Source organism: Pithys albifrons, chromosome 4 (assembly GCF_047495875.1).
Source record: "Pithys albifrons albifrons isolate INPA30051 chromosome 4, PitAlb_v1, whole genome shotgun sequence".
Taxonomy (NCBI): domain Eukaryota; kingdom Metazoa; phylum Chordata; class Aves; order Passeriformes; family Thamnophilidae; genus Pithys; species Pithys albifrons.
This window is the reverse complement of record NC_092461.1, coordinates 11,373,718-11,444,460: the sequence shown is the minus strand read 5'-3', so window position 1 is coordinate 11,444,460 and position 70,743 is coordinate 11,373,718. Positions and strand designations below refer to the sequence as shown.

The 70,743-nt window shown below is 37.8% G+C and overlaps 1 protein-coding gene across 2 annotated transcripts; it reads left to right on the top strand.

Moving 5' to 3' along the window:
- The first annotated feature begins 14,891 nt into the window (after positions 1 to 14,891).
- SLC9A3 (solute carrier family 9 member A3) lies at positions 14,892 to 68,625 on the top strand. Of its 2 annotated transcripts, XM_071553434.1 has the most exons (17): positions 14,892 to 15,396; positions 40,415 to 40,717; positions 46,295 to 46,455; positions 48,471 to 48,549; positions 49,364 to 49,541; positions 50,399 to 50,619; positions 52,498 to 52,700; positions 53,494 to 53,583; positions 55,346 to 55,416; positions 57,576 to 57,705; positions 60,800 to 60,915; positions 61,509 to 61,638; positions 62,169 to 62,345; positions 62,927 to 63,002; positions 64,565 to 64,678; positions 66,017 to 66,260; positions 68,539 to 68,625. In XM_071553434.1, the coding sequence occupies exons 1-17, from the start codon at positions 15,207 to 15,209 to the stop codon at positions 68,540 to 68,542; spliced, it is 2,487 nt and encodes an 828-aa protein (XP_071409535.1). In that variant the 5' UTR covers positions 14,892 to 15,206; the 3' UTR covers positions 68,543 to 68,625. The 2 variants fall into 2 exon arrangements, with proteins under 2 accessions (XP_071409535.1, XP_071409534.1); XM_071553433.1 differs by lacking the exon at positions 68,539 to 68,625 and having other exon boundaries at positions 66,017 to 66,969.
- Positions 68,626 to 70,743: the final 2,118 nt, after the last annotated feature.

Here is a 70,743-nt window from a genome sequence, read left to right as displayed (position 1 = left end):
AGCTGAGTTACTCAGGTATGCAATTTGAACAGTTCCGGGAGCAGCAGCTAAAAGGAGTTTGAACAACAGTGCCTATTAAAGATGAGTCCTCATGGCTATGGGTAAACCAGCTGAGAAATCCCAAATGCAAGTAAACTATTCACAAAATTCATTGCAGTGTTGCTAATGGGATGGCTGAATTATCTTGCTTTCATTAATAGCTGCTCTTAATGGCCTTCTGAGCTACCCTAGATATGAACAACAGCTGTAGAAGAAATAGTCAGCAGAGCCTATTTGTCTAATGCAAACAAAAGCAATTCAGTTCCAGGAGGATGTAAAATAGAGGAGAAAGAGGATGGAAATGGTATCAGCTATTGCTGGTAAGAAATCAAGGAGTGGGAAATTTATTAAGAAGAAGCCATTCTCCTGTATCATATAGCATTGTGAAACTAAGACTTGAAACCTAGTAACTGAGCCTTGTGATGCTGTATTTCATTAGAGAACCTAGAAAAGACCTTCCATCACTCCCAGTAAGCCTGTGACAGATTCAATTAAATAAGCTAGTAAGTCTGCTACTTATACTCAAGATTTTATAAGCAAATTATCTGACATAAACATGGCAAAGTGCAAACATAAAAACAAATATAAAATACTGCTCAAGGATGTGCATCCTGTTATAAGAATATAACTTTTATTTCTCCAAGCAACATAATGTCTTTACTGTAACCACTAGTTCATATTTACAAAATAAGGTAGTGATGCCGTGAGTGTCTCCCCTCAAAGCAGGACTCTGAGCCACATTAGCGTAGGGTAAGATAAAAAGTAAAGGTCTTTTAATATCACAGGCCTACAGCCTACAGGAATACATGATGGCATGCATGTGCTCTCCAGATCTAGTTTTCATGGCTTTTATAAGATCCCTCCAATCATTGCTTTACACATTTCTCAGTCCAGCCCCAGTCCCACTCCTGTTCCACCCCCTGGAATTGGGTCTGGGGTGGTCAAGACCTTTTGTCTTCATCAGCTCCTCTTCTTCGAGCACACAAAGGTCTCTTGGAGCTCTTCCAGTTCTGACTTCTGGGTCACTGACCTGTGTTCTGTAGGCCTTTCCGATAGTTGTCCGATCTTGTACCTTGAAAAAGAGACTAAGCAACTAAGAGAATTTGAGCTACTGATAAATGCTAAGGGTTATGATGTATAAACAATGAACTTAGGCTGCTAGAATATTAGCACATTACATTTACATTTGCTACAGTTACCGTGTTCCTAAAATCTACAAAATGTGAAAATCAAAAATCAAAAACCCCTTTGGCATCAATAGATTTCCTTAAAGACTCATTTTGGCTGAGCTTTTGAGTTTGTTTCATTAACTATACTAAGAGAACTGATTCCATACAGCCAACTTGGCAATTTCAAAGAATTCTTGTGATTTCTATTCATGATTGAGAAGTGTTATATCTTTCCCTTATCCTGTTGTGTGGGGTTTTTGTTTTGGTTGGCTTTTCTTTTTGGGCGGAGAGTGTATTTGTTTTGATTTGTTTTGATTTTAATTTCTTTCACTAGTGGAAATAAATAACTGAAAGGAAAAGCAAACATTTCTTAACAGTTGGATTAAAATAATTTTTTCTTCGTTTTGAATATCTTGTTATATTAATATTTCATATATTCAGTGGTGCTTATAGAATCTTCCTATGTATAACTATAATCTTTGAAAAAAATAGAAGCACTGAGAAGCCCTCTCTTGAGTATATTCAATTCCAAAAATAACCCCAAAACCCAACAACAACAACAACAAAACACAAAGAAAGAAAGAAGGAACCCTCCCTAATTTCTAGATATATTTATGATCCCAGGCTAAAGATTACCTCATCCCACAAGCAAAAATACTGCTGTCTGCCTTCCCAGAGTCTCATATGTAGAATAGTCATTTGCTTTCCTGCCACAAGCTGTCAATCTGCTTTCAAACATAGTTTCTATAAAAAGTATTTTAATGGTCATGATGAAATCTATATATATTTTAAATACACAAGTGCAATAAAACAAGTTTTCTGAGGAAAAAGATGTTAACAGTAAAGTCTGGTTTTTTTTCTTTTAAATGAAAGTCTTGTTGTTTCTGCTAATTATTTCAAATATACTAGATAACAATATGACTAAAGGATTACATGCAGGAGGAAAAAAAGAGTTCTATCAGTAAACAGATCTTTTTGCTAAGTGTGTATTCCCCACTCCTCTGTGATATCTTTGTTGGGATAGCCACTGTATTCAATTTCCTAAAGCAATACAATTTGCAAAGACCTCCAAGAGGGAGAAGAATGACCAAGATTATATTAAGCTTTGTGTTTGATATATAGGAAGTTACTCATAGCTGCAAGGAAGAACAACATGTAGAAGTGGCTTTGTTGTTGTTGCACTTGTTACATTGCCAAAATTTGAGTTTACTGAGTACTACAGTTCAGTTTGCAAACTAAAGCAATGTCTTATTTGATCTAAAATAGGATCATACTCTCATCAGTTCAAAAGAAAATAGAAGTCGTTTTTACATAACTGTGAAAATGCAAAGAGATTTTAGATTTTCAAACAGTGCTTCTGAGAACTGATAGTGCTTCTTGGTAGCAATTGACTAAAAACTTTCGAATCAGTAGAAATCAAGTCTGTAGAAATCAATCACACTGGTTAAAAATACTTTAAGTTCAAATGTATTTAAACTTAAATGGTAGTAAGTAAACTTCCAACTTAATACACTTTAAATATGCAAGTGACATGTTACAGAAAGTTGTCAGGGAAAGACAGAACTGTGAGGACCTTCACCAGAACTGACTTGGTAACAGTAAAGGTCAGTGCTGATTAAAGCAAAGTGTTTGACTGCGGAGGATCTGAACAACCACTCAGAAAATTCTAATGTAAATCCTATAATCTTATGGATAAGTTGTATATAATTATCTCGTAAGCATGTAACAATCATAAGGAAGTTAGAATCATAAAAAAAAAAGATTTGGAAAAGAAAAAGAGAAATGCCAATCCTATTCAGAATATTTTATTCACTATCTTTAACTTCAGTTCACATTCTTCTCACCCAAGAGCATTGTTGAGATGGCTAAATTATGAAAATAAGACTCCTTAACTCTGCTTTCAACACAAAGAGGCCAACTTCAGAAAGTAAGTAGTTTTTATTTTGGAATATCCTGAGTTTCCATATTGGCAGCTCAAGTCTTTCCATTGAATACAAAATGCTGAAGTGAATATGGTCCTAACTTCAGTGAGGTAAATAATGTAAAGTTCAATTTACTTGTATCCAAATCTAAAATATCAAAGTTGTATTTCAGAATTAGGCAACACTGAGTACACTGGGAAATATGGGAAAAATCTTGCATCTAAAAAACAGTGGGAAGTATTATATGGTTTAGGAGAAAAGTGAGTAAGAGGGTTTATGGGAAATGCATATGATAAAATAACACAGGAAAAAAGACGGAATCTTTTGTTCTTCCTATCAATAACAGGAACAAGGAAATATTCTGTGAAATTGTAAAATAATAAACACAAAACATGTGAACAGGGGAAAAAAAATCACTCAGTCCATAATTACAGTCCTAGAAGTTAGAGGTGGGAACAAAAAAGATGTTAGCCAATTCTCATGGGCACCAACCATGTTATTTCCAGTAAATAATAAAATCACTGCACACTCTGCTCTGTAAATATGAACCCTGTCTTTTTATTTTTAAAGAACTCTCCAAGCTTAAATGCTTCCTAATTTTATGAAAATGTTTGTTGCTTATATAGAGCCTAATTAATCCAAAATATTGTCTAAACACCTGCTGCTGATTTTAAATCTTTTTGTAAAATATGACTCACACACATTCTATCTCAGAAACTTTCTGACCTTTCATAAGCCTCCCCTATAATGAGAAGCCAACACTGTTTACCTTTTTTTCCTTTGTTAGATTATTTTCTATGTCATGAAGCTTCATGTTAAATGTTAGTGATGAGCACCAATGCTAGAGCTAAATGTGCTATGATCTTAAGAATATAAGAAAGGTCACCCTCATTCAAACCAATCATCCAGTTCTCTTACAGTGATAAATACCTGTTGCTTAGTAAGGAATTCACGAACAGGATAAGTATGCCTGTGGTATTTTTTCCTGGAAGGAAACTGTGTGTTTATTCCTGGAGTTTTGTTTGAATGTTGGTTTCCAATTCTATTACAATTTTGAGCAGCCTGCAGGTTTTGAAGGTGCTTTGGAAGTAGTTAACTGGGATTAACTTCTTCTTCCTCCATAGTTTATAATCCAGAGAATATCAAAAGAATCTAAATTACTTACTTACAGTGATAGACCTTTGGGCTTCTTCCTCTTTCCTGTCTTCCACAGCCCATAAACCATTATAAACATATTCTTATTGATATAATTGAAAAATAAATATGATTTTATTAATAGTGCCCCATATTAATATTATCTGCTAAATTATAGTAAATCTATTTCGACATAGAGCAAAATTTAATCCACCATAATGTATTATGTGAGAGAAAGAAAATGCATTTGCTCAAGAGAAAAATAAAACTCAGAGGTGTCTACTAACATTTCTTGTGGATCTGTCACTACTGATAATCAAGAGTATTCAAACTTATCTAAAGATTACAAATACCAGTCTAAACAAGGAGATGATATTACAAGCAATTTGATTCATGCTTAGAGTTGGCGATTAGCCTGGAGTATTCAAGGATGCAATACCCTTACACTATATGGAGATCCAAATTAATTATTCAGTTAGATCATCTGAGGTAGAACAGAGATATGTTTTTATCTCACACTATTTACATTTTGATGTCTGCTTTTTAATGCCACTAAGGTTATACATAATGGCTCTACCAAACTGACACAACATACACATTGGGATATTATAATTTCTCTTAGCAATTGAAGACATTTCTGCAAGTAGGGCCAGAAAGCCAAATTTTGTCCTTTGAATCAAAAATATGTCATTCTTGTGGCTCCAGAGGATCTCTGATTTAGCTGAAGAATGAGAACTGTAATATGTACCTTGTATTCCCATCTGCATAGGACACCAGTTCATAGTACATTATATAGCCTGTGCTTTCTTACTTGATTGCTTTAGAAGGTACTTGTTCCCTTAACATGGCCATGGTTATTTTCACCTTTGATGTAACCTGGAGGAGTGGGATAAAGACAGTTGTCACATGGTCACTAGCACAGAACATGAAAGTGCAAGGTGATGCAAACTGATTTAGAGCAAACCAAGACTCTATTGCCTGATCCAATAAATGGACTGTCATAGTTGTTGTACAACTGAATAGAGAAGTTAAAACTTGTAGCTTGTGTGGTTTCTTGTTTAGCCTGGAGAAGAGGAGGCTCAGAGGTGACCTCATCACTGTCTATAACTACCTGAAGGGAAGTTCTAGCCAGGTGGGGGCTGGTCTCTTCTCCCAGGCACTCAGCAATAGAACAAGGGGGCATGGGCTTAAGCTCTGCCAGGGGAAATTTAAGTTGGATATCAGAAAAAAATTTTTTACAGAGAGAGTAATCAGGCATTGGAATGGGCTGCCCGGAGAGGTGGTGGATTCACCATCCCTAGAGATTTTTAAACGCAGATTGGACGTGGCACTGAGTGCCATGATCTAGTAAATGAACTAGAGTTGGACCAAGGGTTGGACTCGATGATCTTGGAGGTCTTTTCCAACCCAATCGATTCTGATTCTATGATTCTATGATTCTTTCAGATACACTGTTGAAGTAGCATTCTCTCTGTCTCTCTGCCTCTTTTAGACAATTAGTTAAAAAAGGAAGTAAAACTGAACATGTAAAAATACATTAAGGAAAATTTCAATTTGTTAAGAGGAGAAAGAAGTAAAGCATGTGGAATGCTGAGATCATAGTTTAAAATGTTTTAAAATTATTTTACTGAATCTAAATGAGGAACATATTAATTGTACTTCTCAGTGATTCCACTTTTGAAAATCAAAGTTAAATGAAGTATAAATAAGAAGCAGAAATAAAAATGAAATGTTTAATTATGAAGTTTCCTGCTCTATATTCTTATTGATATTAATATCAAAACCAGTAACTCTATAAATTTATCTGGATCCCTACAAAAATGTTTATTGCTTGCTTTGATAAACACCTAATTACTCTAGGAGTCACAGAAGGAAAAGTTAAAGCAAGACTTGAGGTAAGGGGCACAGGGAAAAGTCAAATTTTGTTGATGCCCAAGTGTGATGCTGGTTTCACACTTTTGGCATAAGAAAACCCACTCTTGCAGGGAAAACTCTGGAGAATATGTTTAGGATATGTAAAAGTTTACCACAACTTCATGCAGGAATACCACATTTTCAGTGATCAGTTTGGCAAGGTGCCAAGGTATTTTTTGAAGACTGCAAGGGTCTGTGGAGACAAATATTATTGTAAAAACGGGGAGAGAAGGAGACTAAAAGAGAACTACCTCAAGGTTACACTTTGGGGTTTAACATTTTCATCAGTGCTTTTGGCATCCACAACTGATTTGCTGATGATGCAAAGTTTGGAGTCATCATCTATACAGAGGAAGATTGTATTGAAAGGACATGGACTCAAGTAATATTAACATAATGAAATTCCACACTATGAAATGAAAGAACATGCAATAGCAACATAAAAATCTGTAAGCTAGAAGTTCATTCATTAGAATCAGTGGAAAAGGGTAGGACTTAGGTATATCACTTGATTTCAGCATGAGTATTGTGATAGGTTCTGGGATGTAGCCATTGAAAACAGATGTCATTCGAGTGTGCTTCAGACCATATGTTTGTGATGAGGAAGTATTGTTGCTAGCCTAAAAAGCTTAGTAAAACATCACTTATGTGTGTCCTGGTTGGGTCTGTTGAAGAAGGATTAGTTCAAACTTCTTTTCAACTGTATGATTGTTTAAAGGTAAACTGGCAGGAGAAATTAACCAAACTCAAGAGAGATTACAATCAGAGTTACAATTTACTAAAAAGATTACAGTAAATACAATGATACAGAATAAAACTGGTTTTAACTACAAAAACCCAGATGTATAACCCAGTACCCTGGGGCACGAACGGAATGGTGTTTGTTAGCCCCTGTGCTGAGCCCCATGTGGTCCCCCTAAGTACAAAGTAAAAGGAAAAGAAGTCTGTTGGTGAAGATGATGGTCACAGTCTGTTCAAAAGTGACAGTTGCAGTCCTGTCAAGACTCTGGTCCTTCTCTGGATCCAATGAATGGTACCAGAAGTCCCCAATCCCTAAGATTATATATGCTCAGGTTCAGAAGGGAACGTCCAGTACCTCCTGAAGGGCAGTGAGTTTCATAATGGGTGATTTACTCTGTGAGTCATGGGATGTTTTTGGAATCTTTGATGGTCTAGGTGGTTGCAGCTGCCTATTGTGCAGGTCTGTAATGGCCCATTAGCAGACATCACCCCTCAGGCTGGGTGTGAAGGTGCTAATGCCTCCCCAGAGGGGAGTTAACGCATCTGAGTCATTGGTTTCCCAGGGTTCTTTAACACCCAGCTTGTAGCCTGAGGTGTCATATGTGCCCTGAGCAGCTGCTGCAAACGATCCCATTATTAACAGTCCATCAGAAATTACATAGGGGTGTAGAACACACAGTTGTGGTTATACCCACATAGTAATAAACTGGTCCTGGCCCCTGTAACTAGGACAACGATTTCTTTCATAGGGTGAAAAACAACAATGGTAAAGGACAATGATCACAGAAGAATAAATAAGCTGTGAACTTTCTGATTAAATTTAGGCTAGAAATTATATGCATATGCCTAAGCAGAAGAAAGTATTTGAGATAACATTTTCAAAACAATGTGTGGTAAATTTATGCAGGAAATATACAACATGATGCCTGTAACTGCAGAAGACTGGAATAGTCTCATCTTTCTATACCTCTCTTCAGTATTATCTGCATTCCCATGCATTTTTCTTCACTTTTTAAGACTAAGGCACAGTCTGTAAAGCTTGATGATGTCCTGAATGACGATTAAGCCAGAGAGGGCATTTCAGACCAAGTACTACCTCACTTGAAGGCTGCAGGGGACTGAAAGCAGATTTGGCTTATCAAAAGGTCCATCCAGCAAGGAACCAGCAGGAAAACAGTAAGAATGTATATCCAGGGGCCAAGTGATAGAACTACATTCCTAGTTCCTGGAACAAATTCTCCAGTATCTCCTAAAACTGGATGCATCCCTTCGTCATCATATCATACAGTGCCTACAAGGTGGCTACAACAGTTAAAATTTAGAAAGGTTTCTCAAATCATGTGTTTACAATGTGGATTGTTATTTTCATGTAGCAGAAAAAATTAGTACCTCTTCTATACAACTGTGCAGCTTCTTTTTCTCTATTTCTAATAGTATGACTTTCTAGGATGCAGCAGTTTAAAATACATTTGTCTGACAAAACGTGACTCCACTGCATAGTTTTATTTATACAGCTTCATGAAAGTAATGTTCTCATAATTTCCTTTCTTGTTTTTGATTTAAAGTTATCATGATTTTATTTTAAATAGTAATCTTGAAAATTCAAGGATGATGATGATGATGATGATGATGATGATGATGATGATGATGGTGGTGGTGATGATAATAATAATAATAATTCTGATCAAGCCTTCCAAATGCCAAAAATTTCTCATAGCACATTGATGTAGTTAATAGCCAAATATATTAGTGTCAAATTATTTTCCATATTTACACAACATCACTCTTCCTGTTTGTTTACTTACTCATTTACTGCCCTTAGTCAGGGAGTTTATGGCTGCTATTTTGGCAATGTGGAAGTGCATGCCATATATAGGCTGCACCTTGTGGCCTTTGGAACTTCGACGAGATAAGCAGCAATCCAGTTCAGATTCCCTCAATTCAAAGTGGAGTGCCCTTCTACTTCAAAGAATCTCTGCCACTTTTTACATCAGTAGCAATGAACTGTGTCTTCCTATTCCATTCCACTACTGTCCAACTGATTACAAAACTTGTATTGCATTCTTTTTAAACTTATATTGGAAATAACACATGCAAACTTCTCCTTGATTGTAACTGCTAGTACAGATTTGTGTATTAATATAATAAATGTTTTTAATAGCTCAGTGCAGAAAAAAATAAAATCAGAACCATGTTAAAATCTTCCAAATAATGATTACGGCATTCGCCTGAAATATGTGACATTCAAGGTTATGTCTTTGCACTGAATTAGGCAGATTATTGATATTACCAGCTCTGAAGTTTTCCTTTCCTGTCTAGATTTGGCCAGAAAAATAAACTATGTGAAAACTTTCTAAAGAAATATTCACAAAAAATATGTATGTTCTGCTTAAATGTTTTGATTTTTATAAACTGGGATTTACCTAACAAAACTCTCCACTACATCTAAGGCATCATTCTTAAATAGGAGGAGGTTTTAAACTGTGCATCAAGGAAGAACCGCCTGCTATTTATGGGGTTTTTTGTCGATAAATAACGTTAAGCAATAAACTCTGCTGGCAGATTCTGTTTGTACCGTAATTAATTATTTGACCGTTTTGTATATGTGTTTTAAGTTCAAAGTAATTGCTAATTATTATGTGATTATTGCTGTATATCAAGCAAGGTTCACTCTTTACCACATCTTAGATAAAGAAAAAAAAATGCTAAATTTTGTTCTCAAGAAATCTCCACTGCCTTCTAGAAATATTTCAGAGGAAAATTCCTTTATGTGCAATGACAGAGGAAAGGCTTAGGCTGTGCCCTTCAACACTGAGAAGCATCCTGAAGGCAGGAACAGCTTTAAACTGTCATCAGATCCAAGATACTCAGATACTCCCCACAGGTTACTGGGTGCCCTCAAGCCCAGGCACTCCAGGGTCACTCCTGCTGGAATAAGCTTTGGATTGGACCAGGTAGGTAAATTAACTCATGTTTCTGAGTTTTCACATACTGTTTAAACCATCCACATCCACTCCATGGACTACCAATAGAAACAAGTATGAATCATTCCAGGTCAGTGGCTGCTGCCAGCTGTGCAGAACTCAGCACGTAAGTCATGGAGGGCAGGGCGAACAGGAGAGTTTGGGGAGGCTGGGGGTTGTCTCCACCTGCAGGTATCACAGCTGATTTTGAACAATCGATATGTGTGCCTGCCAAAGTAGGAGTGCTGAGGATGGTGTAGCTGCTTTAGATGAAACCAATTGAACTTTCTCCTGTGAATGTGCACATGTTAAGCTAAGGCAGGGAAGGCACAAACTATGGATCTCACAAAAAAGTGATCTATGGAGAATTTAGAAAAAGGAAAGATTCCCTCTCCATAGGTCAGCAAAAAAATTAAGATCAAGAAGCATCTGAATCTAGATACAAACCTAAAAAATAAACATACACTTAAGTTAGTGATAGAAATTATTCTACTTAGCTGCCTTTCTTATTTAAGGGTTATTTGGGTTTTTGTTTTGGTTTTTTATTTTCCCCTAACAAATTTCTCTACTTTGCTCTTCCTCTCAGGTTAAGCTACAGAAAGCTGAATACCTGTACAGAGAAACAATTCTGAGATGCAACTTTGTTTTCTTTTTTTAGTCCACTGGATCTCTGAAATCTATGGTTTTGGTTTCTGTCAGACTTCTCCCACATTTTTTATCATAGAGCAAAGTGACATTTGATTTTTAAAGATCAGCAAAAACAATCTCTCTTATGACCAGGAAAAACAGTAGTCACTTATGTCTTGAGTCTAATATAAGCATTTGTGTTGGACAGGCTAACATGAGTACCTGGAAGAAGAGTATGAGAATTTGAAGGGATAGAGAGTCATTATAGGAGCTTAAGTATTAGGATGAAACAATACACAAATTGCATTTTGACTGTTCCTTAGGTCTCACTATTTGGGATTTTTGGTGAGTACTGGCAGAAGAAATGTCCGTGTTTGTCTTCTGCACCATCCCACTCTTACAAGATTAGATACTAATCTAATGTAAAAGTGGGGCTTCATTAAAAACAATAATAGCAACAACAACAATAACAAACAAGAAAAGTATCACAAACTGTCTGAAATGCCTGCCAATTTCAAAAAGATTTGAGACTGAAAATGAGAGTTCTGGTAAAAATCCCCTTCACTTACTGTCCTTAAATTCAGTCTTGTCTTGAAATGAGTAATGAAAAATCCAATTAATTTCCCCTGCCACCCTACTTCTAAGCCAAATCCATTTTCACCTACCTCTTATTAATTCATCCTTAACCTAGCCTTCATTTTGTTCACTTCAACTGGTAGTAATGTGTGTGGGATGAAGTCATACACTGCTTCTTAATGTGACTTCAGAGGTTCCTATTTATAATACCGTAACATAGTGCTCTGCAGCATCACCTAGTCCAGCAGTATTTGTCCAACTCCTTGCAGCTCAAAACTGCACAGCTACACCAATTTCTCTTGGAGAGTGTTTGGTAAAATGCTAGCTATTGAATCAAATAAATTAATTATAAATTCATATGATTCTGCATTCATCTGCATATAAGCCACATTAATTTTCACCAAATCATACAGTTACATTGGTACAAAGCCATTCACAAAAATTACTGTTCTAGTTAACTGTGTATACAGTTGGTATTATGGCATAAAAATATGCACTGGAACTATATCCCTTTCAAATCTTAATGTGCTTATGCATTTAAGAGATATTAATATAAAAAGTGTATATTTCATTGAGGAAAACCAGGAATTACAACAAGTGATTTATGATGGTTTGTATTGCATTAGGAGATTTTTTAAAGTTCACTTGCCAAATCTTCTCTCTTTTTTTCCTTTATGAGAGTTCTCAATTTGACAGGGATATGCTTTTTAATTTCATTTCAGCCTAAATAGATTTATTTCAAACGCTAATACTGAAAGTCAATTGTAACTTCCACTGCTAAATTAGCACAATGGAAATACTGTGTGTGCTTTCTACAGGAAACTGATACAATTTTAATGATTTCATTTATTTGTTGGCAAATTGTCTTTTGCCTCAGTTTTGAAAAAATACCCAAGAAGTAATATTTACAGGACACAGATTATGTGAGGGGTATGTCTACTACTAATATAACACTTATAGTAAATAGAAATCTTCCCTGTGCAATCTTTCTGAAATTCAGGAAATATCAGCTGTTGTGTGATATGATATCTTTATTGCAAACACAATATTCAAGCTAATGCTTTTTCTTTCTGATAGAGGATGAGGTAATAGGAGACTACATAAGGACTTCCATAAAGAACATACAGGAACATGGAATCTATTAGTAAATCATAAATGCAAATGAGTTCTCGTACAGCTACATATTTTGTACATGAGTTCATGTATACTCAGTGGACTCTTGGCTTAGCATGTATTGATGTATCTACAAGAGATTAACGATTTTCAATTCCTTCCTCTGTCCTCTCTGTGTCCTACTGAAATATTAATGACTTGCACAAGAATTCCCTGATATCTACAGTCATTGGATACCAAGCCGACTTAAAAAATTCCGTAAGCACTCACAGGTACACTTTGAACTATTAGCTTGTTGTTAAACAAAAATACAGTGTTGGCATTTTAACAGTGTTTAAACTTCTTTTTGAGAAGATTTTCTGACAAGCAAAATTATGTACTTTTGTAGCAGTTTGGACCAAGACCTTAAAAAATTCTTTAGAATTCTAGAATTCTCACAGCACCTCTTTAATGTAGATTGATGGGCATCATACTTTCAACTGAGGGGCATATTAACACCTTCTCTGTGCTAACAGGGTACTAATAGTGGTTTACCTCCACCAGCAAACTAAGAAGCGTCGTGTAACTTTGGTTCCTATTGTCATGGGTAAAACATCGCCTAAGGGCAGTCAGAGGAGTGATCTGGCTGCAGCTCTTCCAAGAGAAGTGTAAGCCCTTCCTTATCTCTAGAAAAGATCCACTAGATAAGGCTTTCTCATTTTGCTAGCTCTGCTGCAGGTATTCTTCATCTATGACATATTTGTCCGAAAAACACGGTTAGCTCCAGCACTTTCAATAGAAACATTAATTTCTAACCGCGTTAGTTTGTGGAACTAAACTTGGGAAGACTCACGAATATAAGATGGGACACCGGCAGTTGTGGTGCCGTTTTATCAGCTGCAGCTGAAATATTTAATTGTGCTGTGATGGTACTTGGAATAAGTAGTGATAATAAAAACTCTGCTGACAGCTTGTCACTACTAAAGTTCATGGTTCTCATAATATCAACAAACAGAATTAATGTTAACAATTAGGAACTTCTACTATCCACACGTCTCAACAACAGGCTACACAGCAGCGACTTCCAGCTGTAATTTTCTCTCTAATGGTAGTGCACAAAAATTTTACTCTCCAGTTTGCTATAGCCATTTGTAGAACCTTTACAAAACCTAGGAGCAAATTCTAAAGGACATTTGAGTGCCCAAGTCATGCTCTGAAAAAGATAAAAATAATGTAGTTAGAATTTAAGTTGTTAGACACTGAGGTATTCTTCAGGTCTTTGTCTACATTTACTGAAGGTAAAGAAGATATTTTGCTGTCTGTCACACTTCCTAAAAAGGGTTGCCAATTCCATCTTCAGATTGATTCCTACATTAAAATATTGTTACATAATTTCCTTTCCCTTAAGTAATGAAGAAGTGAAAATAAAAAAGCCCAGATGTGTCATTGTCTGAAGAGAGAGTCGGTCTGATTCGAGGCTTGCCCTTGCTTTGAGGTAATAATGACTGTAGCATTTCATGGAAATTTATAGTTTTAATTAACCAGTTAATCAATTTACAGAGTGTCTGTGCAGGTCACTTAGACTATGAAAAAGTACTTAGCTTTCCTCTCAAGTGATTGAAATAATCAAAATAATTTCTCAGTCTTCCAATAATTTTAAATAAAAGCTTTTTCCTGTTCATTTTTGACCTCCTGATAGAACCAACTGTCATTTAAGTAAAACAAAAAGGTAGTGTTTTCCCACAAAAAGTCAAAGGAGCAGTGGACTGCACATGTGGCCAGGTGGATTGTTTTGGAGCACACAATGCAGGAGAGGAGCTGCTGCTGTGGTGTGTGGATGGGTGCCTTCAGCTCTGTCTGCTGGGAACATGATGGTTTGCTGCCTTTTTACTGCAGGGTAGTGATTATCATGGGTCCACCTGCCTAGAGCACATACCATGGACCATCCATGATATCAGACAAATGCCATCAGCAAGAGAAATGGCTCTAGAGGGAAAGTGTGAGCCTTCTAAATGGTCTCATGGTGTAACCAATTGATGGGAAAAAAAAAGAGAAGAATGCAGATGGTGTTTTGAATATAGCACATCCTAACAAGCAGTATCAGCAGGCAAAAGTGGAAAGCCAAACCGGAAAGCCAAACCTTGCCTGCTGGTGTCCTTTCCCCGAGCACCGTGGGGGAAGAGGTGCTCTCTGGTGGACAGAGGGAAAAGCCGGTTTTAGAAACTTGCTGCTGTGCCAGATGAGGCTCATAGGCTGAGGAGTGGGAAGAGCTTTTCCTCTGTGACAACCTGCCAGGAGAGTGGGGTTGAGGGAGGAGTCTGACCCATTGCCTGCTCATCCAAAGAGTCCGAATGCAACTTGTGGTTCTGCTGCGTACCCAGCTGCGGTCTGGGCAGGGACCCCGCGCTCCTCCAGGGCATGCCCAAGGGAGCGCCCCAGCCTTGGCTCTGAGCGCCAGCAGCTTTGGGACGTTCCTGCCCGCTCCCCAGCCGGCCAGAGGGCACAGCCCAGAGCCTGCCGCCATCCCCAAAGTCGAGCCGAGCCGAGCCGAGCCAAGCCGAGCCCAGCTCGCCGCCGACCCCGCGGGCGCTCTGTCAGTCAGGGCATCGCCGTCCCCGCACGGCAGCTTCGGCAGGAGCGGCGCCAGGCTCCGCCTCCGGCCGGTCGGGGACAACCTGATAAAGGCAGGTGCGGGCAAGCAGTGGGACCCCAGCTCGAAGCATCTGCCTGTGCACGGAGCCCCCGACCCGCCCTTGGCCACCCCAGGCAAGGCGACACTCGAGCCCACCGGGGCAGCCGATGCGGGACGGGACGGGACAGTGACAGTGGCAGGACGGGACAGTGGCAGGACAGGACAGTGACAGGACGGGACCGGACCCTCCCGCCGCCGGCCGCGCGCGCCGCTGTCCCGCCGTCCTGAGCCGTCGGGCGCGTCTCTGCGAAGGGACAAGGACCTCGCCCCCAAGGACCTCCGAAGAGGCGGGATTTCTCCGGGAAGGGGAAGCAGGATTTTGTTGTGTGGATTGGAGATGAGGCAGGTATCTGCAGTGGGGGTCCTCTTGGGGCTGATGGCTCTCCCACTGGCGCTGGGACAGAGAAGCTCGGAAAGCGCTCAAAGTAGCAACGGAACCTTTGCCATCGTCTCTTTCAAATGGGATCACGTCAAGGAGCCTTATATCATTGCACTCTGGATACTTGTGGCCAGCTTGGCCAAAATCGGTGAGTTTGCAGTTATATATTAATACATGTCCTCTCCCTTTCCCTTCCCCCTTCCTCTTCTCGCACCCAACGTAAATGAAGAAAGCTTGTCATAAGTCCAGTGACCCGTTTTCAGGGGGTTTACTGTACTCTGTCCTGATTTCATAATGCTACACGGTGCTTAGCAGGGTGATTTTCACCGTCCTCAAGGGGTTACCTAGTTCATTTTCACCGGCCGCGACTGTCTTCTGCATCTGACTCCTTGTAAACCCTTGCAATTCCTTGAGACCTTTCATTCCTGTTGCTCCCGGGAAAAACTTTTTAGAAAAGTGAAACAGAAATCGAGCCTTATTGCTTGCACAATACCCATTCCACTTGAGGGCATGCTATTCTCTTGATTACGATTGTTACTTATATCAGTTATTAATATCAAAAATAAACACTGTAAACTACACGTATGAACTTAGCACTCTCTGCTTTGAAGTGGACTGCTGAATTAGTGGAAGAGCATGGTTTATAAAGAAAGGTAATATGTATTATCAGACCATCTGATGGAATTGTAAAAGTGCAAGCTTTAGAGCACACAGAATTTTCTTCAAGTAACTGGCATCAATGAAAAACAAGGACCTAGCCTGACTTCTGTGTAGTTTAAATTAATTTATATGAATGCTTTAACTCTTGTGTTCTGAACTTTGTGACTTTCCTGAGACCAGTTTTATATCAATAATGCTGTTTGCTGTATTGGAAGAGTAACTGTTTAATTGCAGCATATTTTATTTGTATTTTGCTATTATTTTCAGAGCTTTTACCTTAAAACAGACCTCTAATTTGGCTTACACTGTAAATGTCATTTCCATTTTCAATAGATCATCTCTATAATGAGTCTCAACTCAGAAGGTCAGCTGAAAATACTATTAATACTTTTCTGAACTTGTACTGTTAATACTAGTTTGGTATACCAGAATCACATTCCGTGGATTTTACATGTCACAGAGAATGAAAGATGTAAAAAGGTATACTTAGGTATATTCTGTCTAGCATGTAAGATAAGCACAGTAAGACTTGGGTGAAAAATGCTGTTTCCAAATCCAAAGAAAACATTTTAAAAATGAGTATTAAGTTATGTAAGGTGACACTGTACAGCATTTTTTAGCAACATTTGCAACTCGGGTTTCACTTAATTAACCATAGATATATAACTAAATACCTTTATCTGAACCTTTATCTACACCGTGGAAATAGTGTGTGTTCAGATGGCTGTTGCGGCACCTAGATTACATAAGAAGCAATTTTGTTTTAATTGACTTTTATTGATGGGTTATAGAAAGCTGGGGAAACAACATAAAGGAAAAAGCTGACTATGCTGAGTCCCTATAAAATTGCACAGACTAAACTAATAAACAGGCTGCTCATTTGAACCTTCTTTTTGAGATACTTCTCTAAATGAGTATAGTTATTAAGGCTTTGTGTTACTTAGGCTTTGTGTATGTGTATGTGCCACAGTTGTACAGAGTGATATTAATGCTGCACAACTATCTCAGTGTGTGTCTGAAACCCAATGGACCTCACTGAACAGTTACACTGCACTATATTTAAACTGCAATGGCCTGGATTGAGGTTCATTGTGATTAAGATGAGCCATTTTACCATGAAGTCCTCGATATAAACTCTTGATAAAGTACTAATTGTCAGCTGAATGATGCTGATTCTGTTTTTAAATTCTTTGTACTTATGTCACAGATGCACAGAGCATGTCACTTACTGGTAGATAGTATCTATCATCAACTCCATCACTTTTTTTCCTCAAAGCTCTCAAGGTTTGTTCTTTTCTCTCTTCACATTTGTATTTGCGATTCTGTACTATTCTGCATATTGTCTCTGAAGAAGCAATAGACAACTGCTGCATTCCCCTTAGAGCCTATGAATACTCCCGCGTTCCCCATCGGTCACAACACATAGAAAAGCAGGAATGTGCTCTCACTTTCAACAGCTTGTTAATGAAGAAAGCATGAAGGTGTTCATATAAGTCGATGAGAAAGGGGACTTAAAAAACAGCTTATCACCCCTTCTATCTGTCTTGGTGTGCTGAGGGTTCTGGAAAGTAGGTCAGAAATCTATCAGAAGATTTTGAATGGCAAAAATCCTATGCTGGATCAAAGAATGTTTACATATTCAAAAAGCAGACAGAAAAGAACAGAGAAAGAAAACATAGAAAAGCTGCCCTTGGGTCTCTTGCTTTACTACCTGAAGGAGGGCAAAGGTAGTGGTGTCAAAATGCTGGTTTTGTTGTGGGTTTTTCAGCAGGGGAGGAGCTGTTCTTATAGACGGAAGCTCACTTCTCCATGGCTACAGAGACCGGGAGAGCTGTTTTACTGGTGGATGATAGGCAAGTGGGTCAGCAGAGAGTATTCTGGGAATTGCAGTTGGTAGCTGGGGATCAGTGTGTATGAGAGCACTTTGCCTTCTCTTGCACTGGAATAGCCTTAGGGGGCTATTGGTTTGTTTGTTTGTTTGCTTTTTAGTTTTGTTTCTTTTTTTGTGTGTGGAAGTTTTTTTTTTAAAAGCTTCATTTCGTGATGTCATATGCCTTGGGGAAACCTGTGTTTGTTAGGAGATTCTTGCAGGTTTTCTAAGGCTTGAGGTTTATGTTGTGTACCTTCAGAACATAAATTGGTGCTAGCAAGGTATTCTGCAACATAAACTATTGTATGTGCAATCTCATGAACATCCCAAACACATGAAGTAGTGGCTTAGTGTTTTGGGCTTTGTGGGAAGGAAGCTGCTATTTAAATTTAGTTTAGTTAATTTTTAGTCAAGTCTTAAGTATTGCTACAAATGAAACTGTGGAAGAAGAGCCTCCCTACAGTTGGTTTTCATGCATGACAGAAAGTAAATTAATTTGTGCCTCCTATGAAATTTCTGACGCATCTTGTCCTGTTTTATGTATTACAATTGTTTTGATTTGATCCTCTTCATTTGAAATGTTCCAACTCATCATTCTTCCACTTCGAGTTGAACTTTCATAAGGTTCACGATGTTCCACTTTGGCTAATGGTCTTTATTTTCCTCTTTTGGTAGTCTCTCTTATCACTACAGATGAGTATCCATATGGGATAGGGCCAATAAACTACTCACAGGTATAAATCTAAGCCAGAAAACTTTCTTATCTACATGAAGAAGGTACATGAGGTACAACTGAGAACAGTGCTGGTGGACTTCACGTGTCTGCTTCCTGATACCTCAGCTCTGCAGCTGAAATAAGCAATGCCACTGGAAAAAAACCAAAACACAAACCCAACATACAAATAAATATATACAGGTATGCCTTTATAGCTATAGACTAAAGCATTTCCTGCCATAAAGATAGGGCAGAGGTAGGTGGAGGATGTACCATTTTTAACCAGCAGGCTTGCACAGCTGGTTTAAGATGAAAGACACGTGCACCATGACCATACTTGCATATGCTAAGTTCACTTTGTCATGTGCTGTCCTCTTTCTATATATGTCCTTCATAATAAAGAGACCTGTAGAAGATACAGTGTCTAGGCAGGAAAATCTGTTTCAGAAAAATCCAGAAGTAGGCAGGAAATCAGAAGACAACTTTGGAAACAAGTAGAAGGAAAGGAGTAATGAGTCCAGGAGGTAAAAAGATGGGTAAGAGAAGAAATAGTTTAAACACTGAATATTTTATACTTTTTTTTTTCCTGAGGATATTTCTCAGACATTGTCAAATGCCAAAAAAAAAAAAAAAAAAAGGGAAACCCCCCCGAAGAAGTATGCTTTGGACATGGGGAATATCCACTGCATGCTTCTATACTGGTTCAAAATCCTAGGAAACAGAGAGAGACTGTATTTGTATTTTCTCTGGAGGATGTGTTGGGGAACTTGTACGATTCCTAAATTCTTTCTTGTATGTGCTATAACATTTTTATGACATTTTCTCATAAGGATAGATGTTCTTGTTATAGTATTTGGAGACAATTAACAACAACAACAACAATAATAATAATAAAATAAACAACTCCTGCAAAGCAGTCTGTCTGTCTGTCTAGCTCCCTGGATTTGCTCAGTCTGTGCAGGTAAACAACTGGAAGAAACGGTGGGAGAGTGGGTGACTATGAACAGGAATGAGGAAGGGTACATAACCCTTTCATTATTTGAGGCAAACCTCTTGCCAGCTGTTTTTGTTGGTATGGTTTATGCTGAATCTAAGAATGTCACTAAAGCTTTTTTTTTTTAATTTCTCTGTATTTGCTCACAAATTCCAAAGGCTTTTATATTAGAAATTTAAAAGTGGGAGTAAAATTTGAATCCAGGGCAGCAGGTAAATCCATCTTTAGGAATGCCACAGTGCTTTGGGGAAGAAGTGATTCAATAAAGATGAACAAACACTTAGAGGGCTGGTGAAGACACTGTGTCAGATGGACTTGTTGAGTCCATCACCTCTTGAGAGCCCAGGAGGACATGAGGTACAAAGCACAATGCATGTCTAAGCTTAGAGATATGGATCCCTGCAAACTGTTTTCTGCATGCCTAGGCTCCTTTGCATTGTCTGAAACTACCCTGAGAAAGGAGCTCTTTAGAGTATTTTGTTAACACAAACAATTGCTGGGGAGAATTTTAAGCATGTTAGGGATGGGCTAGAGAAGGAACTGTGAAATGCAGGTCTAACCACCCATCTAATTTCGACTCCTGGGGCAATATTTTCTTTGAAGAAATCTATAACCCTCCCTCCAAAGCAAACTGTCAAAACAAAAGCCCATTTGATTCCAAAGTTTCTCCTCCTGGCATTCTAGGCTACTGATAAGTGTCAGTTACATAGAGAAAGTGGTTTAGGGTATTGTTTTAATGAAACATAAACTATGAGACTAGCTATTTTGTTGGCAATTCTTCAGCAAATAATACCTTTAGGAAGAAATGTTGAAAGATGCTTAGCAGAACTTTATTGGATGTATTTAACAGAAAATGGAATCAGATTCAAATGGTGAGGCTACTATCAGACCCTGCAAAGTTTAAACTGGGCTTTGTCATTGTTAAAAGCTGCTTTCATTAGCAAGTGATAATATGGAAAAAGGCTTTGCATTGTATCTTAGGAAGTCTGGAATTGACTACCTTCCCCCATATGGTGAACAAGAAAACAAGTGAACATCTTTTGCCTTTATTGTGAAGTCGGTAGAAGCTGGAACAGGTTAGACACACTTCTAGGCGAGGCTTATGCATTTCCTTCCTGGTTGTACATAGAAACACTATAGATTTTTGCTGGCACCTGTTATATATCTGCAGCGTCTTCACTTTTGGAAGATGCTGTATTTCCTTTTGCAAAGTGCTGTTTAGAATACCTGTGAGCTAAGAATGTTAAGTACTGTAAAATCTCTGCCTTCTGAGGAATTACTTTTTGCATCAAACATTTTGTCTGTTTTAGGCAGCTAGAAAGCACATTTCCAAACATAGAATAATAGCTGTGCGTTTCAATTGCTAAGAACAACTGTGTAAACCATATTTTTATTAAGTTTATGATCTGCAGGTGAATACCTATTCCCGTCCTTTACTTCCATTTTACTCTTGTACCTCACTCATCCTTTTCCTGTGCTTCCTGTCTCCCTGAAACACGCATCTCTCTTCTTCCCCCTCCCCCTCCACGTCTTGCAAGTCTCAAGTCTTAATTATTTAGAGCAGGGAAGAAGATATCAGGATAGGATAATTTGACAAGATTCAGATTACATCCCCTGACTAATAGCAAATGTACAATGGCAACTTGTGTGAATTACATAAGAAAACAATGGCATTTTGAGAATGGCCCTGAATTGAATACAGTTCAGGCATGCATACCTAAGAAAGGATCTCTGCCATCAATTACTTTCAGGCACCTGTGTGCAAAGTGCTCGGCGTTCTCTGCAGAACAATGGAATCCTTTTAATACTGTAGTCTTAGGATTGTTGAAACCATTGATTTACTGTCTTCAGAGCTAAAGCCACTTATTACTAAGAGTGATCTACAAACCCCCGAAATGACTGTAAATCTCTCATGTGGTAATGCAGCAGACCACGGCTCTGCAAGAAATAAGGGCAAGCATCAAACCCTTTTAGGTGTACCTGGGATCTTCAAGTGAAAGGTTTTGGAAGTCCCCCTTTGTTTTTGAGGGCCTTCTTGTGTCAAAGATGCTTAGCAGGGAAGCTGGTACTGGAAATCTTGAATTATTACTTTGTTTGACTCAGAAGCATTAGCCAGTAAAAAAAATCAGTGAGTTTCACCACCAATTTGCTTTAAGAAGTGTTCTGAATTCAAATACAAGACTTCTTATCCCTTTTTTACCAGAGTTTTAATTGCTCTGAAGTAAAGGGGAAATGGATTACTGACTTCTTCTCTATCTTGTGGCTTTTTTATTCCAAGATGAAGTGTTGAGTCCAAAGTCATAGCAGAGTATTTCTTATCCAGATACTCTGCTTCCTTTCAGGAGAATAATGATATCTTATTTTTCTCATCTCTCTGTAGCAGTGCAGTTAAACTAATGTCCCAAAGAACTAGAGGGTTTAACTGCTCGCAAGTTTGCTAACAAGTGGCAGCAATTTAAAACTAGGGACAATGAAAACAGTCCTGGAAAACCACAGAGCATGGAGGGTTGACTATATCATAGTGTTTTGATTCCTTTTTGTAAAGCAGTTTGCGGGATATTCACCCCATGTGGAAGGAGTGACGTGATACCCCATTGGCTGCTATGTAAAGCATCGTAGTCATAAATACTGAAACTACAGGCTGGCAAGGAAGAGCTGACCAAGATGGAATGCAAAACATCAAGTGGAAACACCTTTAATTAAAGCACAAATATTTAATGGTCATTCATGGAAGAAGAAAACTGGAAGATTATTCTGAAAGGCCTTCACAAATCCAGTGTTTTTAAGTAGATGGATCTGGAGAGTTTTTTCCTTCCAAAAACTGAAAACAGAAGTAGTAGTTCTGGATTCACTAGTATGTGCCTAGGGGAGAAGTTCTGCTTTTATCTACTGAAAAAAAAATGCCTTGGCTTTTTGTCAAAGCTGACTGTTAAAATAGCAGTAGTCACACACCAGGAAAGAAAATCTCAATGTAGGTTGCATACTGATTTTCAAAAACATGTGATTATGATTTTTATTTTCTTCAATTACAGTTTTTTACAAATGGAAAAAAAAAGAAAAATGGAAGCTTTATGGATTAATTCATTTCCATAAGTTGGACTTTGAGGAAAATATTAAATATTCAGAAACTTGTAAAGGTCTTAAGCCAGCAAGATAGTATATTGAAAATCTCTCAGATGCAAACACATTGTAAACGGATGGAGAGACTTGCTAAATACAAAACTCATGTTAAGTATACTTAAAACATTCTAGTTCCTTTATTAAAATGAATATTGTTACATTGATTTGGTGGTATAGTAGTATTGCAGGGACTAGGTGACAGAGATTGGCATAATATGGCATTATGTTAATGTTGTGTTATGTTAATGTCAATATTCATATACTAACAATTGTACGGGAGGTATAGTTGTTATGTGAGCATACGTAAAACTAAATATAGTTGTAATACGAACATATTACAATCCTCCTACTCCAGTCGAATATCAGAACTGGTGAATATCTAGAGGTAGATTTTCAGGCCTTTGCAGCTTTGACATATGCTTAGCAAATTAATTTAATAAATGTTCTTTAGTGGTTTAAGTGGATAAAATATTCATGTCAGAGTGACTGAAACTGTCCGTGAATACTTGCTCACTCTTCTGTTCTGATGCATAGTCTAGAGATTAAACTGCTCTAGGACTTGATTTGAATTAAATAACCAGATTTTCCACTGAAATTGCTCTGGCCCTAAACTATTTCATCCTACTGATTTCTGGGGATGACTTTGGAAGAAGTAGTGAACTGGGGAGAAGTGATCTTTCAAAGTAGGTCAGTCACTGATAAGTGACTGTGATTAAAGCTGAAGTCAGTGGTGCCCTGCTCCTGTGATATGTCTCTGAAGCTGATGGGTAGGGAAAAAGAACACAGGAATACATGTGTAGTGTCCTTTAACACAGACATCAGCTTGATATTTTCTTGGATACTGGGTTATAGAGTTCATGGAATAACAGAATCACAGACTGGTTGAGGTTAGAAGGCACAATGTCTGGCCCGATGCCCCAGCTCACCCAGGGTGACCTACAGCTGGTTGCTCAGGATCATGACCAGACAGCTTTTGATTATCTCCAAGGACAGAGACTCCACAACCCTTCTGGGCAATCTGTCCAGTGTTTGGTCACCCTTGCACCCTCCGCCAAGCTGCTTTGCAGCTGGGTGGCCCCCAGCATGTACTGGTGTGGAAAGTTGCTTCTTGCCAGGTGCAGGACTTTGCCCCACTTCTTGCCAAGATTTACAAGACTCCTGTCCATGCATTTCCTCAGCTTGTTGAGGTCCCTCTGGATGGCAGCCTGACCCTCTGGCCTATCAGTCAATCCTCCTGAATTTATATCATCAGCAAACTTGCTGAGGATACGCTCTGCCCCAGCATTGAGATCTTTAATGAAGATGTTAAACAGGACTGGACCCAGTACAGACCCCTGGGGTATAGCACTAATTAGCAGCCGCCAAATAGACTCTGCACTGCTCATCACCACCCTCAAGGCCTGAGCATTCAGCCAGTTTTCCATCCACCTCACTGTCTGCCCATCCAGCCCCTACAGCACCAGACTGAGGGTCTGTGAGGCTTTTATGGGAGACAGTGTCAAAGGCCTTACCAGTGGCTCAGAAGACACCAGTCACTGCTCTCCCTTCATCTTCAGGTGCATCAGTTTATTGATCTGTATTTATTATACAGATCTGTAGATCCTGGTCTTTGGACTAGCAGTGTTGGCACATGGGTGGACCTTTATCCACATCCTGCCTGGTTGAAGAAAGCAACACTTCTGCATGCTGTTTTGATGCAGTTGGTATACTTTAGTTGACTGGTGTAAAATTGCACACTACAGAGGAGAGAAGAATACATGATGGCCATATAGTGGCCACAGTGGTCATGCTGTCATGAATTAAAGAATGGAATGACAAGGTACCAGTGTAAGGTTTATCTCTTTTCTAACCTGAGTGCTTTCTGGTCGGAATGATTTCAGTTTTCTGTTACAAATGGCTTTCACTCATATGTCATCCCCTCTTCTCTTATCTTGTACGGTATGAGTTTCATCTCTTATTTTAGCCAAAGCTTTTTCCAGGATGAACTGATGTTCAAATGAATAGTATTACTTGATGGAAATGTGCATTGAGAGCTCTTAATGGGTAGTACCAAACTGAAACAGCAGCTAAATGAGCCAGCAGGGACATGTGTAAACCTGGAACTGGTGGCTGTAGTGTACTATTTTCCTGCAAATCTCTTATCTGCACACAGCTGTATGCCAGAAAACACACCTCTGTAGTTTTCCTTTGTATTACGCAGGTATGACTTCTGGGTCTTCCAATTGAAGCTTTGGTGCTTTGGAATCCTATCTTAGTTTCTCTGTTTCTAATGGGATTTTTTTTGTTCTTCTAAAATAAGAACCCTAAAGGGGAAAAAAAACCCAACCAAAACAAACAAAAGAAGAAACCCCTCAGACAAAACTCTCCTATAGGAGGGATCATGAAATTTCCAAGTCCATGATAGTTTGGGCCATAGTGGTCTTCTATTTCTAGTGGTATTCTGTTTCTTCCTTAAGTGATACTCATTTTACTAACTTCATTTCACTTCACAAAAGACTGAAAACTTTAACTCTGGATAGGACATTTCAGCTATTGAACAGGCATTTTGTAAAGAAATGCTACTTAATTGTAGATGGAGATATTTTTTAACTCAGTTACCTGTTTAAATTAGTTGCCATGTATGATCATTAGTGGAGGATAGTGTTTTCTTTTTCTAAGTAGAACTATTGCTTAAATATTGTGTTTGTTCTCATATTTCTCCAGTGCTTCACTTCCTACCACAGAAGCCACGTAGAAGAGTGATCACAGGTATCTTTACAGGCAAACAACTAATTTAAGCTTCATGCACAATCTTTCTGGTGTAACAGCTGAGTAAGGTAGTCTGCATTTTAAAAAAATGAACACTTTTGTGTGATCAATGCCCTGATCAATAAACAAAAAAAAAGTAGGATAAAAAGTATGAGGGAAAGGGCAGGGTGGAAGCTACAGATGAGGGTGTAATCTGTCCTCAGGGAGACTCAAGCAGTGGCTCTGCATGTTGTCCTGTGGAGTACAAGTGTATCTTAGAGGATGTTACCTTTTAGAGGTATAAAAACCCCACATATAGCAATGCTTAGTTTGTTCCCCACTAAGATAGCATTTCCCAGACAAGATGAGTAGTCAGCATTGGTTTGTTCTCCTGAATATTATGCTAAGTATTCCTTCAAATCAGTGAGCCACCTTTCTATCTGCTCCCAATAATTCTATAAATCTGGGCTATTTTAAGGTGGATCTGCCAACTGCTGCATGAAGCAAAGTCCTATTACCCAAGGCAAGAATAGGTTGAAAGATAGGTTGTAAAAGAAGGAGGAATGTGGTAGCTCACTCAGGCCAGATACCGAAGTGGTTGTGTAGCATCTATAACAGAGCCAGAAACTTCTACTGGTGAAAACTTAAATTACTTTTGCAGTAGAAATGTCTGGAAAGAGAAGGCTGATTTTGTTACTTTCTCTTTGATAACTTTTAGAAAAAAGGATCATCGCTCTTCCAACATTTTTCTTAGAAATAAAGAAACTACAGTTCAGCAAATTTAGCAAGTTCAGAAACCACAGTTTTATTCTTTCACAGTGTGATAGGTCTGGCATTGAAGTAAGTGAAAGATGAACATTTTGTAATTCACCTTCCCCCCTCCCCTGCTTAAGTTAATTCAATCAGTTTTCAGACATTCTCTGATCTGAGGATGAGGTTATTACGCTTCACATGAGTCTAAAAGAGACTGGGCTGTCACATTTACCATGGAGTTAAGGGGAGCAGCAATTCATTAGTACATAATACATTAATCTTATTTGCAACCTTATGTTCCCTAGCCTCTCAGTAAACTGAAGTACATCTTGTTTTCATGTCTTGAATATTTGTACTGAAGAAAATAGTAATTAAATGAAAAGCCAAAGCTTTTTTCCTTTGAGGCAAAACTGTTGCTCTGAAACAATAAAGCATCTTAATTCTTCAGTCTTTCTTAAGGAATGCAACATTCTTGGCTTTACTAAAAAACATAATTTTCAGGCATGTTCACTTGAATCATGCTGTTTTGTGTTTGAAAGCATGAGGATGTAAAAACAGCAGGAGGAAGCATGAAGTTTCCTTCTGTTTATTGTGGTTTATGAGTAAAGAATAAAACTAGTCCAAGATAAACCTGCCACTGTAAGTGGAAATTGAGCTTTTATATAGGTACTGAAGTGCTTATGTTAGAAAAGACCCATGGAAATGTAAGGATGAATGGTCTTACAGCTGTATTTCCTCTTGCTGCCTGGTGCAGCACATGTTGCTTGTCACATAATGGAGGATCCCAATGTGTTGACAGTCAGTATCATCTTGTCTATATGCCCTCATCTGACAAACGTTTTCTGATTATAAGCAAGTGAAGAACTACAGCCAACAGCAAGGTTTTGCAGTAGCCAGGAGGGGCATGGCTAGGATCTGGAGGTTATCCTGTACCACCTCACACCATTTTCCAGGATGGTGGAAGGGGTCCCATTCTGAATTGCATAGCATGGCAAGGGGAATGGTTGGATGTTGTTGGGGGGTTTCTGCAGAGGATGAGCAATAATATTTGAATCCTTTACCTTTTTGCTTGTACACTCTGTCACTAGTATTGTTGCCGTTCCTGTTCGTTGTCTCATTTTATTGCTGCTTCCAGTAAATTCTTATCTCAACCTGTGATTTTTACCTTTTGTGCCTCCAATTCTCCTCTCTCCAACCCACCAGTGGAAGGAGAACGAGGAGTGGTCAAGCACTGCTTGGTTTGGAGCGTTTCAGTGGGAGCACTAAATTGGGGAATACCATTCCTAAACCACAACACACAGTATCTGTACCTGGGGTTAAAAGATGCTTGGTAAAGAGCCCCAAACTTTAGAAACTGCTTATCAGTTAAGGATATGATAGAGGTATAGATAAATCATCAGGCAGATTCAGCTGCTGAAAAACTAAACACATATAACAGAAATGAAAATTGTAAAAAATACCCTGTATATCACATGCTTAGTTATATGCTGGTGAACATGGAGGAAAGTGGAAAATTCACAAATTTAAGGAAAATTCAGCTAAAACTTGCCTTCCATCTTGACATTTGTTCATCTTTTTTTGCCTTCCTGTCAGGTCTACCAGTATATTCAGCTGCACAATTTCAAAAGATCATTGGACAAAACAGTATTAGTAGAAAATGATTAAGTTTTGCTCTTCATAACACTTTGTAGTTTAGAACAAAAGCAGGACTTAACCACACCAGCATTTTTTATTTTATAGTTGGTATGAAGCAGTGTAACTTCAGCTAGGTCTTTCTGTCAGGTTGATGCTTTTTCATTCCAGCATTCTTTTTCTAAAACTTATCCTGGCATTTACATGTATATGATGCTACACAAATCCCTTCAGAATTAAACCCACGTATATAATTTTTATTCAGTTATAGGCTTTCTCTCATTCATGATTTATCTGTTTGTAAATAATTTAACTCCCTTTACTGGACACAAATTATCAATGTGCATTCACAGCCCAGAAAGCCAATCACATCCTGGGGTACATCAAAACAAGCGTGGCCAGGAGGCTGAAGGTGGGTGATCCTCTCCTTCTGCTCTGCTGAGATCCCACTTGGAGTTACTGCATACAGGTCTGGGGTCCCCAGCATAGGAAACAGATAGACCTGTTGGAATGGGTCAACAGAATGGCCACCAAGATGATCAAAGGACTGGAGCACCTCTCATGCACTCGGCCTGGGAGCATTGGGGTTGCTCAGCTGGAGAAGAGAAGGCTCTGGAGAAACCTCATTGCAGCTTTTAGGTACTTAAAATGTTCCTGTAAGAAAGATGGTGACAGACCTTTCAGCAGGGCCTGATGTGATAGAATAAAGGGTAATGGTTCTAAATTAGAGATTCAGACTACATGTAAGGAACAATTTTTTATGGTGAGGATGATGAAACACTGCAACAGGTTGCCTAGAGAGGTGGTAGATGCGCAGTTCCTGGAAACATTTGAGGTGGGGGATTGGACTAGATGACTTTACAAGGTCCCTTCCAAGCCCTTTATGATTCTGTTGAGGTTTAACTCATAAATGTGGCAATAGAATTCAAAAAGAGGCACTGCTGTGGGTAGTTCAGTAACATTTGATTCATGCAGAATTCTTACTGCTCCCAACATTTAATGTTTTGCTCAGACACCTTTAGGATTCTATGCCAAATCTTTTTACCATGTTGGAAGGGATCTGAAAGGACATTTTCTTGTAAAAAGCAAAGAATCCTTTGTTAATATGACTTGGTATCATAGAATAGAATTGTGTTTATTCTATGCATGTGATGTTCTGAGATGTTTTTTACTTAAGAAGGGATTTGTGTCTGGTTTCTGCCCTCCTTTTTTTCTTGAAATAAGCAGTCATCTTAAATAACCAAAAGGTTTGAGTTTTGAGCTGATTCAAATACAGCTTTAGCCAGTTGTTTTGTTCCCCTCCTTTTTCTTTCTTCACTGTCGAAAATCTGTTTAAACTAATCTCCTCATGAACTTCCTTTTGCATGCTAACCTTTCTCATTTTCCCCATGTATGCATTACAAAACAAATGCATAACTGAAAAAACAGCAGTCTCACCACCTTCCTTCTCCATCAAAGCTATTTTCCACATACTACATTTTGCACTATAAGGACACCAGTTAAACTACAGTTGTTCCTGCTGTTTACTATACTATCGTGTACTTCACCTCTCAAATGAGATAGTGGAGGAATGAGAGTGAACCATATTAGAGAAGTTGTGAGGACAAAAAGCAAAAGCTATGTTAAAGCACATTGAATAGTAGCAGTATCTCAGAGCTGTTTGCAGGAAAAAAATTAGAGCAATACAAAATAAGGTCCACCTTGCTCTTCTTAAATCTCAGGGAAAACAAATCACATACCTGGATTTCTGAGCAAATTTAATTTCTTATGGGCAGCAATAAGTGCACTCAGTAACAAAGCATGTGATGACTTCTGTTTCTGTTGCCTAAGCCAGAAACTCTCATGCTTGATAGGTAAAAATGGTGTCTTCTTAACAGATAGAATTTTGCACAAGTATTGTAACATGAGGATCATTGCCTCTTTGTTTCCCACATATCCCCTTGCTCAGTTCCTTACCTTATTCTTTCTGACTAGCACTAGTGGTGTCAAAAGAGCTATTCTCTCATGAAGTAAAACTCCACAAAGGGAATTGTATCTGGAGAAACAGTTGAGTGACAAGTGATGTCAAAAGCATTCTTAAAGAAAAAAAGTTTCTGCTTGCTCCTCCATTTTATTTTATGACATTTTGGATATTTTCTGATTTTGGAATTTTCAATCATTCAATGAGGAGCTTTCATAGCCCTATAAAAATCAGAGAATCATAGAATAGTTTGGGTTGGAAGGGTCCTTAAAGATCATTTACTTTCAACATCCCTGCCACGGGCAGAGACATCTTCCCTGAGACCATGTCTACCATGGCCCCATCCAGCCTGGCCTTGAACACCTCTAAGGATGGGGGGTCCACACCGTCTCTGGGCAACCTGTTCCAGGGCCTCACCACCCTTATAGTAACGAATGTCTTCCTCATACCTAAGCTAAACCTACCCAACTTCAGCTTAAGGCCATTCACCCGTTGTCCTATCACTACAAGCTCATGTGAAAAGTCCCTCTCCGGTCTTTTTGTAGTCCCCATTTAGATACTAGAAGATGCTATAAGGTCTCTCAGAAGCCTTCTCTTCTCCAGACTGAACAGTCCAGACTCTCCTAGCCTGTCTTTATAGGAGAGGGTCTCCAGCCCTATGATCACATTGGTAGCCCTCTTCTGGACCCATTCCAACAGATAATGCCTTTCTTGTGCTGGAGTCCTCAGACCTGAATGCAGCACTCCAGGTGGGGTCTCACCAGACCAGAGGGCCAGAATCACCTCCCAGTGACCTGGCCACTTTTCTTTTGCTGCAGCCCAAGATCTGATTGGCTTTCTGATCTGCAAGGACATGTCATCGGGTCATGTGAGTTTAGGAAAAGCTTATTTGTTGTCATTCTGGACACCTTATGTCAATAGTGTTTCTCTTAAAAGTGTTTCTGACTTGTTGTTTAAAAATCTCATCTAGAAAATCTGAGATGAACAAATTCCTAGTACGTAAAAACAATACACTTGAGTTTATGAAATTACATACAAGAGCTGGAACATGTCACAAAACTTTTCTCTTATCAAGGTGCTGGAGACTCTCCTCCAACATAAGACACTCCCCCCACATAAGACTCTGGTAAAATTTTGAAGCTTTTCAGGGTGTATGGTAGTATTCACTTTCAGTGGAAACTAGTTGGGCATATTTTGTGACTTCTCTAAAGTTAAGTTGTTTTTAGTTTTAAGCAAGAGCTACTTGACTTTGTGGTTTTGGGTTTATTTGTACTTTTTTGTTTTATTTGTGTATCTTTTTTTTTATTTTTTGTCTATGGGCATCACTACTGAATTTGAATACCCTAATGCTTATTTATTTTACTGCTATAATCAGGAATACTTCCACTGTAATTCCTACTATTGTAGTTGTACTAAGTAAAATCTTGCCAGGGTGGAATGTAGGGGGCAGGAAGCCAGTCTGCCAGTGCTTGAAAAAAAAGTGCTTTTCTATGCCATGACTTGAAGCAGCCTTCATAGCTATTCCCTCTAGCCCTTAGGCTTTAATTATGTCCCTCTTGCCCTTCCTAACAGGAACAATCTCATGCTTTGCTAGAAGCAGTAGAGGGGAAGAAGAGGCAGTCCCTATAGTATAGGGACATTTTCATAATTTCAACCTACTACTGGTATTCATTAAATTATTTCTTCTTCATGTTCTTTTTCTTCTTTATAAAATAGACCTGAAGTAGGGAGAAGAACTGATTCTGTTCTGTGTTCAGGCTTTGGTAATTCCTTATACAATTTATCAGGACACCAGGACAACTGCTTCCATATACTACTAATAACCCATTTCTTTGCATCTTTTTATCTGTATGAGCAAATGCCAAAATATTCCCAAATGGAGACCTTTATTTCAATTAATTTTTCATATTAATTTGAAGGTTAAAATGAAAAAAATATAATATTCGTAGTGTGAAATGAGTGTGAAAAACAGTTTGGTGTTTTAAAATAAAAAGATTGCTTTCACTATGTGTCAACAAATTTCAGTGAATTTTTGAAGATAATTTTAAAGCTGGAGCAGTTGCAATATACACCATTAATAGAAAGTAAATTCTGCCTTGTATTCATGCCCCTAAAAGCTTTTTCAGTATATACTGTAGTATCAGCTGCACTTTTAGACCTCAGACAACCATTTTTGTCACAAGTACCTTAGTGATCAGAAAATAGCCACTTACAGTTATTGCTGAGTCTTTAACATGCAATAGGAAGAGCTTATGACAGAACATGCTATTTTTATTCTTTTGTATACAGAATAGCTCTAGAAGGTAATATCTTTAACTGTGTCTCTTCATATTCATATTCAGTATGGAATATCCTGCACTGACAGCATCCTAAACACATAAAACCCGTAGCAACCCTTAACGTTGAGTTCAATCTGTAAGGAATAGCAACTTGAGCAAGATTGTCTTTCAGACTAAATTTTAATACCTTTGCATAGATAGTGAAGCAGTTTTAGGAATCCTTTGCTGCCCTGTTTTATATCCTCTACTATACTTCAAGGTGTTTCTAATGTGTGCTTTGCTCTCATTTTGAAATATTATTTTTGACTGTTCCCATTTTTCTTTCAGTGCAGTTCAGTTCCATAAGGGCCAAATGCTACCACACATGCACTGCAGTGGGATTGCTCCTTCAATAAAGAGCTATTTGGCATAATTATGATAAACTGTACCTGCCTGTTTAAACTCCATTATGTTCTAAATGCTTATAGAGGTAATAGTTGCTTACTCACACACTTCCTTGAATTTGACTTGGGGCTATCTTATTATGTTATGACCTATCAGCTGAGAACATTGACCTGTAAGTTGGTTGCATTTTTAATTGCTAACATAGTTTGTTAATTGTTCACCTACAAAGAACAGTGACCCAAAATCTCCTGCTTAATGAGCTCATTACGATGCTGTAGCTTTGTAAATGGTGGTCATTACATATGTGACAAATAAAGCAAGCTTTCTTGAGCTGGATTAAACCAAACTCAAACCAGTTCATCCAAACAAGTTAAATACGAAGGACTTTTGTGTCTTGCTTGGGAAAAATATGTCCAAGACTAAGTATAAGCAGTATTAATAGTCAGGTTAGTATATGTCATATATTTTAAGACAGTACCCAACACTGGATACCAAAAATGGCCTTCACTGCTTGTTACACAATACATGTATATTATACCCTCTGAGTTTCTTCAGATGTAAAATAACTCCATGCTTTTTCCAATAAATCTCCAATTTTTTGCTAGATTTGGTAAAAGCGCAAGGTACCAATTAATAAAATAATTTCAAAATAATATTGATTAGAAGAAATTCATGAAAGCTCTTTTCTTAAGAATTTTTTACCTCATGTATTTAAATAATTCAAAATGGCAGCATCAATTCACAACACTTGCAGAATACTGTTGTTGCAAGGTCCACAGAACAGAATCTAAAGGACTATAAAATATGCTATCAGTCCCCTGACCAGGAAAAAAAACCTGAGCGCACTTTGTTGATAAAGATTAGAAAGACAAATATAGGTAATAATGATCAGCTTCAGTTATGACGAGTCTGCTCAAATACTTCCTGGACAGACCAGAAATGCAGTTCCCTAATGTTTTGAATCTTTGCTCTGATTGAATCACTTGTAGGACACAATGCAAGATTTTTTTCCTTGATTTAGGTCTAAATTCATCTGCTAATAAGACGGAATGTAAAACAGTTTCCAGGTGGGTAAGGAAAGGATAAGATAAAAGTATGAAACTATAAGAATATTATTTGTCAGTCATAGGAGGAAGTCACTATAGTTTAGTTTTTGGATTGATTTATGTAGGGGGTTAGTTTTGCTCAATGTTTTTTTTGCAGCTTCACAGAGAAGTGGGCATCCTACTGATGGTTTCTGATGACACATTTCTGTAGGCTTTACTAGTATTCATGTAGATCTGACTACTGTGCAAGAAAAAACATAATCTTCAGGACTTGGGGAACTCTGAAATGCAGTAACACCATGAGCAGTTTCACTCAAAGGTTGATGACATGAATTGACACGAGATTGGGAATGCGAGGTGCACATCTTTACAAAGTGAATACAGGGTGACTGTGAGTCACCAATGTGATAGTGAATCCAGGATATAGCTGAACTGTAGATTGTGATAGGAAATTATTAATGCTCTTGGACCTGCTTTTGCTATGACTCATGCAGAATGCAGTCTATATTTCTGATGGCTCTGAGTCCACGAAGGTGAACTCAAATTGAAAGAGAGAGATGAAGACTGAAAATAAGTGGTTTAGTTTAAGACAGGCAATGAAAGACAGTATGTTTTTCTCAGTTCTTATATAATAGGAAATGGATATTAACATTAGAGGAAATCAGCTATTAAAAAAATATACTCTCAGTCTCAAAAAGGAAAATGGGTATAAAATAGCTGTGAACAAGCTCAGGCTATAAATCAGAATGATGTGTCTAACTTGCAATGAGGGCTGGTGGTGTGCCTTCACATAGATTTAGTTGGAACAAAAATCCTCTGAAATGAGAATCATTAAATATGGTGGTGGGACAATGAAGGCCTGGCTACATAACCAAATAGCTCTTCTAGTACTTATGGTTGTAATTAAAATTCCTGGGTACTCCATTCAGGCTACATAAGCAACTGTAATTAGTTGAAAGGTGTGCCTATGGCTATGCAGGCAAGAAATGCTGTGTTAGGTCATGTACAAAACTTAGGAAGTCAAGTCATGACAGCGATCTTAAAAAGAGATCCAGTCAATGCACAAGGATGAAAAACTGCTGTGTCATGTGAAGACAATAAAAGTTACAAGGATGGAGTAGAAAATGGAAGACATAAGAGTACAGAGAAATCAAGTATAGCAAGTGCAGGAAGTTTATTGGAGGACTAGTAGGGGGGCATGACTGCTGAGAAGTAAAAGGAGCCATAATGAAAGATAAGGGAAATATAAATAGGTCAATCTTCATTAAACAGGAAATTCTGTCCAAAACCTTCTCTTAGTAAAGAGTAGAGTGAGTAGAGATTACACTTATCAGCAAAACTTCTGGAGAAGTTTGAGATTAAAGTTGTAGCATGGAGCTGGAGCAAGAGAGTGGTCAGGCATGCATGTCTTCTAGTGGTGGTGGAAGCAAAATGATCCCTTCTTCAAAACACGTGCTCTGTATTATTTTTTAGAGGATGTGGCCATTCCTTAACCAGGTAAACCAATATAATAGGAGTGAACAGGGACTTTCCAGAGGCTTTTGAACTGCTTTGCTGCCCAGTTACAGCTGATTACAGTTGATATATTTTAGGTCACAAACAGGCCTTTGATTATACTTCGAGCAATTATGCAGACAAGATAAAGCAGATTTTTTGCTGTGTATGCTATTGGAATTTGGTTTTTTTAAAGTAATAACATACAGCTGCAGAAGACACCACTGAAAAAGTTGCAGAAAGGGTAGAGGTAAACAATTTTTGAATGGAATTCCCTCATTATAATACTAATGAGGATATGAACAGGCAGATAAGATAAGAAAAATTTCATGCTTGCCAGTCAGAGTCCAACTGCTGGAAGATGCTTAGAAGAAAGAATTCCCTTTGGACAGAGTATTCTTCTGTGAAACTTATAATGCCTTCTATTAAGAGGTTTCAATGTTGTGCCATAACAAAAATCTAATTATGTACTGCCTTGGAGATACCATTAATTGCATATCTGAAAAGTAAAGAAGTTTGCAGCGTTTTGCTGTCACTGTGGTCAATGGCAAGGGTTTCCACCAGTTACAGAGAATCAAGTCTTGGATCCCAAATTTGAACACCCATGGCTTAATTTAGTATGATAACTTCAACTTTGTTAATGACAATGAAAAGTCAAAACTGGAAAATAGACTAATAGCATACTGTCAGTGGATATTTGACCCACTAACAAAAATTAATATGGTACACCACACCTGCTACTAGCAGTGATAGGAGGAGCTTAGAAACTTTTGCAAATTCATATCTACTCTTTCATGGAAACTATGGAAAGGATAAGGCTGAGAATCTTTTCTAAATTATTTTGTGAGTGCTTGGATATCATCCAAACATATATGGAAAAGAATTACTATAATTACTAATTATTGTAAGTCAGTTCCTGATTTTTCAGGATGACCTGCTGTGTGCTGTGCATGTGCAGTAGGTTTTGTGATGGACTGGGACAGTGATATTAGATGAAAAAATAATTTCTGTGTTTTCAGGGCCTTGATTTTACATTGTGAGTTAATGGAAATGTAATTATTCCCTTGAAACAGTGTTGAAATGACTGCATAAATCCTGAGATTCAACAGCATTTTAAATAGGTAGTTTCAGGTTTTTATTTTTGCAGTGCTGTATTTTCAAAAGGTGGTAAATATACCTTGAATTGCTCATTTCAGCTGGAAACAAAGCAAAAATAAATTAGAATTAAGGCATTAAAATGTTTATTTTGATAAGTAAAAATTAGTATTAATTAAAAATAAGTTTTGTTAGAGATAATTTGGAAAGAAATGTGTGAAAACACTTCAGGAAAATTGTTTTGTTAACACACATTACTTGAGAATCAGTGGTACAATATGTCTTCTTTATTATTTTAAAATTCATTTTTCTTACTATTTAACCAGTCTTTCTGTCTTCATTTAATTGAGTAACTGAGAAAAAGCTTATTCTGTTGAATCATGTCTTGCAAAGCAGTCTCAGATGGCCTTAGAAAGGAAGAGAATTCACTAAATACTCTAAATTCCAGTGAATGACTTCATCTAAGTTACTGCATTTTTAAAAGGCCATAAAACCCAACTCGCTTCTTAAAGTGTGTTTCATTCTTTGACTCCAAAGAAATTGTTTCCAGCCACCAAATCATAGATTGCTAATTTGTTTTATCTTTCTCATCAGGTTAAATGCCACAGTCCCTTTTCCTGGATCTCAAAGGAAGCTTCTGAACAAAAAATTACAGGATGTTTATACCATGCAATTGTTCCTTAATTTTGTAGAAAGCTCCTAATTAAGCAATGCTCAGCTTGAATTTAAACACAGTTTACCCACTAGCCAGTCCAACCCACTTGCAAACCAGTTTTAGCATGTACTAGATGGAAGGCATATGTTTAACCTTTTCATTGGTACTGTGTCTAGACTTATGCAGGTGAATTCTAAATGTTAAATGTTAAAATTTATAAAACCTGAAATTGTCCTGTGCACAGTTATTTCTCTTGTGCCATGGACTGGCTACCACTTTTCTTGCTTTACCCTTTCCCTCTCCTTATTAAAATACATTAACATACTTTTCCTTATTAACAGCAGTGCAAATAGACTTCATTTCATCTCTGGATCCCCTACAGAGCAATTTATCTGAGCAGCACTGCATGCTATAGACTTCATTTCATCTCTGGATGCCTTACAGAGCAATTTATCTGAGCAGCACTGCATGCTATCCTTCTTGTCATTTGTCATTTCTTTCACAACAGAATCAAACTAAACTCCTTGTCCATTAGGAGTTTACAGACTCTGCTGGATTGTATTTTACTCTCGGTCATGTGAAACACCTACTCATGCTAGACATTGAGATGTAATTAAATCTTCCAATTCTACTTTGTCATGGGGACATAATTCATTTTGTGGGACTATTTTTGGATCTCTTCTAGGCAAGTAAAGACAAACTTTATGAAATGAAAGTACTATCATTATGTGAATTTGTAGCACAGAATGTATTAGGGACATCACATCAGGATAATGAATTGTAAAAAAAACATTAAACAATGAATTTGAAATTAATATCTTTCTATCAATTTCCATGCATGTAATAAGTAGCCATAATGAACAATCTTGATTAATTATATTTTATGCACTTAGGCAAAAAACCCCATCAATCAATCTAAGTGTAAATATGAACTCAAACATCAATCTAAGTTCCAGGCCATCTTAGTCTAAAGCTATTTTATTGAATTTCGTCAGTTGTGGCATTTTCCTTTTACATATTTCTCTGTTTATAGACGTGTTTCTCTTACTCATACTGCATGCTGTCTGCCTGAAAAGTTAGTTAGGCAGTTATCTTAAACCAAATAGAGACTAGTTTTCAGATTTTGCTTGGGCCAAATGCAAAAATGAAAAGAAGGTTCTCTAGAGCCTCATTCAAGCAATAACTTTCCTGTCCATGGCCTGCATCCCTAAACTAACAGAGTAAAAGAATTTATTGCTGATAGTATTAAAATCTGGCTTAGATAATGAGTTAATTGGAGTTAAAGAGAACAGACAGATATGATAGAGCTGGTTCACTGGGAACATGGCAGGAGACAATGTTGTAGTCAAAATAGGATTGGCTTCCCAGAACTCAAAACTGGATTTAGTTGTAAAGAGGTGAATTCTACAGAATATAAATTTTTAGCTGGGCAAGCTTTTTTTTTTTTTTCCCAAATACCTCATTCTGAAAAGTCTTCACAGGTTTATTTTAAATTTTTAACTTTAACTTCTTGTAGTCATGGCTTATCTGCTAACATAAGAGTAGGAAAAACAGACTTTGGTTAGTAAGACTAGCTCAGCAACATTCATTTTCAGGGATAAGGAGATAATCCCTACTCAGTGAGGTGATAAATTAGTTGATAATTCACTGACTGAAAATTCAAGGAATCAAGAATGACTAGTAGGAAACACTTTTCAGAAGTTAAATGCTACAATTATACACATGGAATAGTAGCTAGTATTTTTCATTTAATTTCTTCTCTTTCTTTTTTTTTTTTCCCTAAAGCAAGCCCAAGGGATTTTATAACAAAGAGAGGAATTGAACTGCAAAAAACTCCAGTGTTTGTTTGTGTGACGTGTTATTCATCTCTCGATTACATGACACAGATAACATAGAAAACTGGCATGGTTTAATCAGCTTCACTGAATGCAGGGGTTTTTTATGTCTGATTGCTATTGTATTAATTCCACTTCTTAGCTGTGTTCTCACATGACTTCATTTTCAAGTCTTGTCTACAAGCACTCAGTAACATTGATGTTCATGCTTGCTGTTGGTGTAGGCAGGCTCTTATAATTTTTCCTTTCTTGTTTTCTATTCTGATAAGACAGACCACGGAGGTCATACAGCTTCCATGAACCATATTATGGGGCTGTTATAATGATGGGTGATGTTTCTAACATTGTCTGTGTAGATGCAGCCAAGATGAAAGCAGACAGTTCTGGAATGGGGACCTTAAAACACCTAAAGGGTAACTAGTAAATGTTTGACTAGGACAAATACTTGGGTGGGACGAAAAACAATGGTCTTTCAGTAAAGTAACCTGGTCTAAGATCTCTGCATGGTCATGGAAAAGATTCTTCTACTATGGCTTAAGAGTCTGGAATTCTTAATGATGGGCTCTTGTCCAAACTAGTTTTGTGCTAAATTGCATTAGCAGTGTAACTGCTTCAGCACAGCTGATGTTCAAACTAGGAGAACTGGTGGCTTTTAGTTAATATTTTCTCCCTCAAATGAAACTCACATTTTCAGCACAAAGCTATGTAAGTAAAGTTGCATTTATTGGGTCAGTATCACAAAGTGCCAGGGTTCAAGTCATCTGGGACACATCATTACTTAAGATAAACTGAAGAACAACCTCACAGAAACCCCAAGAAAGTCAATTAAACCACTTGTGCTTCCTTATTATCAAACATTTCTGCCACTTCCTCCTATTTCATGTTCTGTCTTTCTTTGTAGACTTGACTTCTCTCTCTTTTCCTCTCTGTTTTTTTTTTCTTTTATCAGACACCTAACAAATGCACAATAAATATATGTTGCCACATATATTTGCAGTCTTAGTTGTGTTTCTGTCACCTGGAACAGTCTGGTTTTTCTGTCTGGTTGTGCTGTCTTCCTGTCTCTTTAGATTCATTCATGGCACTTGGAATATTCCTTCCCTCTAATTACTGGCTAGTTCAATAGTTTTGCCACAACATGCCACTACAGCTTGTTCTATGATAGAGGCCATGTACTGCTTGTCTTTATTAGCAGATTTCACACACTACTGTAACACACAGATTTGACGACACTTCGTACAAAAGAAAGTAGCCTGTTGCAGAACAATTTTGCGTAAATATACCTATATTTGAAGCCACCACTAAAGCCCCCATTGCTTCAGAAAGCCTCTGAATTAACTGAAATCTGTATTAGGGAGGGTTTGAGGAAAAGGCTCAAATGGGATCTCCCGTGATATGAGCTTCATTCTGCTCATGCTGCAGGCTACATTATCAGAATAGTCTTTTTAAATCTAGAAAGACTTGTCATGGAAGTTGTTCTTTCAGCATTCTTCTGTCATCTTCCAGTATGCCTGTTAGTACACTGATAATTTTTAAAGACAATTATTGGAGGTCAGATGTGTATTTTTAGATACAAAAATAAACCATAAAGTCACACATTTCCAGCATTTCCACCATTTCTTTTCAGTCTTGCACTTACTGCTTTGCACAGAACACCATTTTCTCTAAACAGACTTTGTATGGAGAAGATAATCCAATAAAGGATAATAAATGTCAATGAATCCTGTTTTCATCTAAGTTAAAAAATGCTGGATAAAATTTGGAAATCAACCTTTTTTGAATTCTGTAAGTGGCTGGCTTTTTATACCGTCTGTGTCCTGTGCATTCCAAGCATGTTTTTGGGTCTAACAGAAGTTTGTGTGAAGTCAAAATTGCCAGCTAACAACAGTTGTTGCTCAGATTGTGTCTCCATTTAATTTCTGACTCAGTTTCCCTTTTTCCTTGCAGTTTTCCACTTGTCCCACAAAGTCACTCGAGTGGTTCCAGAAAGCGCTCTGCTGATTGTCCTCGGTATCGTCCTTGGTGGCATTGTATGGGCAGCAGACCACATTGCCTCCTTCACCCTGACACCAACTGTATTTTTCTTCTATTTGCTGCCCCCCATTGTTTTGGATGCTGGATATTTTATGCCAAATAGATTGTTCTTTGGAAATCTTGGCACCATCCTTTTGTATGCTGTCATTGGGACAGTCTGGAATGCTGCCACAACTGGTTTGTCTCTCTATGGTGTCTATCTGACAGGAATAATGGGTAAGTTTGATTTATGAAGGCACAACCATGAATGCTGCTGTAAACCAACTGTCAGATAGGTGATGATTTACAACTTAACAATTCTTTAAGCAGAAAAACTAAATTTTGATGGGAGCAATTTGTAATATCTTTAGCAAATTTAAGAATGACCTGAGAAATCTTCCCTGAGGATGGCACAAAAGCAATTTGAATCCACATCTCTCATATGGTCTGGCTCTAAATGTGTGTGTACACTCTCAGGATAAAGCTCAGGATTCTTTCTGCTAATGGACACCTGGACAAAAATACACACTGAAGGGTTTGTTTCTTTCTGCTGTGATAGAAACTCTGTGAAATGGAAGCGCCTTCCTTCAGTCAGCTTCAATATTAAGTAAGGAAAGGTTCCTGAGTGGATATATGTATGTATCTATGGCCAGGCTTCATGAATGAAGATTTGGGAAGGGCTCTCCCCACGTGGGTGTGCCCTTCCAGCCTGTGCAGTGGTTTTTTAGGTGAGGCACAGTGTGAGCAGAACTGGCCCCACCCTTTAAGTCGTAAGGTCCTTCTGCTATGGCCGAGCAAGCTTGGACAGTGACAGTGAAGTCCTCAGGACTGTCTACAGCACCTGGTACTAACTGGGGGCTGACCCCTGCTGAGCATCTGAGATCTGATGGGATTGGATGGCAGGGAGGCATTGAACTGCCAGGGGACGGTCCCCACTGAGACTCGAACTGAGACTCAAACTGAGGTCCTTGGGATTCAGAGACCAGAGTGCTCTCCTTTACACCATGGGACTGCCCTGTGAGTGGGTATATATTTGTGACACATTTCCACATCTTTTTTTTTTGTCTTCTGAGGCTGGAAATTCTAACTGAAGATTTAGAAATTTTGGATTTACAGAATAAGGTAGCAGATGTCTTAAAAAAAAAATAAAAAGGCCATTTCAATGAGAGCTGTCCAACAATTTCCTAGACAACAAATCCAAGAAGTGAGGATTCCCTATTGCTTGTGCTTTGCCCAGAGAAGCTGTGGTTGCCCCATCCCTGGAAGTGTCCAAGGCCAAGCTGGATGGGGCTTTGAGCAACCTGGTCTAGTGAAAGGTATCCCTGCCCATGGCAGGGGGAGTGGGACTGGAGGCTGTAAGAGGTCCCTTTCAACATAAACCATTCTATGAGTCTAAGATACACTGGGTCTTAACTATACTACAATATAAGGGCACAGAGCTGATAGAAGAGGCACATAACAGCAGTGCTCAATCTCTGCAGACTTCTTCATTTGAGACTCTCAGACAGCTGTGATATATTTAGCTTACATTTTACGTATTTCCCTTACTATAACTCACACTTTAGTAGCAACAATTTTTTCTTTAGAAGATACAAAGGTGAGCACTCAGATGCAAACACTGTTGACTCATGGATAGGAGGTTTACTCTGCTTTAAGCCAGTAGGCACAATATATTGCATCTACAATATCACATTTATAAATAAAATCAGGAATTCAGGAACAAAATACCTGACAAAAGGATATGGCTATTGCAACAGATTGGAAAAGGATTTATTTATTTAAATATCCAAAATGCTTCAAGTAGCTTTAAAAATACGACCAAATTATTTTCTTAACATCATGTTCTGGGAAATACAATGAATGATAATTACTTTATGCTGGTGCAAGTCATCAAAGGAAAAGGACTGATCTCTTCATAAAATGTGAAATAGAAAAGGCAAGTGCTTTCCAATACCATTTTATTTTAAGTGAAAAATTCACCTGTCTCTTCCTCTCCTTCTAGTCTATAAAGAACTCTTGACTATTTGCAAAATCTGGATTTGTTGGCAACATGTTCTGGTTCATAATTACACAATTTTTTTAGTGATCATGTTTACTAGAACTCTGAGCTTGCAGTTAAACAATGGAATCAGCCCTCACCACAGATCACAACTAAAGCTCTACAAGCTAAATACAGGGATGTTAACAATGGCAAACAATAAACTGACATGCCTGGTGAATTTAAATGTTTAGAAAAAGTATTAATGGGTATACTCTGGGGACCCGTCTTTGCCACGAAGACATAACTTACTAGAGTTCTAATTTCAGCTATGATAAAGGCCAGAGGAGGCTGTCCCTGATTCAAATTGTGTCATTCTCCAGCAAAGCTGAGCAGGACTTCAATATACCTACATAACACATACTTCCTAATCCACTAAGTAGATTGTGTTGACCTCCAAGATGTTAGCAAGATCTCAGCACCATACTCTGTGAAAAACTTTGCTGTTGTTACTTATTTGTTGAAGATAGGAGAATGCTGAGTTACTAATTTTCTAGAAGAGTTTATAGTAGCTTCTTGTTGAAATTCTATGGGATACTTTTGTTTCTATCCTACTTTTTCTATAATTAAGGTGAATAATGCTAAAAGTAATATCATTAAAATGTAGAAATGTAAATCCAGTACAAAGATGAACTAAAACCAAGTAACTTCCAACTTTGCCATTCAATGGGCCAGTATTACGTACGGCTAGGCTTCATTAATGAAGATTTTGGAAAGTGCTCTCCCCATGTAAGTGTGTCCTTAGAACCTGTGTAGTGGATTTTTTAGGTGAGGCACAGCGTGCGCAGAACTGTCCCCACCCTTTAACTCCTAAGGTTCATCTGCCATGGCTGAGTGAGCTTGGATGGTGACAGTGAACTTCTCAGGACTAGAACCTATAGCACCCGGTATTCCTAGGAGGTTCCCATCCAAGTACTAACCGGTCCTGACCCTGCTTAGATTCTGAGACAGGATCGGATGTCAGGGAGGCATTTAACTCTCTGGGCCTGTAGTAGTGTCCATCAATTTAAGAGTGCATAATCCAAATTGCATAGATTTCCTACATAAATAAACATAAAAGCAGCTCTTTGTTTGCATTTAATACCCTCGTAGATATTATATTTTGCAGAAAGAAAACAGAGAGGATGATAACGACAATTAAATACTTCTTTAGAAGTGAAATACAGAATTATCTAATCTTAAATTTTCCTGGCTAATTGTGCCAAACAGTTCCTCGTCTGCTGGAGAACTAACACATGCAGCATTGTGGCATAATTGTGGCTGTGACTAATGCTTAGAACAGTTTTTCCAGTACAGTCTAGGTCATACCTGCAACATGCTGAGTGTGTCTAAAAGTCTTAAACTGAGCCCAGCAAACTTACCTTGCTTAGGTGTCATTGCTGGCAGCTAGTCACTCCAGCCTCTGATGAGCCACAGTCATGTATATGGTCACATATCACTTGGAAATAACTTGTGTTATTAGTCTAAGGAAAAGTCTGATTCGGAAACTCCATGCCTCCTGACAGCACTTTGTAGGAATTATAGATGTGTCCTAATCTTCCCATAAATATTTGCTCACTAGCTTTGCAAGTCTTCAAAGAATGTACCAATGATTATAATTGGTTACACATAAAAAAGATAAGAAATCTCAGTGAGCCAATTTATTTTAAAACCTCACATTCTATTATACCCTGATATCTGATAGCTATTGTCATTGGACTTGTTCCTTCCTTAAGCATGCCACAGAAGGACAATATTTGGTGGGGCCATTACTTAGATTCAAGTTCAAGGCTGTTGTCAGAATTTTTGGCACAGACTTAAGGTCACTGCTTCAGCCCTACTCTCAGTGCTTGTTCACAGCCCAGGATGTCCAAGAGTGAAGAAGTCTATTTATATTTTTGAAAATATGAGGTAGTTATATGTCTGTGCAAGCAATGAATTTCTGTTTTCAGGGCCTTACCAATTCCCATAAACTGCACAGAAAACATTGTAGATGTTGTGATTGGCAGAGAGCAACTAAGAGAATATATAAATCTGCACTTCCACCATATTATTGGCCATTGTCACATTTAGCAGGATGTTGTCTACTCATGTCTCTGGCTGCCCATAGAAATATGCTTTTCTTGAGTAAATATGCCCATGCCGTTTTGTATCAAAAATATTCAGAATCTAGTCTCTGTTTTAATTATGTTCTAAGCACAGAATATTTTGAATTTGGAGGATCACCTTGTAAGAGTTCATTCTAGAGGAGTGGCCATGTTGTTCTGGAAGTACCTTACATGCAATATTGATCCTGTGGCTACGGCTACTGATTGTCATTGTCTGACTCATGTTTCAAACCATTTTATCAGATGAATTTCTTCTTCACCTGTAGAAATCATGCCTGGTACAACGATAGATTAATTTTGTTCATGGACCTCTGCACTGTTGTAACAAATAAATTCTCAAAATGTTCCTTCTTTGCTCTTCCTCATAGAATTTTGGCACCATCACCTCTTAATGAACCTTGCTTCCTCCTCCATCCATTAATGAACGTAAAGGAAATTTTACTGTTCTCTACCCTTTCAGAAATTTTTCCCCAGGAAAAATGACTGGGGATACCGCTCTTGATTTCATAAAGAAGGTAAATTTTTCAAGCTATTTAGGAAGCTGAGCAAAGAGATCTTTTCTGCCGCTTTAAAATGAAAGTGATAGTTGTCTCAGTCTGTTTGCATAACTGAACAAAATAAGCTTAATAACTAAAAGAAGGTTTAAAAGAAATACCCAGATAACTGTTGCCAGAGTTTTGTAGTTCCCAAACTTTTGAAACCATTGCCAAAATTCCTAAGGGGCTACAACACAAATATGTTGAGGTACATTCTGGTCCTTAATTTATTTTTATGGTCCACTTCCAGAAAATTTAACAATGGCCTCATGAATCCTAATTTGGAAACAAGTGGTTTAACTGAACCTCTCAATAAATGCCTACTTGAATAAGAAGGCCACAACTGGTTGTCAGCTGCATTGAGTGCAGTTAAACCTCAATGGAGAAGTTCTTAGTGATCAAGAGTCAAATTTGACCTGTGAGGTGAACTACTTTGTGGTTTGCTTCAGAAGTACTGGTATAGTAGGGCAGTTAAATGCCTCCCTGACATCCGATCCCGTCAGATCTCGGAAGCTAAGCAGGGTCAGCCCCAGATTGGTACTTGGATGGGAGACCTCCTGGGAAATGCTGGGTGCTGTAGGTTCTAGTCCTGAGGACTTCACTGTCACTGTCCAAGCTCGCTCGGCCGTGGCAGATGAACCTCAGGACTTAAACGGTGGGGCCAGTTCTGCGCACGCTGAGCCTCACCTAAAATCCACTGTGCAGGCTGGAAGGGCACACCCACGTGGGGACAGCCCTTCCCAAATCTTCGTTCGCGAAGCTGAGCCACACACACACACTGGTATAGTTCTCTTATCATCTTGTGAGTTCTCAGTTACTCTGTGATAATTTACTCCCATTGGACAAACCATACCATACACAGATACAAAGCCAGCTGAAATATGGAAGTGACTTGCTGTAAGAACAGGCCTGTACTGGTCCTGCTCCAGAAACAACTTTGGTCCACGTGAGCCAATGCGGGATCCAACAAACCTTGTAGGAAACAAAGTGGCACAATGCAGAGCTTCTTAGTTAGTGTCTGTACCATGCTTTCCAGCTGATACCTTAGGATCCCTATTTTCCAGGATGTGGTATCATCTATATCACAGTCTGACATTAGTATAGGTAATACAGAGCTGACTCTGGTTATAATTTTTTTGCTTTGTTTTTGAAGGCAAACTGAGGTCTGGGCTGCTGGACTTCCTTCTCTTTGGCAGCTTAATTGCCGCTGTGGATCCTGTAGCTGTTCTGGCAGTGTTTGAAGAAGTCCATGTCAATGAAGTTCTATTTATCATTGTTTTTGGAGAATCACTTCTGAATGATGCTGTAACTGTGGTAAGTAAATTATACATCCCAAAGTCAGCCAAACTCTAGGGGGTTTCTTCTGCAGTGCATTTTCCCCTTAAGAGAAACACTGCAGTATCTGTGTGTATCTGCTCATGGGCTAGTGGAGGGTAGCTCCTGGTGTTTTCTGTCTTGCTTGCAAACACTGTATTGTGAAGATTCGATGCCTGAGCATGAAAGCTATTTGGAGCTGGTAAGTGACATAAAAATATGCAGTCCTGGGTTGGACACTTCAAATGAAGTTTCAGGGCCTTTGCTGTTCAGGTGGGGCTTTCATGACTCAATGAATTTAGTTGAAAGGATTTTAAGCCTTTCTCTGCTGATGTTTATTAATTCACATACTCTTTTCTTCATATCTGTGTTATGCCCATAATTTATACGCATACCTCACTCACCAAAGTGTTATAGTACCTATTCCCTCTATATATCAAGCAGATATATATCAAAGATCCAGTCTGGAAAAAAATGTGTGACATTTTAGAAAGTTTCTGGTTTTGGCTTGTGTTTTTTTGCAAACATGTCAATTTATTTTTTTTTTTAATTTAGAAAGACTGTAATAGACTTAAAGCAGCTCCAAATTTATACTGATATTTTGATTCAAACACCTTTTCTTTTCACACAAATTTTTTTCTTACAGTACAATAGTCAAGAGTTTTGTAGTGCAGTGTATTGGTCAGGGACCAGGAAGTCCCAAGGCAGCCAGATGTTGTGCAACCAAGTTGCTATGCAGCTTCCATTCACTTTTGGATCATTTTCTAATCCTGCTCCTGCCTATCTCCATAGGAGGGTAAGGCACGTTCACTAGGCTCAGTGACTTAACTTCTTGCAACCAACAAAGCAAGGCACTGCAAGGTCACTGGCAGCAGCCTAACTGTTCACATGAGTTTGGAAATGGCTTACAGAGAAACTTAATTGACCTTGGATATCAGTACCACTAGTAGTTTTGGGGTATTGCCAGAAACAAATATTAAAGTAAACCTTTGATGACCTCAAGTATCAACCGCACTTGCTTTCAGAAGGAAAGGAGTTTTTGTTACTGTGAAATGAACACAAACACTCTCTATATAAATAAAAGAAAAAATGATTGTTCATTGATGAAAATCCAGAAGAGAATAGCAAGCATGATCAAGAGTCAGAAAACACAGCCTATAAGGAAGTTTGAAAAAAATGGAGGCCTTACCTTGAAAAAGGAAAGTCTCGAGGACAGAAGAAAGTGGATTAATTACATGGCATTCTTTAAACATAAAAATGTAAAACATAAAATGTAAAATGTACTGTTACAGAACAAAGTAACCCATATACTGTGACCTGGTAAATATGATAAGAACTATCAAGCTTAGCTGCAACAAGGCTGAGAAAGCCCTAGTAAAGTTCTCCTCTGTCACTGGAGGAATAAGAGCAGATTAAACAGGCATGTGTCAAAAATGATGCTTGTACAAACCTCCTTCCTCAGGAGTATGAATAGGGTGGATTCTTTACTTTCAGCACTTATCACCATTAGTCAATTATTTTAAAGGCTTTAGTACAATTATTATAGTTTATTCTTTTATGTTCAACTTATTTCATGTATGTTCAAAATATATCAATTCAGTATCTTATTATTAGCGTCTTACTAAGTATCTTATTGTGATTAAATAAATCTGTAAAATAGCTGGATTTTATAGTGAGAAATGCTTTAGAAAACACATCTCTATGTAATAATCCTTCTTATAGATAGGAAACATACCGAGATGAGGAATGGAAAGTTGGGGGGGGGTTTAGTGTTGCTTTGGGGGATGTTGTTGTTTATTGTTGTTTTGGGTTTTTTTTAATTTTTGTTTCTTCTTGCCCAGTTGCATTTTTTCCATTTTGGAAAAACATAAAATCTGCAAAATCTTCTCCCTCAACACAGAATTTTCCTCAGTCCTACACAATTTCAGAATTCATAATGTTGAGGCCCATAGTGAGATTGTTCTAATAGGCTCAATTCAGGAGCAATTATTAAGTTTGTCTATTTTGTTTTTCAGGTGCTGTACAATGTGTTTGAATCTTTTGTTACAATAGGTGCAACAAATGTGACGGGGATTGACTGTCTCAAAGGCATAGGTGCGTAGAATTGAATTCTGTATCACGTATGTGGTATCTGTGGAGTTTTAAATGGTATGCTATTGGTAACTCCTATTTTTCAGCCCTTTTCATTTTTACTCATATTCCCACACTTGTGTGGCATAGACAAATGTCTTAGGAAAATAAGTAGGTAAATATGCCTAAATATTTGGGAAACTTAATCAGATCTGTTTTGTTTTGAGAAGACTCAGAATATAAGGAATTCATTTGTTAAGATCACCAAACATGACAGCTATATATGTTTTCTTTGTGTTTAATAACATGCCCTTAGTTTCAGCCTATGCTCTCCCTGCATTCCAGGAATGTTGAGGCTGCATATAGACATTCTCACTTCTCATTACTTAGTGCCTTCAAGTCACGTTTGCCATTGATTGTGAAGAAATTTTGTTTACCTAAAAATATAGTCACTATTTCCCATTGCTAGCGTGACATGATGCTACATTACCTTATGAGTAAATGTTTTAACAGTGACTTTGGCATGTTCTAGAATACACTTTTGTGAAAACTTTTGTTTACAAAACATGAGAAAAAAACTGTACAAATTAAATCTGGTGGGTTTTGAATAAAGCTAAAATGGTGAGAGACTTAACAGAAAGTAACCTCATTTTTCTACATAATGCTACATTCACATACCAAGTGCTCAAAAGTAGTTCCCGTTGTTGCATTTTAGAAAGAAATTTAGATGTCCTCCAAAATTTTCTTTTATTTACTGGTTATTTGCTGTTCTCTCTCTGCAAGAGAATTAGTTCAAACCATTTCTACTGTTTAAGCTGTGTTAGGTGTTGTTTTTCAGTATCATTCTTTGTGGTGAGCCTCGGTGGGACACTGGTTGGCATTTTCTTTGCATTCCTGCTCTCGTTGGTCAGTCGTTTCACGAAGCATGTGAGAAGCATTGAACCTGGATTTGTGTTTATCATATCCTACCTGTCCTACCTCACAGCAGAGATGCTTTCTCTGTCAGCTATCCTGGCGTAAGTCTCTTTTTGTTTGTCTGTGAAGGGGTTGAGAAGGAAATACGGTTTTTAAAAACATTGAAAGGAAGACCTAAATTATATAGGACAGCTATAAATACGACACTCGTGAAGCTTATGCTGGGTAATAGTATCTTCACACTGCACTAGATTATAGATTGCAAACACTGTCATCCAGCCTTGAAAAGGAATGTAAAATTTCCATTATCTTCTGTGCAATGTGAGAACTCCTTTCCAAAATACAGACATGACTCTTTGTTACTGCAAGGCTAACAGTTGTCTATTTGTATTGATGTATTTCCCTATAATTTGCAACTAAGGCAGTATTTTTCTATGGTATTATGTGAAGGTCATTATTCACTGCTCTCTGTGTCTTGGCTGGTCTGATAAGTTTTGCCTAAATCTTGTCTGTTTTGGCTTGAGTGCCTCTGTGGTCTCTCTTTTAGCATCCATTGATTCCTGGCATAACTTTCTTCTCAGTTTTGCTTGTCATGTTTGTAGATGATACAGTGAGTATAATCAAGATCTAAATATCTCTCTGCAAACAGATCACTAGTTCAAGATTATGTCTAATGTAAATGAGATTTGAAATTTTGCAAAGTTTTGTAAAGCAGTATGGTAATATGAAGAGAATTAAGGTCTGTTGTGATCTAATTAAATCCCGTCTTAAGGACTCTTGAGGGTACCTCAGCATGAATCTTTGAGATATGCTTTTTGCCTAGCCTAGTCTCACAATGGCTCCTAAATGTATTTTTTCTTAGAAATTAATGGTGGGTTTTATCACTATGTGACAGACAGATGGAAGTAGTATTAAATGTTGCAACAGATACTTTCTGTACAATTGCTTCTTTTTCTAGGATAACCTTCTGTGGCATCTGCTGTCAGAAATATGTCAAAGCTAACATATCTGAACAGTCTTCTACAACTGTAAGATTCACCATGAAAATGATGGCCAGTGGAGCAGAAACTATTATCTTCATGTTCCTGGGAATTTCAGCTGTAAATCCAGCTATCTGGACTTGGAATACAGCTTTTATTCTGTTGACTCTGGTCTTCATCTCAGTATATAGAGTTATTGGTAAGGGGATGTTCCTGTTCTTGCATTGTATTGCTGATGCAATCACATATTCTTTAGCCCCCTCCCTAAAAAATGTGGAGCTCTAGGTTTGTTTATTTTAAAACATTCCATTTATTTTAGTTGAATTTGTGGTTGGGTTTGGGTTAGGAGAGTAGATCTCTATACTAAGCTTCATCATATGCTGAAAATATAGCAGGACTTCATTCTTGATGATGTGTGAGGATGTGACTAGCCCACCACCTAAGATGAATCATCCAGTGGCTAAGCTTTGTTGACCCAGCACATGGTATTGGCAAAATCTTCCAGTGAAATGGACTTTGTTCTTTAACAAAAGATGTGAGTTCTGTAAGCCATATCTCTCCTTCAGCTTTTTCAATTTAGTAATAAAGAGATTGTCCTAAGCTAATTTTATGGTTGACTTCAGGTTTCAGACACGCAGTGATACCAGACCATACATAATTACACTGTGGGTTCTCTGGCCTACGAAATAATTCTCAGGGACTGATGAAAAACTGAGCAAATAAGACTGTGGCAGGTGGGGATTACCTACTGTCAATTAACTGGGGTTATATAAGTTTGCAAACATTTCAAAATACCAACAATGATTTGCCCAGCTATGTATGTAGTTCTGCTGTAGTTTTGCTGAAGTTCCATAAAAGGCATGTAATGAAGGACTTGGAGAGAAGAACACACATAGTGATTTGGTGTATGTACTTACACCTGGGAATAAATTAAAGTAGCTTATTTGCCTGTTTGTCTTGACTTAAATTGAAATAACAGATTGCAAGTCTATCTAGCCCGCAGTTTTCCTGGAGTCTGTGTTCTTATTCTCTCTCAGAGGCTCCTGTGCTGAATGAAGTGTCTAGTCCCTTGTTCTCCTTTCTAAATAGCCTGTAAGCATTGTTCATTTTAGCTGCCTCTGAGTAACTGCTAATGTGGCTGAGTAAAAGAGTTTTCAGTATCTTGTCTTTGAACCTTTTTGTATTCCTGTAATGAGTGGTTAACAATCCGTAGTAAATGTGCTCAGCAATTAAATAGTAAATATTCAGCAATAACAATGAGCACCCACTAAAGTAATTGATCTTAGACATTGACAAATTGCTAAATACCTGATGATATTGAATCTTATGCAATTGTAACTCTCAATACCCTGAAGGAGTCAAATTGGTGGCATGAATGAGTTCTTAAGAGGCTCTTCTTAGAGTGACCAGACACTCTTTCCTTGCCAAAGTTCAGAGTTCTCTAAAAGGAGCACCATGTGTTTTGTGCTGGTTAACAGCCCTGGTATGCTGCAGTGGGACACTTGTGCCATGACACTCGCAGGAGTGGTGAAGCTGTTTTTCCTCTGTATGGTGGGAGCTCTGTGATTTCTAGAGCTTTGGGTCTCCTGCAATAGGCAGCACCTCACCTGTAGGTCTGAAGACGGTATTAGCATAACTAGACAGGCTTCATAAGACAATGACACAAATATCCTGTTTGGTGATTTGTAAAAGGTACCACATTACTCCCTAAATCAATGGTGTTTTAAGACATTTCTGTTAAATGACTGTGTGCACATCACTGGTTATGGTGCTAGAAATTCTATTCTTTCTCAACGAATTTCAAAGGTCAGGACACAGCAGAACTTGCCCTTGTAGTGCCTGGCTGGGGGATAGTGCTCTCAGAAGAGCTGGTGGCTCACAGAAGCAGCTCCTCCTAATTCTTTTGTCTACTTGTAAAGGAGGTGGCACCAAGCAGGTAGTCTTGTGATGTGGAGGGGGAAGTCAGTGGAGTAGATTGTTACAAAGCGGGTCTGGTGGTGCCATTACTGTCACACATGACTGGAATATTGGCATTGCATAAGGGTATTTTTAGACGTGCTGACATTTGTTTTTACAGGTGTAATTTTACAGACGTGGATTCTAAATCGCTACAGAACAGTCCAGTTGGAGATAATAGACCAGGTGGTGATGTCCTATGGTGGACTACGTGGAGCGGTTGCTTTTGCTCTTGTTGCACTTCTGAATGATAAAAAAGTGAAAGAGAAAAACCTATTTGTCAGCACGACTATCATTGTTGTGTTTTTTACTGTTATTTTCCAGGTAATTTAACTTCTTAAGCATGCTTCTTGCAAGGAGAAGGAGTCCCCCAAAAGTACCCAATGCTTAAAGTTCTCAGCTGAAGGTTGCATATTGTTTCACTGAACTGAAAGAATAATTGAATTTGTAATTTTAGTAACAAAGATCCCATTTTATGTTTTCATGTGGGACCTCATGGGACAAAACACAATTTCCTTTGTGCTAAAAATTGTTCAGTCTTAGCTGCTTGGTATTAATAGTGCCAAGTTAATATCTGATTAAACATCCTTCACCTCATGTGAATAACTATAGGGAACAGTCCTTTTAATGGGCAGACACAGTCATTAGGATGATCTACCTGAGCCTCAGTACTTGCTTTAAGATACAACAGTTAGCAGTGGGACAAGAAAGTATTTAACATCTAAACAAAATAGCACTTTCTGGATGAAAACTCCATCAATTTAAATGGAGATATGTCAGTATATAGCAGCTTGCAAGTTTTTCTGAAGTGCATTGCAGAAGGTTTAATTGTGGTCATGAACTCCTGATACAGGGATTCAATGGTGTAGGAAACACTTCCACCCTTCCATATTTTTTCTATAGAAGATACATTTTTCCATTGGTTGTTGTCTTTTCAAACCTTTGTAACAGGAGCTGAGGGTATGGCATTTTATCTTCTAGAGGGGACAGAGATAACTGAGAAAGTATGAGAACCACCCTGTAACACACAAATGTACTCTATTTCTCTTTAACAACACCATCTGGAGGAAAGTCTAAGGAAACTCCTAAGTATTTATTATCATGCTTCAATCCTTAGGGCCTGACTATCAAGCCTTTGGTACAGTGGCTGAAAGTGAAGAAAACCGAACACAGAGAGCCAAAACTGAACGAGAAACTTCATGGCAGAGTAAGATATTTTAAAACAAAACTGTAGAATCTTTTGTGTGTTTACAGAGAAAGTGAAAAAGAAAACAAAATTACTAGATTTTTTTTTTTGAAGGGAAGGTGCTATCAAATTTCATGAGCAAAATCCTTGAAACATTTCATAAGTTATTTTTAGGTTACTATTTGTCTTTGCAGTGAGTCCTGTGAGGGGAAACTCAACTGAAAGTTAAGGTCTTTCAATTGTGAATTCAATGGGGCTGAGTGTGCTGGGGAAACAGCACAGATTGAATATGTGTCTTTCTATTCATCTAAAAGAGGAGGATGTTTTGACTGATCATTACTAGGGCAAAGCATGTGCAAATAAGTTTATTTTTCCATCTTACAAACAGTTAATGTTTGGGAAAGGTATGACAGCAGGCTTTATAGCTTGCATATTACATAGAAAGATAGTCTATTGACCAGTACAGATTATTATATACTGAAATTCCAGATTAATGGCAATAGTTTTAATTTGGTGTGAGTGCTGTGTGTCCCTGCATTTCTTTACACTTTTAAAATATTTTGAAACACAATCTCATTCAGTTCACTCTCACACAACATTATGAAGTTCTTATTCAGTGAAAGAAAACATACATTTTCAATACAAATATATGTTAAAGCTTGGAAGACTGTAGGACATCACAGAATCATCAAGGTTGGAAGAGACTTTCGAGAACATCTAGTCCAACAGTGAACCTAGCACCACAGTTATCCCTCATCCCTATTTCCAAGTGCCACATCCAGATGTCTGTTGAAAACTTCCAGAGGCTCCACCATCTCCCTGGGCAACTTATTCCAATGTTTAGCCTCTCTTTCAGTGAGGTTTTTTTTTATAATAGCTAATCTGAACATCCCCCGGCACAACTTAAGACCTTTTAAACCTCCTTTCAGGTAGTCGAAGAGAGTGATAATGCACTCCTGGGCCTCCTCCTCTCCAGACCAAACAAGCCCAGCTCCCTGAGCTGCTCTTCATAGCATGTTTTTTCTAAACCCTTCCCCAGCTCTGTTGCCCTTCTCTGGACACACTCCAGCACCTCAATGTCCTTTTTGAAGGGAGGGGCCCAAAACTGAACACAGTACTCGAGGTACAGCCTCACCCATGCCAAATATCACCCATGTTGTTCCTAATGTAGCATCTGTACATTCTGCAGTAATCACTGCAATGTTCAGAGTGGAATGTTAATAACCACATTTAGAAAAAGACTAAATTGTACCTGCAGCTACCTTGGTTTGAATCAAGAGCTATAAACCTTGTGATTTCTATCAGCCATCTAATATACTCAATATGAATTTTGCCCTAGATATTAAAAGAATGGTGCCTACTTCTACTCTGAGGGGAGTATGGATTCCTGAAACATCTAAAAAAGACACACTAGGGAAATTGGTCAACTGATTTAATCACTGACACTAATAGCGGTTTATGTACTTCATAGGGCAGAAATGGAGGTTGTAAAACCAGTCAATAAAAAGTTTTAAAATTGAATGTTAAATGGGAGTCTAAGTACCTTCTGCTGAGATCCTTGTAATTCAAAAATAGTTAGTGAATTTATAAAGAACTGGTTAGAAAGCTCAGGACCTTTGAACAAAAGCGTATAGCAGTTAGTATTTCCGTAAATGGGAAAAAAATTTGCTTAACAGCAATAAAATTACTTTGTAGTTACATGGTCTAACTGAAAACTAAAGCTATTTTCTAATTATGCTTTTTTATTTCTGTAAAGATACTAATTCCACTTTCATTTTTCTAGGCCTTTGATCACATTCTTTCTGCTATAGAAGACATTTCTGGACAAATAGGGCATCATTATCTGAGAGACAAGTAAGTAGTAACTAACTTAGAATGTTGAAATACTGCTAGAAAATCTTATCTGTATGTTACGACTTTTTAAGCCCATGCATTTAGAGAAAGCAAGGATGTAAAATGTAGTTTAAGAGGTTATATACTGAAAATACTGGAAATATAGCAATCCTGAAAACACTGTATTTTTGTTCCCTTAAAACTGAAATCTTTTCTTCCACAGTTCAGACTACGCCTTTGCAGGTGCCTCAGTTCACGTTCAGAAATCAGATTCTCTCAAGATGAGAGAACTGGCTATTTGCACAAGTTTTAATCTAAAATGTTAGTGTTGGTCCTTCTCTGTAATATTACAATTTATGAACAATGTTTTTGTGTGGAGGCACTGAAAAACCTCTGCTACACCTGGGCTAGCTGTTTATCCTATTTCTACAGAGGAAGTGTTCAACACCTCTGAAAGTGATAGCACAGGGTGCTTTGAAATGACTCTGACAGTTGCAGCCTGTTAGTTTGAAACCAACTGTCCCACTCTGTTTATAGCTGATTCATCTTGAGAGAAGCCAAATTACTCAGCTGAAAGACATACTACTTTCTTTAAAGTACATATGAAGAGTTACCACTGTGATGGACACACTTCCATGTCTAGATGAATAAGCATGTTAAAAAAAAGAACACTAAATCTGGACATGTTTAAGAGTGTTCTTTGAGGTTAGGCTGTTCTTGTTCTCTCCCTTGGGTTAAGTCTTTTCACAGTGCTGACTCAACATGCCAATTCCAATCCAAAAGCCATGTGGCTGTTTTAGTTCTGTGCAGAGTACTCCCATAACCTAAGAAGCTGAGTCTCTTAGCTTAGGTTTAGAATTATGCTTATACAACTATACAACTCCTAGGCTGGAACTAGATTGTAGTGGAACTAAAACAATTTGTCACGTGTCTCCATCCAGTTATAGGGGCAGTCTCCTTCCTTTCCTTTTGCTCTTCATTCATTTATGCAGTGAAGAATTTTCCTGAGGCATTCCAGACAGAACATCTTCTTTCTTTTGATCTAAATTTGTTGTTTACTTTTGGGGAATGAATTTCAGTAGCCTATATATAACAGGAGAACACATCTCCACTTTTGAAATACTCCCTTGAATATGGAGCTGTATTTATGAAGTGGCAGAGCTTGACTTCTTACATGTCAGAAAATAATCTCCCTGAATAACAAGAGAAGGAATAGCTTAATGTAGATTCATGGTTGAGTGTACAGTTTGGTGACTAATGTATTTTGAATGAGACCATCTTAAGGCTGCCTTTTGGACTCTGTGTATGTGAAAGTGCTGCTTCCTCAGGGAAGTGGCAGCTCCTACCACCTTCACTGATGGGGTCAAGTGGGGCAGCCAGAATTGGAGCTTGCTTGTCAGATATTCTGTCTAGAGAACAGGAATAGTTATCAATTCTGTGAATAATGTTTAACACAAAATTATTTCAGCAATCCAAATAAGAAGTTGGAAACTCAAAAAAGCCATTGGGCAAGATGGATAGAGTCACTCTGAGCAACAGTCTCCAAAATTGCCTCATGTCATTTAGATAAAATCTCGATGAAATTAAATGAAAGTAGAACATCCTTTACTTTCTGGACCTTACATACTGAAATGGCAGATACCCTTCTGTTAGATCTTGGAAGTGTAAAGCACAGAAAATCCACATCACTACCAGAGCAGGGTCCATCAACGTCCTGAAAAAGGCCCCCTCACAGAGCTTTTGGAGGGGCACTGTTGCTGTGAACTGATTTTCTAGTCTGACTGTCCTACAATACAACTGAGGAAAGGAAGGTTACTTTCCAAAGGGGAGAAGAAAATTAAACATAATCAGAAGTAGAAAACTAAGTTAGTATGATCTCCCAAGTATAAAATCTCTTACTGCCTTTGAAATGGGATACTGCAGTCCCAGCACTGTTGTTGTTGTAGGAGTGCTTGATAAGTGAACTGATGAAATGCTTTGTGACATAAGTCTGTAGCAGGCTTTTCCTTAACTTTCTCTACATGTTACTTGAAACCTTTCAAAACACAAACCTCTCCCATTCCTGTGTTCACCATTTTTTAAAAAGTGTTTAGCTCAAAAAATATCATTTATGCTAAACTAAAAGTGCTGTGAAACTAAAATTGCTTGTTGCCATTAACCCTGTTCATTTAAATTATCAGGTGGTCCAATTTTGATAGGAAATTCCTCAGAAAAATACTGATGAGAAGATCTGCTCAAAAATCAAGAGACCAAATCCTTAATGTTTTCCATGAACTCAACTTGAAGGATGCAATTAGTTATGTGGCTGAGGTACTTATGAACAGTTGTTGACATATTATAACATCACTTGGGTTTTGATTTTTTAAAAATGTATAATATAGCATAAAGTTGATAATACTGCTGAGATGTCTAAAGGAAGAGTGTTTCCATCTGTGATTTATTTTTTTTTAAATGGGTTTTGGGTTTGAGAATCTGTAGTTCTCAGTATTATGCCTGATCACCAAGTATTAGTGTATTGTACTTATGTCAGTGTACTTTTCTGTTGGATTTTACTCAATATTTTTGTTTCTATATTCATTACATGAAAAAATTACTGGAGGGATACTGTCTTTCTAAATATATCCACAGTCTGGCTTCTGCAGAACAGTGCTCTGTGTAGTGACAAATCTGGTCTGAAGAAGCTCAGCTCTAAATGGTGTGGGTATGTGGCCAAAGTAGTGGACTGCTAATCTCAATCTTCCAGATCATCATAAGACACAAAAAGAATTGTGAAGAGTAATTCAAGGGAATCATAACTCCCACAATTCAACACATAGAACTGAAGTGGTATGCTACAAATAACAAATGCAATCACAGAATTGTGAAGTTAGGGAAACTTAAGACTTGCAGTAGGAGAAATTTTTAAAGCTACAGAGTGGAAGAAAGTTTCTGACTTTCTGCTGGAGTACCATTCTCAGACTGGAGCAATGTCACCAGATTGTGTTAAGAATTCCTAACCTTCTTCAGTGTGAAACTAGTCATCTTTGCTTAAATAGCCACAAACGTGCAGTGTTGGCACAGTGTAAAAGATAGTTTTAAATGGAATGTTTTTAAAGGCGATCTTTGAAATGATAATACATCTGTGCCCGTAATCTTCATCTGAACTCATTTTCTCAGCTAGGTGATATATTAGTTATTTCGTTAAATAAAATAAATTAATACCACGACTAATACTGCTATTGCTACTAAGCTCTTTCTCTTATTTTTTTCTTTTTTGAGAATGAGCTGCAGCCAGTCAGCCTTCTTCCAATGAAACATGTAATTTTAAAGATTAAATTCAGAAAACCAGATGAAATGCAGAAATTATGTTAGTGTGAGAAATGAGAAGTGGTTCACAAGACAAGCAAATACATCCTTTTGAGATTTTGTAAATTACCCATTCAGTTTTCAGTCCATCTGTACTCCAGAACTAATTTTCTTTCTTGAGATGTTATCTGGGTCACACCTCAGAGGAAGAAAATTAGATAATGACTTTGATGTGGACGAGCACGATACTCAAGTTCAGATTAATTGTTGAATTTGTTCAGTAGATTCAATACAGTATTTCTTCACTTTGAGAGAAGCAAAGCACTTGATAGATCACTAAATCATGCAGATCTAGCACCAGAACTTTTACCCAATAAAGTCTTCGATCCCATATAGTGAAGTCAGATTAAGTTTGAGCATTAATTTTTTAGGAGACAAAACACAAGGAAATTGACTTTTGCTACCTTAGTCCAAACACTATTTGTGTATAGTGTGTCTTGCAGATGAATTCTATTGGTGAATGTTTACTACACAAAGAAATTAAAAGTTCTCCAAGCTCTTGAGAAGTTTTGCAACATAGTTCTTCCAGTGGAAATTAGTTATGAGTTACGAATCCTAAAGTTATTTCACGTCTTTCATTATAATATTTGCTTCAGTGATACACTGCTTGCTTTAACAACTTTTTCTTGACTTCTCAAATATATATTAGAACAAAGTGTCTATGACTTACAAGCTGACATTGAAACGGAAGCCATTTCCTCCAGGAGAAGTAGAGATTTTCCTCCCCCAGCTACTCATTCTCATCTCACTTTCAAGAAACTGAGAGTTTAAAAATTATTTTATACTTTTTTCTTGGTTGAGTTCTACTGTTATGCTGCATCTGTATAACAAACAAGAGAGTCTGAGGGAGTTCAGTGTCAACCTTAATAAATTTCTTACCGTTTAGAGGGGAGAATCTAAGAAAAGCAAAATGAAAATAGTCCAGAGCAAATGAACAGAATTGACTTAAAATACCTACAGTTCATACCTTGTTTTGGCTGAAATTCCTCCATGATATGATATGATGTATGTATGAAATATTAAACTTGATTTGAAAAGAAAGTTAGATTCACTCAAAAAAATATGAATGGGACGATGTTGTCTCAGAATGCAATTTTATTCATCTCAAGTTTTCTGCCCAAAAGGCCTGAACGTACTTCTTAATGTCAGTAGTCTGATCCAACACATACTGTAACATGTATGTGGGCTACCACAGCAAAAGAAAGCATTCCATTTGCTCTATGAATATCAAGATGTAAAAGGAACACAGTGTAGTTAAAGTTGGAGAAATGTACATAAAATCTCTTTTAATGTTCTGCAAGGGAGATGGCTTTGCTTGATGTATTCTTTATTACTGTTTAAAATGTAGAGACCTGCTCTGCGATTTCTCTCTGCTGTGATTCATACATCTAGGCATAACTAAAACTACCACAATCTGTTTAGCCTTTATGGGCACAATGCCACCCAACAAATAACTTTCACCTGAACAAGAGATTACACAAGCTGTAGGGAAATATGTGAAGGCATCAAGCTGAGGTTTTCTGGCAGGTCACTCCTGTATGCTAGTTTTAGAACCGGAAAATCTCTTCAGTATCTCATCCTGTCATGTCACAACCTCATTCAAATAGCCTTGTAGACTCCTCTCACCACTTAACATTTGCAGCTTCCAGTCTGGTACAGAACAGAAAACTTACTGCTGTATGTTTGAAAATCCTACCATTAGTGCAGTGATGTGTCGATGCATAGAAATCTGTGTGTATAACTCTATGCACTTGGCTTGCAGTGTGGTGCAAAGTAAAATTGCTAATCTGTTGAGGCCTAAGAAATCACTCACCTCCTCTAAATCAATTTATAAGAGTGGAATAGTTTTTCTCCTGGATTTATTCATGGGGATAATGTCATTCAACATAAATAAACCATAAACCCAAAAAAATGGTTTGTATTTGTTACCTAAATACAACTTCTCTTGTGCTTCTTGTGCCATTTGAGTACAGCAGTCTCAAAAATTATATACAATCTGATACACAGTTTGTCCTGGGTGTTTCCAGCTGTAATATGTCTTGTTTCTTTCTGTGACCAGGGAGAGAGAAGAGGTTCATTAGCATTTATACGTTCTCCAAGTACAGACAACATGGTAAATGTGGATTTCAGCACCCCACTCCCAAGTACTGTGGAAGGCTCTGTCTCTTATTTACTGTAAGTAATGAAGGCTGATGGGGAGGTATGTGAGAGGAGATTGAAACAGTGTTAAAAAATGAAAAATGCAACTTACAGTGGCTTAATGAGCTACTTGTTTTTACTTTAATATTTCCTTGAACATAAAATGGCTATACATGGGCTTATATTGTTGCATTTTACACACAAACAATTCTTTTCAGTAAAAGCTGGTAATACGAAACAGACATTCACGTTAGAGTTGTTTCATTTGCTTTTGGTTGACCAACTGCTATATACAGGGCTAGATGTTATTTCTGTACCTGCTCCAGAATAAGGAGACAAGCATGGAAAAAAATTGCCCCTTCCTTCACTCCTTGGTGAACCTGTCATTGAACAGACCATGTGTCTTGTAAACTGTGAAATTAATGCTACATCACCTTGAAAGACAAAACTCAAAAATCTCACATTTCCCACTGAGCATTTGCTTGCTCATTTTCATTTAGAAAATTCTTGCCCTTCCTTTTTTTTTTTTTAATCTTCAACCTTTCTCGCTCTTGTTCCTCATCCCCCTGTTTTTTCCTCCTCTTCAGCAATAACTAATTCTAAAAACTGCTCTTTGTGCTCTTCTTCAGGAGAGAAAAAGCTGGACCGGTTTGCCTTGATATGCAGGCTTTAGAGCAGAGGAGGAAAAGCATCCGGGACACAGAAGATACACTTGCTCATCACACCCTACAACAGTACCTGTATAAACCCAGGCAGGAGGTGAGAGCAAAAAGCTAGCACTGGACTGTTTTCCAATCTAAAGCTAGGAGGCATTACGAACCAAAACTTGGGAGTGAAACTCGAAAGGAGACAACCCACTGCAAAATCTGCACCCTTGAAGAAGATAGGCTCTTCGTCTATGTGCTTTCTCACCTGAGAACGTGCCTTTTTAACAGAAGTAGTGCTTTTGAAATCACTTGGGTCAGTGCAATGCAGAACTGTGTCCAACATAGATTCTGATCAGGATTAAATGGAGTGTATCAGCTGAAGTAATTCAGACACTTATAGGGGGAGCTTACTTTAAATAACAGTCTACTCTTACATGCTTGAAATTCCTGGATTTACACCTGTTTCATAGAGAAAAAAGAGAAAGAAAAATGGGAGTTTCATTAATGCCTTCAGACTAGTCTTTGGTTCATTCTTACTGATGGAGTTGTTTACATTTCCATGACACTGATTGAATGCATTGATTCAGGGCTTCCAGCTGTATTTCTAAATAAATGAATATTGTCTTCCCTTCCTGGCCACAGCACAAACACCTGTACAGTCGACATGAGATCATGCACAGTGAAGATGACAAACAAGACAAGGAGATTTTCCATAGGACAATGAGGAAGCGCTTAGAATCTTTCAAGAGTACCAAGCTAGGAATAAACCATCCCAAGAAGCTCAATAAAATCCACAAGCGAGACCGGGGCCAAAAAAGGGTAAAATATTTTCACAAGGACCCAGATGTAGGCACCTATTATACAAACTAAGGGGAGGGGAGGCCAGGGAGGACTCTGAAGGGTCCTGTGTCCTGCATTTATCTCTGTCCTGTAGAACTTCATGAACTTAAAAAGACCTAAGCAAGAAGAGATTGAACTACGAGGTAATTCCAGGAGCATCTTCTCACATTCTGCTTTTCTCTATCCTTTGGGACTCTTCTTCTGGGTGTGAGATTTCTCATCACTTGGAAAACAACAGACCCTGAGCTGTGCTACACTGCTGTAGGAAGATTTTGCAGGATGGAGGTAGCAGGGAAGCACTACGGCATAGAGCATTCAACCAAATTGATATGAAACTAAGAGGGAACACAGAGCATAAAAAGAGTCAGTTTCTTTTTTCTTTTTTTCACCCTGTGCACACTATGAGGGTAGGTGGGAAACTTGTAGCATCTGTATTGAGTCTCAAACACAGATTGCAAGAGATTTCAGGGTTATGCTGCTGGACTTTTTTCAAAGGGTGTCACTGCCATTGTGACTGAGGATATTGGCATTTTTGGTCACTTTCTTTGCTTTCTTTTCAGAGAAACAGCAGTGTCATACCAAATGGAAATATTCCTTCAGAAAATCCAGTACAAGATTTTACTTTGAAGGAAAAAGGTAAAAAGACACTTAGACCATTTTCATTAACTGCATTTTACCAGCTACATTGCCAGTAAAGCATCGCTGAAAGGTTTTGTGATATGCAATAGCAAAACTGATATTAAAAACAGACTCCTGGTCATAATTCAGAACTCAGAGTGAGGATCATCTCCATGCTTAAATGCAGCATCTCTATGATTTAGAAGTTGTTTTTCTAAGAAGCTGGATGACAAACAAAATTTTAATTGGCCTTTTTACTCAAATTTTTGAAATATCACATTTAAATTTTGAAAACAAAACAATACAGTGACTACAACATGAATGAACTTTCAGCTTCCTTTTGTATAAGGTGCAGAGAGCTTGTAAGATTTTTCTTTTTCATCACAGCAGGATATGTCTGCCCAGCATACCAGCCATATAAAATTCAGTAGCTGAGATGACATTCTGATCTGAGTTAAAGTCCATTGTTTTAGAAGTCTCTGTATCAGAGTTGAGGCTAAGCAAGTATGTTAGGGCTCAAGGAGAGTGCAGCTTTGAAAGGAACACACAGTCAGAGGCCAGTTTCAGTCCTAATTCACCATTCATGTTCAAATCTAACACACAGGTCAGCCTCGAAAGTGTAATCAGAAGCTGACCAGCCTAGGGAGCACTCCTAGCAAAAGCTGGTTTTCATATAAAACCTCAAATTCTTTAATGTTTTAGCCATCTTTTGGCATTGATCTCAGGCATAGCAAAATGTGATGGATGCTAATATATTTGTTATATGATTATAAAGTGTCACTTTAAAACACTTCAAAATGTGTTTAAAGGCCACTGAACTACCTTTTACTTGGGTTCTTTCCTCTGTTTCTGCCACCCCTTGATGTCAAGGATAATTCCAGTGAAACAGAGAGGGATTCACCTTTCCTCAGTAGCTCCAAGCAACATTGTTTTTCTTTATGTATCTTCTTTGAATCATTTTCTGAGTGTTATTTTAATTTGACTGACAGAAGCATACAGGCTGGCTCTTTAAGTGTAATTTTCTAGAACTTTTTTGTATGGGAAGAGCTTTCCAAATACTCATTAGTAGTCTGTTCAATGTTGTCTTATTAAAGATGTCATCAACTACTTAAAGCGTAATTTGAAGACAGTCTTAACAAATGGTTTAGCAGCTATTTCAAAACTTGTTCTAATGCAGTAAAATCAGCAATGACCTCATTAGGTTTGAAATTAGTCAGGATACAAATCAAGTGATGAAAATGCAGCCACTGGTTATTGTAAGAGGGCTTTGGTCAGCTTAGGAGCATTTAAGACACAGAAAACAGCAGGAGCAGTGGTGCCATGTCTTATGTCGGTGTGTTTAAGTTCCAGGTAGGCAATTCATTAGGCAAAAGTTTGGCTTAATGTAATTGGTATCTGAGCTGCAAACTGTATATACATTCACATTTCAGTGGTACAAATGTTGATTGAATTTTGCCCTTATCTAGATCCTTGTTAACGATGTATCTGATAACCATTGGCATCAAACAGCATGAACTAGCATTTTCTATTAGAACTGATAAAAATCTCTAATCAAATTGGGCTTTTTTTTTTCCCCACAGATTTGGAGTTTTCTGAATCAGAAGAAAATAATGATTATGAGACTTTGCATCTGGGCAAAGGAGTTGATTTCTTAGCTAATGTGACGAAACAAAATTTCACAGATAATCCTGCTGGTAAAAATATTTATTACCTTTAAATATTTTTTTCTCAAATGTTTAAAAAAGCACTAGAAATGCTGATGATTTAGGCTGGTGGGGTTTGTTGTTTATTTTTTTTTGCTTTGATTTTATGGGTTCTATTTGAAAATATATTTGCTTAATATTAATGTTAACATAACAAATTTTAGATACCTGAATGCATGAAAAGCATCAAATTTGCTACTGATAGAAGTTGTGAACATGACTACCTAAAGCAATTTTAAAACCATTATTTCTAGCAACAGAAAATGTTATTTTAGAATTGTCTTACCTCACAAGACAGTCAATACTAGTCCTTTGGAACTGTTTTCCACTTGCATTGGAAGCATTTTGTTGTGATAAATTTCATTCTTCTGATTTCAGGCAGGACTTCTCTTCTTAAATTCACAACTCCCTCAGATCCTTTACAGGTTCATAGAAATCACTGAAAGAAACAGATTTGCAACATATCTGGCTCCTCATTGTACTTGGGTTTCCAACCCTGACAGGCTCCAAAGTGTCAGATTGGAACCATATCACTAAATACAACAGAAATCATATATAATACGATTTATAAAGTTTGAAAATGTACTATTTCTCTTTAGCACCTTTGTGTTTGAATTTTTCAGAAGAACATTGTTTGCTTCATGTGTACCATGGTGCATACAGTGAAGAAAAGAGCTTGTATCTGTACTGTTTTGGCAAACTTGCTGATACAGTCTTTTCACTGTTTTGTGACAAATTCTATTGAGTATGTATAAAGACACCCAGAAACAAGTGGGTGGCAAGATGCAGGCCTAAAATGTTTCTGTAAAAGTACTACAAACTTGGTAACTGTATTAACAGGCGCCTGTATCTTACTTTTGACTGTTCTACAGCCTGCTCCAGCTACCTAATGAAAAATCTCATTCCTTTATGGAGTGGTGAATTTTACCTGGTTTTTTTGCATGTTTTCCCATCTTTTATTTATTTTTTATGGATTTGATTTAGATTTTCTGCAGTTATTTTACTTTGAGCCTTTTTTAATTAAAATTTGTGGACTGATTTCTTCTTTTATTGATTTGAATTTTTGTCTCCAGGTATCCCCAGTATAACTGCATATTGGATATAAATCTGTTTTTTTCTCTCTAATAGAAATCCATATATGCCTAGCAATAGCCAAGGTACATGTGTGCATAACAGTCTATGTATTGGCTTAGTCACACCTAGACCCATGTATATCAGCCTATTTTTTATCCCCACCAACAGCCATGCTCCTTTTACAAAGCATTTTGCCATATTACCAAGAAATTATTGTGATTAATTTTATTTGTTACTCATGAATTTTTTTTTTAGGAATTGATAACCCAGTATTTTCAGCTGATGATGATCAGAGCATCTACATGAAGTTCTCACCGTGGTTATCTAGTGAAGATACTGTGGTGCCATCACAAAGGGCCCGAGTGCAGATCCCATACTCTCCAAACAACTTCAGACGACTCACTCCATTCCGACTCAGCAATAAATCAATAGATTCCTTCCTGCTAGCAGATGGCCCAGAGGACAGACCCAGAACTTTTCTCCCAGAATCAACACATATGTAATATTTTAAACAATGCTATCACCTTTATTTTTAACCATCCTTCTTATCAATCCTGTCTACTGAGAAGTGAACTTTTCTAATTTTTCTTCTTCTAGCACATCTCTTTCCTTCCTGATTTCTTTGTACAACTAAACACCTTCTGTTTTGCTTCAACTTAATTAACAAAACATCTTTCTATTTTCCTTCTGCAGAGAGCTGTTCAAGTATTTTGGGTCCAATGGCTTGCTATTTTTACAGCAGATAAGAGTCCTTCTTTGTTTTGACTTCAAATCTTTAAATGCCTAGAAAATAGTATTCCAAGTATCAGAATATCGTGCACCCATTTTCAAGAGGCATCAGGTTTCTTGGTTAGTCAGTTCTAGATGACAAAACTGATAGCTGAATTCCCTAAATGGAGTACGATTTTTGACTCTATTGCTAAGAAGCCTTGAGTCAGTTCTGAACATTTGTCTAGATTTTTTATCCAGTGCCCAGAAGTGAAAATGGCCCACTGCTACAATACAAGTACTCAGTGACATCACTGATGTATATTAAATTACATAAGAAAGGAATTTAAAACTAATCATGTTTACTAGAATGTATCATTTCCCTTGTGTGGATAGAGATAATGACACAACTGTATTGTGGAGAAGCAGTATTCCAGTTGGAGCTTTCCTTAAACTGTGAGTTTATCTTAATCTATATCTTATTTTAAAACAAGAAAAGGCTTAGCTCTCTGATACAGTAAATAACTTGTGGCTTCTAATGTGTTAGAGGCTTAAATTTAAACTGACTCTGGGTTTAAATGAATATCCTAGTTGCCCTTTCATTTTTGCTGTGTGGAAATTTTCGATACCATAAAAAGCAACCTTCATTTCTATAATCAAGTCAGGAAGTCTTTATATGAGGTGGGTCAGGTCACAGTTCAGATACCATAATTGAATAGAACACAGGGCACTGCAGGGATTGTGCAATGCAATGCTAAAGTCGGTGTCATCATGAATTCACTTCTGTGGAACCCACGATCACAAAATATATGTCTGAGTGTCCCCTGTGACAAATAAAGAAATGTGGTAAATTGAAAACACTTCTGTAGTTACTTGATGAAGCTTTGTTCAGACAAAGACCTCAGGATAAGAGTGAATGCTGCTAATCTTGACTTGAGAAGAATTTCACAGCCTTTTGAAAAGAAATAGAAAAGGAAGTTCCATTTTGTTTCTGATCTGGCTTCTGTCCATTCAGAAGATGTGCTAGCTCAGGTGCAAGTAGAGTAAGCACATCACTTTCTATACTGGAGTGGCCTGTGTTTCATTCTAGTACTCAGTTCCTTATTAATGCATCTTTGCTTATTTTTAAATGATGTTTTAAAATAAACACTGGATTAATTAAAAACTGTGATTTACAGTGCAATATCCTGATTAAAAGTCTGAACAATGAGCAGCATTACAAAAAGAAAATTTGTTTTATCACGTTTCCACTTTTCAATTCTCTTTACTTCTTTTTGCACACTGAGAACATTGGCACTGATATATGACTGGCTTAACATTTTCTTGCTAACCTTTGTTCTTTTCTTCCATTCAATTGTCTAATTTATCTTTATTATTTGGAAGTGGTATTTGTGCAACTACCTCTGATATATCAAATTCACTGGATTTTTGAATGCTGTGTTTCTTAACAAGTGTTTTGGAAAGTTAGATTTCCCTAGCTAATAAGCCTTCATTACTCTCTGAAACAGTCCTCTGAATGATCTCCTTAACAAAATTCTCCTAATAGGAGAATGATACTGAAACTTCAATTAGAAAGTTTTACAAAACAATGGAAACTGGAAGCCAAGAGTGAAAATGTTGTTTCTTTACATATATAACATATATAGAAAATGGATAATAGGTTCTGAACAATAAGAAATTGATTCCCTGGAGAGGCCCTCTGCTACTTATATAAAAAATATTCTCAAATATTTCCTTGCTGAGCATCAGGTCTAAGCATTTCAAGATAAAGATACACCCTAGCGACCAGATGATGGCTCCATCTCCTAACTATCTGAAACAGGCAGTTCATCACAAACACTGAGCTAAGTTTTGCCTGATACTCAGCAAGGATAATAAGTTTAACTGACTCACTTTAGGTTGTCCAAGTTAGAACTGGGTACAGAGAAGAGTTTTTCAGAAAAAAAAAAATCCTAAACCACTCCCTTTCATAAGACTTCCATAAAAATAGCCAGAAGTAAAGCCCAATTGCCAGCATATGAATAGATAAATGTGTACTACAAATGTTTTTATTTAATTGTGCTCTCTAGGTGATATGGACCATGATGTTGAAATGACAGAATACTCCTCTTCAGATGATCAACTAAACCAAAATGGAAGTGTTTCAGTGAATCCCCTCCACTTCTTCCCCTCTTGTCTTCAAATGCCTTGGACACAAAACTATTCTTCCTTGGAAAACAGAGGGAATATTTCTCTTTCTGCTGTCTCTGAGTATATAGCTTCATGTGACCAAAATGTACCTGATCTCTTCTGGGAATCAGGTACAGATACGAATAACAAAGAGACAGTAAACTCAGGTTATTGTTCTGAAGTTAGCTACAAGTCAGAGAATTCACAAGAAGAGAATTCTCTACTTATCTTTGAAGGGCTGGAAGACTCATACCTGAAGGAGCCCCAAGAGAAGAAAATGCTGCTTGATGTACAAGGAAATTACAGGTCTGCTGCGGCCAGACGTGTACAAAGCCGGCGCTCCTTCCACAGGCCAAAACCTCTGCAACATCCTAAGCTTCAGAAGCTGGCATCTCTTCCAGCATCTTGCCATGTCCCTCCACATTCTTTGGAACAAGAGGAAACACAGTTGTGAGCCAGGACTTTCTTGGAAGAAGAAGATGAGAGAGAATCACTTGAACAAAGGGATTCTGTAACAACAGAGAGCAACCTGTTGGTTCATAGGATCTGCTCTAGAATGGTTTCAGGTGGAAAGGGAGTGGGGCCCTGTGATGTCAGAAACACTGGATGTTTTCTGCTGCACTTACGTTTTTAAGTTCTTATTCATAATGTAAGGGTGCATAGTGAGGGGGAAATATGACTCCTTGTTATTTTTTCATGTAGACTGTTACAAATAATCTATTATTTTTGGAGGGCTAAACCAAGAATCTTTTCAAATGGCAAATCCTTAGTGGGTTTTTTTTTTACATGGAAGTGGTTTATTATACCATTATGCCATAAATACATTTAAAGAAATAGACTGCATTTGCTTCTTCAGTAATGGAATTAAATATTTATGCTATATGAAATAAAAGTAGGAGAAGCCAATGTTTAGCCTCTTCCTTGCTAAGTCTACTCTGATTGAAATGGATCAGTGCCTTTTATAAGTGCAAGCTAAAGAAAAACATTTTCCTGCTCTTGAATATTTGTGTCACTGAGTAATTGTGGGATATTGACTCTCATGAAAAACTTTCCAGGGAGAGGAAAGTCCTGGCGTCTTGAAATTTAATCAAGTACTCCAGGAGGGCCATTTCCTTCCCTCATCTTTATTCCCTCAACTCAGTAGCACTGGAATGAAAGAATATGCAGAATTAGCTCAGAATTTTAATTTGTGTGGTCAAAAGCAATCCATTTCATATTATTAATTAAGCTGCTCTGTTTTAAATAGCCTCACTCAGACAGGACTGTAAATATTTTTCATTTTTACTGCTGCTTTGGAAGACACCTTCCAAAAACTGTTAGATTATTCTGTTAATTTATATATCACTTTCAGTAGCTGATCAGGATAATGGTTTCTCAGATGGTGTTCTGAGTTTTGCCACATAGTTTAAGTGCCACAACGACTCAGGATGTTAATGGTTCAAAGTATTGTACAGAGGATTGTGCATGTATATACCTGCTTGTGTTAGGAACCCCCTTTATGTTTTTGTGCACCGTTTTCTCTTAAATGATACTTAAGATTGCACTAGACACTTATTGCATATGAATTAGATCTGCATCACCTTGAAGACAGCTGAGACATCAGTGAAAGTCAACTCAGATGAAGACTAAATAAAAGTGAAAACTCTGAGGCATCTCATAGATGCAAAATGCTACATGCCAGCATGTAGACCTCTGACCTATCTGTATTTTGCCTTGGGTGATTGCAGTCCTGGAATGTTGGCTTGAAGCTTTGACATCAATAGATGAGTGTTTAGCCACTTCTGTGAGTGATCCTAATGTGTTCATTATTTCTCTTTGCCATCAGCCTAAACCATTTGTAAATGAACTAAGTCACCTTCAGAGTGAATTGTTTAAGACTGGATCCTGGACAGAGACTGTATCTGGGAAATTTTACCTTATCTAAAGGAATGAGTGATTGTTTCACTCAACCTACCCAGATTTTGAATGGGTTCTTGGTGATTCTGTGTCAGATGTCAAAACAGATTCACCCAGATACCCAAAAGGAGTGGAGCAACGTGTGAAAACTTGTGCCCACATCTTCTTTCTGTTTTTGTCCTCTTTGCTTAAACTGTATGTTAGGCTGG

Coding starts and splice junctions, on each gene's coding strand:
- SLC9A3 (XM_071553434.1), top strand. CDS start 15,207: ATGAGGCAGGTATCTGCAGTGGGGGTCCTCTTGGGGCTGATGGCTCTC. Junction 50,620..52,497: donor CTCAGTATATAGAGTTATTG/GTAAGGGGATGT, acceptor TTGTTTTTACAG/GTGTAATTTTACAGACGTGG. Junction 60,916..61,508: donor GGCTCTGTCTCTTATTTACT/GTAAGTAATGAA, acceptor GCTCTTCTTCAG/GAGAGAAAAAGCTGGACCGG.